This window comes from Amborella trichopoda, chromosome 10, assembly GCF_054954075.1.
Source record: "Amborella trichopoda isolate Santa Cruz 75 chromosome 10, AtrichopodaSantaCruz75HAP2 v2.0, whole genome shotgun sequence".
Lineage (NCBI taxonomy): Eukaryota > Viridiplantae > Streptophyta > Magnoliopsida > Amborellales > Amborellaceae > Amborella > Amborella trichopoda.
In genome coordinates, this window is record NC_142345.1 from 32282807 (window position 1) to 32341387 (window position 58581).

Sequence of the window (58581 nt, forward strand, 5' to 3'; positions counted from 1 at the left end):
AGAAACTAACTTTCTCTTTAACTAAAAAAGGAAACCACCAAAAATATCTATGGGAACCCGCTTTTCTACAAGAAACAGGCATTTCAATATTTGGGAGTTTAAAACAAGCACCATCACAATGTTTCTATTCATATGAAGTTCTCATCTCTAGGAGAAAACCTTGCCTCTTATGCACAGGAGGCTCTACCCCTTTTCTCTCTAGAAAAAATTACGATTCCCATGTGGAGACCTAAAAAAAGGCACCCAAATTCTTTGTACTTTCATATATATATATATATATATATATATATATATATATATATATATATATATATATATATATATATATATATATATATATATATATATATAAGATTAGGGGTCTATATTAAATATGAAACTTCTTATATATCAAGAACCAAAATATATATCCATCTAAAAGTCATAATCTTTGTAGATTTCTATTTCTTTTAGTAAACTTATTAAATATCAATATCAATCTCACTTAATAAAAAAATATCTCAATCCCACATAATATAAGAGTATCCTTATGTAGGTGATTTTGGATAGTACCAAATCCAACATAATCTTCTATAAGATGAAACTGTTTTTTATGGAAGGCAATGAAAGCCGTTGAGACAACAAATGTTTCACAGATTCCGAACTCACCTAGTTCTATCGTGCAATGTTTCGAAAAAGGTCAAATAACAATATAGAAAACTACAATTAATAAAGCGGTGATCATTAGTCTCAACATCCTGCCTACACAAAATCGCATCCGTACATAATGGTCATATCCTTCATCCTTAATCGTTCAATGCACAAGGGCTATCCTTTACCACGAGCCACAAAAAGGCCTTAACCTTATGTGGGACTTTAAATGACAAAACTCATGGTACATGTGCTACTGCTTGGTCATGTCTATCTTTACTTTTAACATCATAAAGGGATTTTGCTATAGTGAACCCCTCTTTTGTGAGCTCCCAAACGAGTGCGACCAGTTTGTTAGGATAATAGAAGCAATAATAAAATAATTTTAATTGTTCCAGATAAGTCGATCTTAATTAATTGAAAAAAAAAAAGCTACGATAATGATGATGATAGTTCCAGATACTGTTGCTCCACTTTAACATTCATAATTTTGTGCTACAATTTTATATCACAAACCACACACCAAGTGTCCCCTAAGACAACGTCCTTAACTAGACTTCCTTTTTGTTATGATATTTAATATAGTTCAGCGAGTTTAATCTTGAGGGCGCATTGGGCTATCCATTTACAAGATCAAAATTTAGTTTATCTTCCCATCTCCTCTAAAGATTATACTACAGAACTAAAATAGAGGCCTCACAACTGTTTTTATCTCTCCAAAGAGTCGAAATAAAGGATCTACTCCCAATTCTCCTTGTGAGGATATCATTTTCATCTTTCCACACTTGTTTAAACTTAAAATCTTCCATACTTGACTTATTTCCAAACACGACCACCATTTAGTCAATAAGGTTTCATTCACTAATTTTAATATTCTCAATCCCATTCATTCCTTCTTAGCCAAAATAACAATTGAAATAAAGAAATACCTACCAACCCGGGTTGCTTGGGCCGGGACACCCGAACCCGAAGTTGTTGCCTTTATCAAGACTGCGGGTTATTTATGCCTTTTGTCTTCTTTTCTTCTCTTTGAATTTGATTGAATTTTAATTTTGAAATTGACTAGAAATTAACTATGAAGATTGAAAGAGATTAAGATTTTGCTAGGGTTTTATAGTCTACATCTAAGATTAGGGCTTCTAAGATCTAGAGTTTTGGAGGCTAAAGACTTCTTACGGCTAGGGTTGCGATGGCCAAAGCTAGGGTTCTTTTTGGAATTAGAGTTTAGGAAGCTAGGCTTTAAGTTTCAAGAAGACTAAGTTTCTAAAATTTTTAAGGTTTTCTCTAAACCTTATTGTTGATATGAATGACATGAATTAGACCCTTATATAGGCTTTAAAAGTCGGTTTCCACGCATTTGTGAAGTTTATCCATTGTATTTATCTCAACATTGCGGTCAAATTATGTTAGAGTTGGTGCATGACACACATCACATAATTTGGGCGGTTTTTGGGTCCCGACGCAACACCTCGGGGAGTTTAGGGGTTTTGACATAAACGACCACACTCCCTGGCATGTGGAGCTGAATAGAATTTCTGCCAAACTAACTTGCCCTGACTATATCTTTCAAATCATAAATCAATTTAAAGCGATTATTGAACAGTTGGAAAGCTCTTGACCTCCTCTATAATTTATAATCAAAATTGACTCAATTTAAATGATTTTTGAGGGGTCTAAGGGGCTAAAAATTTTGGGTTTTGGTTCTAAGTTCTAAGTTGTCGAATTGGTGTTCGGGTTGGTTTTCTATGTTTATAAATAAGACTTAGGTCTATCTTGGATGACTAATTTAGGGCTTGGATAAAACTACAAGTTTGGATTTTAAGTCTGAAAAATTGATTAAGGTCTACTAGGTTATTGTGATCCCTGTTGTTAAAGAACTTCAGCAAATTCACCAATTTCAAAATGGGTATCTACACTCTTGTTCAATACCTTGTATGGGAAACTTGGTGTCAGAAATTTATCAAACTTGGGAACCTAAAAGGTTGGGACATTGATTTTAATCATTCACTGTTTGACACAATGAGAGAAGTAACCTTTAAGGGATATAGAAAAGCATGCTACAATGGAGGAGATGAATAGGCTTTGCGGTAGTGTGTGTGCGGGAGGGGGAGGGGGAGGGGGAGAGAGAGAGAAAGCAAGGTTCTAGGATGAAGGGAAGGCGGGATCGGTTCGAGTTATTTATTTTTTTATTTTTTATTTTTTAAAAAGAGGCTTTGGGGCAAAGAGAGAGGTTTTAGGATGGAGAGAGGGATGGGTTCTAAAGGAGACTATAGAAAAGAGAGATACATGAGAGAGAGAGAGGTAGGCTCATGGAGAATGAGGCTACATGGGAGAGGGAGATGGAGAGGGAGACTATACGACAGAGAGATAGGAGAGAGAGAGAGAGTATTGGCTCAAAGTAGGTCTACCCAAGAGGCTCTAATAAAGAAAACAGAGGCTCATACTGAGTAATATATAGAATTCAAATTATTACAACTTACTTTTTCATGGGGGAAGGAGCTTACTAATTAACATGTCAGGAAAGGTGCTTGTGAGCCTTACCTCCGATTTCATAGAAATAGCAGCCAAGCCTTTCGGCTTTGGAGCCGATTTCCACAAAATATACAGACCGGGGAAAAGTGGACCCTGGTTTTTCGACGTCTTTCTGTAGATCTATTCGATCCTCAATATTTTGAAGCTTTAAATTTCATAATTAAAGCTAAAAATATATTTTCATAACAAAATTCTTTTAGCGTAGTTTTGAATTGTGCTTTACTTCGATTATTTGATTACACATGCCTCATCTACTACTTGCGTGTAACCATTAGCCAAAGTCCGATGCTATGAATGCTCAATGGTGCATCTATTACGTAGTAAGCAACAAATGGAATGTAAAAATTGGAGGATATCATGACACACGTTTATGCATACCCTGAAATGCATCAAACTTTATTTGGGTACCTAGAAATATATTGTCTGGAAAATATATTACTAACATAATATTTTACTAATATAATATATTACCTACAAATAGATTATTATTGTTTAGATAATATCATCTCGACATCAAGACGCATGGACTTGAGAAAAAATGGATTTCAAGTTTTGGAAATTGTCCATCTTGTAACACATTCTACACTATTTTTGAATATTTAAATTTTATAATTAAAGATGAAAATATATTTTAAGGCTAGTCAAAGACTTTAACTATTGAAACCACATTTCTCGATACTATTTGAAAGTGGGCTTTAATTTGATTGTTTAGAGCCTCGGCTCTATACAAACCATACCCTTTTATTTAAAGTAATGCAATTTTTGTAAATATTTTTCTAAGATAAAATATCAATTAAAACTACTATGTTTTCCAATATGTGAAGGGCAAAAACAGGAATAATCAGCCAATAAAAACCCTAATCCCAACCTAACTCAACAAACATCATACCAAAGTAGATGGTTATAGCGATGAGAAGAAAAGAGCCCACTAGCGTGGGCTTGTAACTCAAGCTTAGTTATACCAATGTTGTCTTATTCGCTTTGGAATATTTTTTGGTTTCGTGAGAAAGATCAAGCAACTCGGTACTTTGGCCGATTCGAGAGAAAACTTTGGATTTTTTTTAAAAAATTAATATAAAAAATTATATATTTATATATAAAATATATAAAAATTTAAAAATATAAAAAAATAAAAAAATTTAGATCGGTATTTCTTTTTTTAATAAAGCAGCCCAAAGCTTCGGCCGAAACGGCCCGAAATGGCAGCCCATGCTCTTCTTCACTTCAGTTTATACTTAAAATCCAAAGCGAACCGAATTTGATATCACCGAGTTATACCATCTCAATGTAGCACATACGGGAGCTTCTTATGTGTGTTGGCTGTCATGGCTTTCAATTATAAAATTCAAAAAAAAATCTGTGCATTCCTGTAACCATTTCTGAGAGAGGGTTTAGGAAGACAGAAAATAAAAAGAAAAAATCGGTCACCAAAAGTACCGCGGCCATAGAATTTACAACCCCCACGGGAGCTGGCAATGGCCATTATCCACTTTTAAAGCCCCAAATTCATCACATGAAAACCAGTAAAAAGAGGAACCTACTTTTCCTAAACTGGTACCCAAATGGGTGCTTTTAAAGCCCCAAATTCATCACATGAAGAACCAGTAAAAAGAAGAACCCCTTTTATTGAACTCGTACCCAAATGGGTTAGAGAGAGAATAATTGGACAATGTAGAGAGAGGAAGAAATGCTGATTGCTTTTGAAAGTTGGGAGGGTCTGGAACGTCTAGAGGAAGAGACTCTTTTGGCGAGAGGGAGGTGAAAGATGGCCATGAATGACCTGGACATCAAACTTATATGTTCGGACTTTATAATTTTTTGCGGGGACGTTGGATTGATATTACCTGTTTTTTTTTTTTTGTAATACATTTTTTAGCCATTAAGGTGCAATAGATTTTATGATTTTAAAGAAAATTTTAGGTAAAATGTTGAAAAAATTATGTACGGCAATGTTGGTTAATTATAAAACAAAATAGGAACATTGCGTTCTGAAATTACTGGAGGCAACCCCTGGTTTTTTTTTTTTTTTCTTAATTACTTGTTATCTGGTAAAACGAACACTGGACATAGGTTTATATCTTTGAAAGTAAAAAAATAACGGCAGACGTTCGAATCACAGGACAGCTTCTCATCTTCTTAGTTTTTCATAGAGTTAGTGAGAAAAAGAAGCATTACTCTATGAAAAAACTAAGAAGTTTAAAATCTTTTAAACTTCTTAGTTTTTTCATAGAGTTAGAGAGAAAAAGAACAATACTACTCTATTTGTATCTTTCAAAGAAAGAAATGATGTCTGATTTATTCGAATCAGACGACAACTTCTCACTTTCTTAGTTTTTAAAAGAGTTAGAGAGAAAAATAACCATTACTCTATTTGTATCTTTCAAAGTAAAAAAAAAAGATGTCTGATGTTCTTAGTTTTTTTATAGAGTTAGAGAAAAAAAAGAGCCATTACTCTATTTGTGATAAGAGTTAGAGAGAGGCACTACCAGTTGCGTTTCCCGTATCTCTCTTTATCTAATGCATCGCCTCATTCCCTATTCTTCTCTCTCCAGGAGTCCATAAAAGAACCAAACCAAATGCATCTTTCTCGAATGCAGAGACCAGCAAATGACCAGACCAGAATGTATCCTCCATCTCTCTCTCAAGATAATCAAACTAAGTAAAATTCTTCGCCGCCCAAGAACACCCTTCACTACTCAAACGAACAAAACCCATTGGGATTGATGTAAAGAAGGATCACCCCAAGCACAGCACAAAAACCCCCACTAAAATGCATCGCATCTCCCCCTCCCCCTCCCCTTCTCTCTAAAACAAAACCCAAAAGAAAGATAAAAGAGGAGGAAGCTTTATAAGCATGAACTTTAAAGCAACAATCCATAGAGAGAGAGAGAGTGGATCTCACAGCTTAAGGACGAGATCGAGGAACTGATCGTTCCTTAGGGGTTCCAGAAGAGAACGGAGGTCCTCATTCTTTTCCTCCCCGTACGCTTTCTGGGCCCCTCTTCCATTGACCCCCCGCCATCTCTGTCTCTGTCGGTCTAAAATCAAAGCGATCCTTTTTTTTTTTTCTCTCTCCGCTTCCTCTCTCTAAAATCAAAAGGCACAACTGGCCGATCTCTCCGCTTTCTTTCTCTAAAATCAAAAGGCACAACTGGCCGATCTAACCACTAACCGTATAGTTAGATAAGAACCAGTCAATGGCCGATTTCGATTTTGAGCAGTTTTGATTATCAACTGGTACCTTAAACGTTAAGTAAAATATTACTTTAAACTTATATTAATTGTTTTAGAATGGATTATTGGTTAGCCTTGTTCAAAAAAATTTACCTCCTCCATTTCAAAGGTTCAAAAAATTTACCTGCTCAATAGAATAGAATTAGAAAACTTCAAAGTACTTTATTTATTTCCAAGGTTCAAAAAATTTATCTGCCCAATAGAATTGAACTAGAAAACTTATAGTAAGAAAGTCTTTTATTATTAGACCTACTAACCAATACACTATTTACTATTTTGTTGATAAAAAGAAGGGCTTATATTTTATATAACTTAATTTTTTTTTATTTTCTTTTAAAAAAAAAGTGTGTCAAGTCGATTTTTTAACACTATGTTAATATTCATTACATTATGGTAAAATTTTTTAAAAATAGTCATTGATAATCACTTTTATATTTTCTCATTTTTTTTTGGAAAATTTAAAAAATACCCCTAGGCAAAAATCGATTTATGAAAATCTATTTTTTCATTAATTTTCAACTTCATTTGAGTGTGTTTTGTTTTAATCACATTCTTATATGTTTTTCATAGTTTAGTAGATTTTTTTTGTATCTTTTTTATTTTTTTTCAACAATATCTTATCGTTCAGGACTTGTCTGGTTAGAGCGGTTGAATCGGTTGGTTTACCAGTTAGGCCAGTTAAATCACTTCCAGGCCCATATCTGGTTAACCGTTCCTGTTCGATTTTACGAACACTGGGCCAGACAGTTTTGATATTGGGCTATATACACTCTTACTGCAAAAATTGATAAAATTTTGACCAAAAAAGGGAAGATTTGGATTTGGTTTGGTTCGATTTGCTTAAGAGAGAGAGGGGGATTTTTGAGGAGGTGCCATGGACGAGCTTGCTACATTCGTAAAGGATTTGCAAGTTTTGGAGATAGCAAATAGCTATTCGGTATTTGATCTACCGAATACAAGATAAATCGGAAAGAAAACCGCCAAAAATTGCGCATTTATATATGAAAAATGGTTTGATAGGGCATATGTTTATGCATGCCCATTTGATGCATGAAAATCTTATAAAGTATGCCCGTTGGGGTACGGGAAATTGCTCATTTATATTGGGAGAACGGTTTGATAGGGTTGCATGCATATGTTTATACATGCCCTTTGATGCATGAAGATCATACTATGTATGCCCCTTAGTGTACGGGAAATTGCTCATTTATATATGGAAAATGGTTTGCTAGGCTGCAACTCTTATCAAAATATGTAATGCCTCATAACCTATTGAAAGTTGTAATTCAAGCATCAGTAAACTTTTACCATAGATCATCTTGGCATGACCATTATGGTTGTGAAAAGATAGGATTTTATGCTCTACAACAGGGTATATTGTAACAAATTATTTAGGCCATCCACTTTGCCCTAAAAGTAAGTGTTCATAGATCTACAAGATTTGTATCATTTTTTGAGTTTTAAATTTTAATGTTGGGTTTGAAAATAGATTTTAGAGCCATCATAAATTTTTTTGTAGTTGATAATGCTTTTCAGATGAAGATATGAGGAGATGCTTTATTTTTGTCTTCATAAAGCCTTGGCCTTATAAAAACCTCATCTTTTATATATTTATAAATATTTTTGAATATGTTGTCGATTAATTATTAAGTGTATATCTTTATAAATATAACCTAGTCATGTTTATTTGGGCTTAAAAAAAAAAAGAAGCGTCTTCTCTATTAAATTGCTTTACCTTATTAATCTAAGATGTGGTTTATAATCTAAAATGTATATGATTCTATATGGGATTTGAATTTGCAAGCTTCTAATTCGAAACTAATTACTTTAAATATCATTTTAAAATATAAAACTAAATATAAATAAAATTTATTTTTTATTAGATATATATTAATTAAGTAAAGGTGTGGTTTATATAAGATCGCAGCTTTAAATAATCCAATTAAAGCACACCTCCAAATTTTATCACAACATGTAATTTTGGTGAAAAAATTCTCAAGATTATCTCAAAATCTATTTTCATATCTAATTATATAATTTTAAACTCCAAAAATGATTAAAATCAAATACATCTATAAACACATCTATAAACACATGAAAATGTTGAAAATAGACAGTCTAGATAATGTATTGCAAGATGCACTATTTTTAAGACTCAAAATCTTTTTTATTTTCCTATGATTCCAAGATGATCAATTAGAGGTTTTTTCAACATTAAAACAACCTAAACAACCTTTTCAGATGGATTTTTGAGGTGCATTTGTAATTCTACATTTTAAGGTTGTAACTTTAAATAAACTTTATAATTAATTAAGTAATCGTATATACAGTCAAGGCTGTGTACCGGCTTTTTGAGCCGACGTACTAGACAATTGACAATACGTACTTGATACAACACCAATGTCAATATCCATGTAATATTGACTATATTCCAAAGAGGAAACAGTTGGAATAACACCAATGTCAACATCTCTGTAATATTGACTACATCCCAAAGAGGAAACAGTTTGAATAACATGGAAGGTGAAGAGGCCCATCTTCCACCACAAATGGCTGCCTGAAAGGATTCAACTGAATCTGTAATCCACCAAAACAAGAAGAGATCAACAGCGTACTCTGGTTAGAACGAACGTCATATTGCAAGTAGCATATAAAACAGAAATAAGCAACTGATAACCATACTGGTAAAGAGAGAGGAGCAATCGTACAGGTAAAGAGAGAGGAGCATCAAAAATGCTTGTTATGCAGGAAGCTGCGAGATTTGCAGCTTCTTCGCAGTAATCCGAGAATATTGCTGGCACTTTTATTTCCTTTATTAGTTCCTGGAAACAGCATACAAGAAAAAGGAGGACATAATAGGGGCTTAAACGTAAGCCAACAAGACAATAAGTCCAGACTACAGGAAAGAAAAATGTTTGGAATTATTGTAGCAGTTTCTTTACTAATGGTTTCAGTTACATAACAAAAAGGTTAATCAAAGACGCATTGTTTGTCAGAATATGCAATGAACAAATAACCGATGATTCACACAGCGACTGCATCTGTTTGAGTGATCAACCATGCTACAAGTAGGTGAATAGTAAAGGAGAATGCTACTATAAAAGATTGGGTACTACGAGAATAAATTTTCCATTTTTCAGCAAATGGGGTGGTTGGAAAGTCAGTGAAAACGCTACACGTAAGCAAATCAGTCAACCACATGTTTACTCAAGTTAACTGAGATTCCCAATCACCTTGTATTATGAATGACATTGAATGTTTCAAACTTTTTCTGAATAGATCTTTGTAAACAACAGTGCACTTCTTTACATAACCAATAGAAATATGTCTGAATTGCATTTATGGCGTGTCATGTGTTGCACTATGTTCGACCACTCAGTCTGCAACAGTGATTCAAAACTTGGACGAAGGTCCCGACTCACCAAGGTCATGAGCCGGAGTCAGCAGTCCCACTGGCCCAACTCTCCATGAATATCACGCAGAAAGGCTTCTAACCATTTTAAGACTCAGATGAGTCGCAGGGTTTTGGACCTGGACTTGGTACCCTGCCATGTCTGACTAGCCCCAGTCAGACTTTTAATACACAGATCTGAAAAACTGTTGGCAAGCCTGCCTCTAGCCAATGGTAGCCAGGCAGACTGAAGAGAGAGAGAGAGAGAGAGAGAGAGTATAGGCATTTAAAGCAAAATTAAGGTAGGAGCCAGAAAACATACAATGGTTGGCACCCAACTTGGATAAGCAGCAACACCAGAGAGAGAGAGAGAGAGAGAGAGAGAGAGAGAGAGAGAGAGAGAGAGAGAGAGAGAGAGAGAGAGAGAGAGAGAGAGTATAGGCATTTACAGCAAAATTAAGGTAGGAGCCAGAAAACATACAATGGTTGGCACCCAACCTGGATACGCAGCAACACCAGCATTTGGAGCAGTAATATAATTAGGGAATGACTCCTGCAAAATAGAAGACACCATGAATACCTTTATTTGGGAACTTAAAAGTGAATAGCAGTACATTAGTTATAAACTCATTCAGCATCTGTTGTTTTTTTTGCATAAATAAGCTCACTAAGCATGTTACAGCTTGTAATCTAAAATTATGCATTAACATTACAATGGGTAAATACTCTAATAAGGAAAATCATATTTTAAATGAAATAATACCATTAGAAATTCATTTTCCATTTCAGTACAGCTGTGCGATAATAATTCTGTGGAGTAATGGGATAGTTCAAACCTGTTTCCAAGAACACACCACATTCATGCCATTGACAGTGATGAAAAGCGATTAAAAAATACGAGTTTGAGTAATTGAAAGCAGTACGTAAGAATTGACATTTGGAAACTCAACTCGTCACATCGGTGAATTGTAGTTCAAATATACAATGCTAGCTAGAACAAAGGAAACTGAGCACTTTTCTCAGTTGCCTAGACAGCAGAGTGAAGCAAATTCAAATAACAGAAAAAAAAAAGAAAAGAAAGAAAAAAGACAATGTATTGATTGAAAAATAATGGATGCTAACAAGCCTAGCCTCAACAGCAATGCAAATTCAATAAGACTCTCAAGAACAATGTTATGAAAATCAATAATCAATTCAGAAAGAAAAATCCTAATATGAAGCTTATTTATAGTAAAATACCTTACTTATAATCCAAGAAATTCAACGTCTGCTTGAAATAGAAGTCTTAATTGAAACATAATTCCTAATAATGCTTTTACCCTTGATGAAATAGACAATTCCGTAAGAAATTTAATAACTTTTCCAAACAGTCCCTAAAATCTTAAAAAGGAAAAAAACTAAAAAAGACAATATGATCACTAAACAACTTCAAAAATACATCTCTAAACCCCAAGAATAAGCCCTAAAAGTCCCAAAATACATCTCTAAAATTTAATACATGAAATTGAAAAATAGAGGGCATTTTACCCTGCATCACAAAGATAACCAAAGAGAACATACAGATTATTCATATCCTGCAATATGAGTTTTCTTCAGCAGAGCGCACACGTTATAAATGACTACATGAATTGCTGATGCAGTCGGAGGCACATCGAAATGAAATATAATCAACTTAGATACATATATACAATTGACCTGATCAATGAAATGGTATGGCTTAGAACTTTTTGAAAGAAGTGGCTATGTGGAATTCAATGGTGTAAAATAAAAAAGAAATCTCTTTTTTTTTATTAATGAATCTGAATTCCAGTTACAAGTGCCACAAAACACTACTGTCAATAAGAAATAAAATCTTAAATACAACTTAGGATATTTCTTTTTACTGCCATATAGAATAAACAGAGTATAGGATCGAGAAACCAACTTTGACTTTAAATTTCAGTACAAACAATGTTCCGGAAACTTCAAATAAACAAGGAAATAATGACTAAAAAATAAAACCAAATAGCCGGGAACAATTACTTGAATATGCCTAGGGTCACCCCTTTAGGACTTAGTACACCTACACCCAATCTCCTAACCGATGAACGCATTCTGTTCCTATTGACGTTGCTGAATTTTCTCAGTTGGGAAGCTTCCTTAAGGCAATACCTCACAATTAGGGTTATGAGAGCATGAGACAATTAGGGTTTCAAGATCCTTTTTAATCATTTGGGGCATGCCACTGCGTGGCACCTCCGCTAATCCTAAACTAGGGCTGGGTGCACCTCCTTCTATGAGCCCTAGGTGGTGCGCACCACCCCCTTAAGGTTTCTAGGGTGGTGCATGCTACCCCCTCTAGAGAGAGACAAGACAGAGGAGAGAAAGCGAGAGTGGGGTGTGGAGGAGAGAGAAGGAAGAGACAGCGAGGCAAGGAAATGTGCGTAGAGAATGAGGGAGGTTCTCTCCTTATATAGGCCTCAAGGGCCCTAGGTATGCCTATCCAACATTGTGATGACTCATTATGACCAATAGGAGTTTAGTTAATCTGAGAGGTAAGAGGTCATTAAATCTGAGCCATCCACCCCATGAATCAACAATCATGATTTAGGGAAGAATCTAGAAATCTTATCCCCTAAATTTTGACCCATATCCAATTCTAGTCAAACTATGATAAGACCAATAAAAAAAATCTTCTACAACTTCTTTTATCTTTCATAAAATTGTAGGAAGTCAAAAATAAAAGATTTGGTAAAAGATATAAACAATATTTTCAAATAACCAACTCCCACAAAAAAATGACACAGTATCCTTTTCAAAAGATTTTCTTACTAACCAAAATACTTTTCAAAATAAACTAAGCAAAGAAGAAAAGGAGGGGGGCATGCTACCTCATGTGGGAGGTGTGGGCCCCAAGGGCTCCACGCTCCACCCATGAGTACGTGGTGCACAGGTATGGCTGGATCCAAGGGTCCCACGTGTGTTTCACTTCACCCCTCCATAGTTCCAAAATATTTGACATGCCCCTCTTAAGGGTTTTTATTACTAAAATTAATTTCAAAAATTCTGAAAGATTTTAAAATTAAAAAAATACATTTCTTACAACAACAAAGTATCCAGAAGTGGACTGATACCAAATGGGTCAAGATACGTTACTGTCAGAGCACTCCACTTGACTCAATAACCATGATTCTCGATTATCTTCTCAAAGCGACCCATTAAGACCCATGACCCACTATCTCATACAGGGGCTTATGAATAGCTCATCAAAGCTGGCTAATAAATAGTGGAACCACGGTCTTAAAATGTAGATTATAGGTCCTCCCCCCCTTTAACAGCAAGTCACCCACATATATTATTATGCTGAATGGGGGACTCTCTCTGTGCACGTGTACACATATCCCTTTTCAGGCTTGTATCCTGGCAATGCGGCCGTCATATGTACATGCCATGTAGCAGTTTGTTCAGGATTTAGCCCTCGCTCTTACGGGCCCACATCCTTAGACAGGAGACCACAAAGCTCTCCTGGCCTAGGCATCTGTCTGACCCCAACAAGGGATGACCCTCTAAAAAAATGCCTCTTTGGTAGTGCCATACGCCCAAGTCTACAGGTTTTAGACATGACTAGGGCCATAGACTACCTAACCCTATTTCAATCAACTAACACACACACTCCCACTGAAGTGTATAATACACTATAATTCCTTTTTTCTTTTTCTACATGCTCTAATGGCCTTTAAAGGCCACAACCCTCAATACTTTTAAGGATCTGGGGTGCATATTGCACTTGATATTACTTCTGAAATTATATTTAAATAAATAAATATGAGGGGTATGATACCCCACGAGAATCAAATCAGTTTTTCCATTTAATAGTTTACTATAAGATTTTACACATTCAAAAGATCCAATTTAAGCCAATTATATCAACAGATCAAGTATTTCCATGAGTGAAGGTTGAAGACAGGTCTATTTCTTAAGGGTACCCGCCGCAAATTTTATTTTGTCTCGAGATTAAATCTGTTAGGTTAGAAAAGTCCAGAGATTTGTTATTCTTAAACAGAATTTTCCTTAAATTCTAGGCTGGATACCAAGATGATTTTGAAAGAAATCCTGCTGGGGTGTATGCCATACCTTTAAGGTACAGTTTTCTATATGTCATGCAAGTGGCAGACCTAAATCTATACACTTGAAGGGTCCTCCCGACTATTATCTCTGAAGGTTCTCGCATCTTTTATCTCTATGTCAAGTTGGTATAATTTAGTAGGGCTGAGTTCTGGACCACCAATTCTTTTCAACAATACAAGGCTGCCTTTTAATTTTTCCGTCTAAAGTGACCTTGGTGGCAAAAGGGATTCTAGCACTCTGTTGTATTGAATGCTTTTATCTATCTGTCAAGTTGGTATAATTTGGAAGGGCTGAATTCCAGACCACCATTTTTTTCAACAATAGAAGGCTACCTTCTAAGTTTTTTGGCTAAAGTGACCATGGTGCCAAAAGGGATTCAATCACACTGTTGTATCGAATGTAAGAATTCAATCCATCCGGCTTGTTATAGTCAAATCTTTCAGATGTGAAGGGACTCAGGAGCATGGCAAATCCCATCCAACAAGGTAGCCCATCATTCCCTTGGAGGTGAGTCTTCCATATTGCCCATTGTCAGAATTGCCAGACAAAGGTCGATCTCAACCATCCGCATCTCTGCCCCTAAAGCTCAAGAGGTCGCAGCCCAACATATCCACAACAATGCGGACACCAAAGAGGCTATGTAGCATTCTCTGGGTGTAAATTCAAAACATTTCTCTTTTTCTTTTATTCACAACAGGGTAATTCTACTTACAATGCCAAAATTACACAACAGAAAATGGGGGAAAAAAAAAGAAGCTAAATACAACCTATGAATCTCAGCTCCTACTGCTGCCTTAAAAGAAATTAAACTTTATTGATAAACAAAATTGAACCACAATTCTACATCAAATAGGAATCCTATTTCAACTAGGAATCCTAATACATGAAAGATGTGGCCATGTAGAATTCAAGACTATAAAATAAATTTCTTTTTTTTTGTTCTTTATTAATGAATCTGAATTCCACTTACAAGTGCCACAATGCACTGTCGTAAACAAAAATTAAAACCCTAAATACAACCTAGGACCTTTCCTTTTACTGCCAAAATAAATGAAGGAATAAAAACCAATCTTTCCACTAACAATTTAGTCCTGAAAAATCACAGCGAATATGGAAACCTAGAAAACACCTATGGAACATGATAACAAAAAATTTCTGTAGAAGGTTGGCAAACAGGAAAGGGACGTTTCTCTCATTGGGAGGTAGGGCAACCTTGATCACAGCAACCTTGGCTAATGTACCCATTTAACTCATGTCCATGTCCCAGATCCCAGCCAGCATTGCTTCAAAGTTAGAGTCCCTAATGCACAATTTTCTGTGGAATGGTAGCAGTGAGGCCCATAGATTTCATTTAATAACCCAGGATAAGGTATGCCAAACAAAATTAGCGAGCGGCCAACCTTGCATTCTTGGGAAAATGGTGGTGGAAATACAGCTTGAATGCAGCCCAATTATGGAAGGAGGTTTATTCACGGTAGGTAAAGATGCGAGCAGCGTAGTTGGCTTCCCAAATATGCAAAACACCGAGCATCTGGGGCTTGGACCAGTTTAACAAAAAGTAGAACCCTTTTCATTTCCAAACCAGGCTCAAAGCAGAAAGGGTAAGATTTTGGACAGATCTGTAGAAGAGAACCCAAACCATAGCAAATTGATGGCCTCATCTCTCCGCTTTAGCCTTGGATAAACTTGCAACAGTAAGGGATTATGCTGACCACAGTGGGGGACGCTTAGTGTCGACTCCACACTTTACGAGGCCTCAGTCAGAACCAGAAACCAGCCAAATCACAGCCCTTCTAGACTCACTGAATTCCTTCTCCGTTGCCCTTGAGGGGGAGGATTGGCTTCTTTGCGTTCCTAGGACTAGGGGCCTCTTGATAGGCTCGTTTTGCTCATCCTGCTGCCTACTCAGATCTCCAAACCCATTTCAGTAAAATTTGGTCCGCCCTGTTCCACTAAAGGTTCAAGATCTTGCTTGGATCTTAGCGCATGGAAAAATTATGACCATTGACCAACTTTGAAGAAGGGGTCCACAACTGCCTAATTGATACATAATGTGCAAGCGGGATGGAGAGAATGCAAGCCACCTTCTCCTCCATTGTCCAATTATTTCTTCTCTATCGGGCCATATTCCAGACCTTTTTCGATTGGCCTTGGGCCTACCCACAAGATGTGGAGCAACTTTTTGAGGCCTACTTAGCGCCTCCTCTCTCAAAAACATGTCGTAATATATGGAAAATCACAACTCTAGCCTGTCTTTGGATTATCTGGAATGAAACAAAAGCATGAATCTTCCGAGGACCAAAACCAACTGCTGCTCCCTCTTCTTGACTGTACAATATTCTCGTCTGAGAGACTACCTCTCTTTGGCAATCGAGGTTCATCCATCTTTCTTTCAAATTGGAAAAGCGTTCTGTGCCTCGTATCAAGGTCATCTTACCCATGGGAGAGACGGAATAGGAATGGTGAGAAATATAATGGGGCATGTAAACCTCTCCCTAAAGCTTTGGGGCGAAGTAGTATTGGCGGCAGGATATATTCTCAATAGCACACCCACTAAGGCTACTCCTCTTACTCATGAAATATTTATTGGTCGTGCTTCGTCCCTTGAGAATCAACAAGTGTAGGGTTGCTCTGCCCATGTCCTTATCTCATACCAAAATAGTACCAAACTTGATCCCAAGATCGTTAAGCGCATCTTCATCGGCTACCCGTTTTGTTCAGGTGTATAAGGCATGGTGTATTAGTTTATAAATGCCCTTTTCTCCACATCCCCCAAATGGAATAATTGGGTAGTTCATGTGGCAGTGTCAACACTTTCCTATGTATTATACTATGTACTATATACTTTTCTGTCTCGATACATTTTCTTGTAGTTTCTTTACATGTGTTGTGCATGATTGCCTTAAAAAAAAAGTCAATATTTCTACCCTGAGCCTTACAAACACTAGAATTGCTAAATTTTATTTCTTTAAGCTTTGGACATCCAATTTCCAAACATGTCTTTCACAAAGTATGAGCCTTCATATGCCAAACAATTTAAGTGGGAGAGAAAGGCTAAAGAGGGATGCTTTATAAAGGAATTCAGGTTTGTTACACCTTGTACAGTGCATCAAATACACACTGAAAGATGACTCAAGAAAGGCCGTGTACCTTTGTTATGTCTTTGAAACGGTCATGATAAAGACCCTTCCAGAGCTGTAAACTCACTATTGAATAATTGGTGTTGCATGCATTTTCAGCAGTAGACATTGATAACTTACACGAGCAATCCATATCCGAACACCTGATATAATTGTCAAGTACAAGCTGCTCACCATCCCTATCGATCAAAAACATGAAAAAAATAGAAACTATGTTAACAAATGGGAATCGGAGGAACACATGCGACAAAACACACAACAAAATCTGAGCAGCATAATGTACCAATCTTATGTATACAATCAGAAATCACTTGCTGTGTATTTTTAACAAAATCTATTTTATGATAAACACCAATATGAACTCAGTATGATGATACATTTGGCAAGATTTTAACTTTTACAAGAAGAATCTAGAAGCAGGATTGCTAATCCCAAATAGTTGGGATAAGACTCAAATGATGATGATATGAAGCATCTGCAAGCATTTGAAGACCAACGCCATGTGAGACAAAGCATTTATTAAATCAAATCAACATGATGGGGCATGATAGACGACTAAGCATTTGCAATTTACTTTTTCTTTTGAATAAACGTCCAGTTATTTTTTATCACAAAATTGTTTTGGAAATCCAATTATAACAGCCCTTGCATATTAAGATCTGGTAGAGAAAAGGGTTAAAATGAGGTTTCTGAGATTTATAGGGTTTAGAGGCTATCTAGTGTATCTCCCTGGAAACTAAGGGGTTGAGTGGACTAGGATATAGGCTAAGGAAATTCACGCTCCTATGTCACTTTGAGTTTTAAAACCCTTTTTCAAGCCTCTGGGAACCCTCATTTAAAGTAAAACTCTAGGATTCAAGGGGAGGCAGTCCCACCATCTCAGATTGGAGTCCTGGGACTTCTAAAAGACAGTGTATGCAATTTAAAACCTCAAGATGCTTCTAGTAGGAGGGCGAGCAACTAATTTGGTGATTGAGAGCCGCAACAATGAAGCTAAAAGAGCTCCAAGTTTGGGCTCTAGAGCCATACACTATGACTCTAGTAGGATCATTCTGGGATTTCAAGGTTTATCCACTAAAATGGCCATTTCTCCGCAACCATAGGTTGGAATATTGGGTTGCGGTAATTCCAAAAATTGAAAATGTGATGCAAATCAGGAGATGGATAATTCGAATTATTTATTTTTGGCTTTACTTGTTATTTATTATTAGGGTTATGTTTTTTGGTGAATGAAAAAAAAAAAAAAAAAAGGTTCTGGCATAGAATGTATAGAGAGAGAGAGAGAGAGAGAGAGAGAGAGAGAGAGAGATTTCTCTTGATTTTCTCTTTTGGATGATTTTCTCTGCATCAAATTGGTATCAGAGCATAGTTCAAAGACGGCTGGAGATTGCGATGACAGATCGTGGAGGTCTTAGTTGTAGGGATGCCGATCTGATCCGATTGCTCAAGGAAATCAATAAATTTACGAAGACGGTTATACAAATGTTAAGCAAGCAAGGCTGGTAACAGCCTGTCCTAAACAAAGAGGAACCCATAGGGATAAATCTGAATCGTGAGGGTTTTTATGGAGAATGGCATGACCCACTGTCCGACTCATAGTGGGAGCATAATGATGATGTGTCAAGTTTCCATAGATGAGTTCGATGCGCAAAGGCATCGACATGACCATTACTATGAGGGAGAATAAGTACGTTTGGATCTTACATTGGAATTACTCCTTGATGCTACAAGTGACCCCATCTTTGATGAACGTCCCATTTTTGATGAAGAACAAGATGAAAGGAAAGAAGTTGGCCTTGAGGCAGCAAGGATCCAATTTCCTCATGAATAGAGAGATGGAGAAGCAAAAATCGACTTGAACCCAGAGGCGCTTGGGCCTAAGGATATTTTAGAGGAAGAATGAAAGAAGTTGAGGAAGGAGGCAATAGGGGGCAGAAACCCTAAAGAACTATTTTCTTCCAACAATGGTGGGGCTTACATTTCTTGTTTTCAATTAGAGGATTCTATCTCACAGTGCCAGGCAACAAAATATGGGTGCACCAAAATTCTCAGCAATTTGTTTGAGGATATTATTGAGGATTTTTTGATCAAGCCTAGAACCCATGGGGTCCCAGGAACAAGCCCTAATCTCAATGCACAATATTCGGGTTTAGTTTGAGAAAGACCATGTGTTTAAAGGAGGACTCATACGAACTCATTTCAAAATTCGAGGGCAACTTTTCTCCAACCAGGGTAGAATGATGTAGATTAGGAGATGGATTATTCAAATTATTTATTTTTATTTTCATTTTTGGGTTTACTTGTTATTTATTATTAGGGTTATGTTTTTTGGTGAATGAAAACAAAAAAGGTTCTTGCATACAACATAGAGAGAGAGAGAGAGACAAAGAGAGAGAGAGAGAGAGAGAGAGACAAAGAGAGAGAGAGAGTATTTTCTCTTGATTTTTCCCTTTTTGGGTGATTTTCATTGCATCAAAAAGCTAAGAAGAATTTGTAAAAGATAGGCTAGTTTTGACTGCAATTTTATACTTTTGAGGACTAAGGATTTTGGGACGTAGCATGGGCGTGTTGGGTTTTCACTAGCTTAAAGGTCTTTGAGGAATTTCCTTTCATTCATCCAGATTTAGGGTGTCAAAAATTTAGATCAATAATGCTATTATACAGTGTTAAAGTCCATGTAAAATGGGTAACAAGACGTATATATATCCCTTGATTGCAAGAACCATAATGAGTGCAAGTATTAGATTAGACTAATAAAGTCAAATGATGCAAAGAATGCAAAGGTGCTAGAATTACTAAGGAGGGACATAGCCCAAGGTCATATACATCCGATGCATTTGACTATCAGGTAAGAATTCCCTGAATTCGTAAAATCAATGGATGAAGCAGGTAACACATGCAGAATCACGAGAAAGAATTCCTTAAACCATTGGATCGAAATCCATTTCAGGAAACATAGTGTGAAAGAAGAAAAATACAACAGGGTTCGATGAACACATCTCCTGCATTGTCCTTGGTCAGTAAAGGTAAGTTATTGGGGATGACTTGGAACAAGTAGGGGATGCTAAATTCGATTGATGTCCAATGACTTTGTTTGGGGGTGTTTTGCAACATAACAAATTACAGAATGGCATCAAGATTAAGGATTTTGTCAGGTTCACCGCGGAGCTATAGTACCATGAATAGTGCTCTTACAATGAACTTGACAAATTGGGCCAAACGGCGTCCAAATGATCCAAAATTTTGTGGAGAAATCTTGGATGATATTTTGAGATGATTCCCAAAACCTCATGGAATTTGGGTGATCCCACATGGGTGTTGCCAAGTTTACCGTGAGGATACAATACAATTGAGCTGCCTTGCTGCCGTGAGGAATTCCTTCAAATCAAAATCTGAAATTTTTAGGGATGATAGGAAATCGTTTGAAGAGCATGAGGATGAATTGTTCAATTTGGAGGTCAACAAGGAAGTTAAAAAAATAGAAAAATACAGTAGTAGACATGTGTTGTGGTTAGCAGCAGACTACTGAAATGGAGTTACCGTGGTTTCGATTAGGTTACCTTAGTGACCTCCAATCAAAGACAAATTGTTTAAGTGAAAAGAGGAATGTCTTGGCAAAACACACCAAAAAACAATTCGTAACAAAGGGTTTAATAGATCCAGAACCAAAAGGTGTCCATTTGATGTAGTTTCCAGCAAAGATGTAAGTTTGCCATGAGCATAAATGGGTCAAGTAAATGACATCCAATCAAGAAAGAATTTTTTATTTAGGTAGAGGCGTCTCCCAGGGACCTAATTTTAAATTTTGGACATGTATAGGGTGTCCAAAACTCCCAATAAATCAAAATAAAAAGGTGGACTGATAATCCAATAAAGAAAGAACTTGTTATTTAGGTAGAGAAGTCCCTGAGGGACCTTCAAATTTCATAAATTTTAGACATGTACAGGGTGTCCAAATAAATCGAAATAAAAAAGTAGACTATCAGTTTGTAGAGTGCAGTCTGTGAAGAACAACTTGTTTTCATTTTACCATGATTGTGATCCCAATCATACTGAAATTTTCTGCGAAGGTTCTGAAATGTCTTGGAAGATCGCCATAAAATTTTAATGAATTTTGGAGATGCTTAGAGGGTCCAAATAAATCATGTTCGTAGTACTCACTGCTGTTTGTACAAACTTTGTTTACGCAGGCTCGTGGTCAACTTGACTTTGCTATGCTACAAGCCACCAACGAGGATAAAACTTTGTGAGTGTATGGATTAAGGTATTAGAAGATTACAGTAAAAATTTCATGAATTTTGGATAACTATAGAGGGGTCAATCGAAACAATCTTTCTTCTTAGCCAGTTTATGCAACAATATGCTGTGTGCTAAATGGGCTCTAGTACTATCAATTAATGGGGGTTCAACGATTTTATTTTGAACTAAAATTTGGTGGAGTACTATGAGATTATGTTGGGAATCATCATCATTAGAGCCTTTTCCCAACAATTTGGGTCGGCGGGTCGGCTACACTAATCCTGATCCGCCGTTTTGCTCTATTAAAGGCCATAAGTCCCCATATCTTTTCTCACTACTACCAACCATGTCCTTGCCCTTTTTGAACTTGAACTAACTCAAACCTCCTAGCAGGTGCTGTACGAGATCTGCATTGCACATGGCCAGCCTACCAAAGTCTACTTTCTCTCATCTTATTGCCTATTAGAGCTACAACTAAGTTCTCTCGAATGTATTTATTTCAAAATCTATTTGTTCTTGTCTTGCCACTCCTCATCCCAGCTACACTCATCCTATGTGTATGTCGTTTCTTGACCACCCGACATTCTACCCCATAAAGAAATCTGATCTTCCAACTGCCCTATAGAACTTGCCCTTCAGCTTTATTGGTATGTAGTGATCACATAAAAATTCGATTGCAGATCTCCACTTCACCCACTCAGCTCTAATTCTATGTGCGACATCTTCCTCAATCTCTCCATTTTCCTAGATTATCAACCCAAGATATTGAAAGTGTGCTTTTTTTGGTATTTCTTAGCCGTTAATCTTAACTACTTCCTCGTCTCTACTCCAATTATTACCACTATTGCAAACTGTATTTCGTCCAACTAATTTTAAAACTTTAGATCCTAAAGCATCCCTCCAAAGTTCCAATTTTGTGTAGACACCACTTCGGGTCTCATCAATTAAAACTATGTCATCCGCGAATAATATGCACCATGGTACCTCATCTTGTGGGTGCCTAATTAAGTGGTCCATAACTAAGACAAAGAGGTAGGAGCTCAACGCTAACTCCTGCTGTAGACCTATTGTCATTGAAAACTCACTCGTCTCTCCACTAGTGCGCATACTAGTTAGCGCTCCCTCGTACATATCGCTCACCAAGTCGATGTATTTGGAGAGTCATTTCTTTTCCAACACCTTCCAAATTAAGTCTCGGGATAATCTATCATAAGCTTTCTCTAAATCAATAAAGACCATGTGAAGGTCTTTTCCTTTCGCCCTAGACTTCTCAATTAGTTGCCTAAGTAGGAAAATAAACTCAATTGTAGACCTGCCTAGCATAAAACCAAATTGGTTTTCTTATGCACTCGTTTCAGCCTTAGTCATTGTTCAATCACTCTCTCCTATAGCTTCATAGTGTGGCTTATAAACTTGATCCTTGGATAGTTCGCACAATTCTGTATGTCTCCTTTGTTTATGTAAATATGTACCACAATACTTTTCCTCCATTCATCTGGTATTTTCTTTGTTATCAACACCTTGTTAAACAACTTGGTCAGCCAATCAATGCCGATCTCCCCCATGCACTTCCAAACCTCTATCGAGATACTATTTCGTCCTAAAGCCTTTCATATCTTCATCTTCTTCAAAGCTTCTTTCACTTCCAATATCATAATCCTACAGATGTATTTATGACCTCAGCCCTCATTTATGCCAACAATTCTTTCTACCACTGTGTTCCCATTGTGTTTGTCATTTAATAATTTTTGAAAATAAACTCTCCACCTTTCGTTATCCTCTTTATCCTTCACCAAGACCCTTTTATCCTCACTTGCATTTAATATGGTCTAGATCCTTACACTTTTTCTCTCTCATTTTTGCTAATTTGAAGATATCTTTTTCACCTTTTCTTATTCCCAATTTACTATATAGATTATCATATGCCTTAAGTTTAGCCTTACTATTTTTTTAGCATTTTTCTTAGAATTTTTATATTCTTATAAGTTTCGATCATTTCGATTGCATTGCTAAGTATTATAACATTGATTGTTTTTCGCTAATGGCTTGTCGAACCTCGTCACTCAACCACCAAGTTTCCTTATCGGAATTTCTTATCTGGTTTCTCCTGAAACTACTTTTGTCTTCAATTAAAATTAAACATTTTTTGACACTTATAAGGAGGCCATTTTGGATCAAACTTCATCTGCTGCCAGATTGCATAGTGTTCTGCGGTGAACCTTACAAAACATGGGTGGATTATTAGAAACCTGCTGGCAGCGAACTTACCTCTCGTGGTGAAGTTGCACTTTTGATGATTTCAGCTTTAATTACAGTTCGCTCTATAATGATCTTGGGACCCTAGAGAATGTTTCCAAGGCCTTCTTTGATCAAATTTTCACAAGCATAAGCCCTAAATAGATGCAAGGCCCAATATAAGGAAATTTGCCTCTTTGAACTCCAAATCAGATCTCTCCAAAACATAGAACGATTCTAGAAATCACAGTAATGATATTAGCAATTGTTTTCTTGATAGAAATTTGCAATATAGGCAAGAAAATCAAAGACTGGATAAAAAATTGACAATTTCCTAAAGTTCAAATACCTTTTGGGAAGTAACTTGATTTGAGGATATCTTAAGATTTATGGCATGTTTTTGGGTGCAACCAATGCCACTTAGATCAATCTTTTGATGGGTAATCAAGTTGGGTCCATGATAGAGGCTCTAAACTTGCCAAGGGGTCATATTTGTCACACATAATATGGGTCATGGATGTCGATTCATGCATGCGTCCCCAAAATCATCTCCTGGCAAGGGATTTAATTTTTCCTGTAATGCAAGCTTTACTTGGATACTCTAATGCTGACTGGCAAACTACAGACTATTGCACATTGTTGGAAGAAATTTGGTGACATGGAAGAGTAAAAAACAATATGTTGTTGCTGGATCCAGTGAAGAAGCTGAGTATCATGCCATGGCTTCTGCAACATGTGAGCTTATCTAGTTAAGAGCACTTCTCTCTGATATGAGAATTTATCTTGTCTCACCAATTCTGCTTTATTGTGATAAGCAGGCAGCAGTACAAATTGCGTAGGACCAATTCTTCATGAGCGCACCAAACATACTGAGGTCAATTGTCACTTTGTTTGTCAAAAGCTTCGCCGATAAGCTCATATTTACTCCATATATAAAGACACAAGATCAGCTAGCTGATATCTTTACCAAAGAGATACGCATTCCACGTTGGGCACGCATGACATCCATGCATCAACTCGACGGGAAGTGTACAAGGTACTGTTGTACATAGTTGGTGGGGTGTACTCTGTATTGTAGCGCTGAGAATGTCACGGTAGTCCTAGGATACATGTAATTAGGTAAATGGACAGAGGGCAAACATGCAATCATATCTCATATATATTCTAATGAAGCCCAATTAGACTGTGACTTGGTCTGTTTTTCATTTTTGACAGTCTTACTTTTCTCCGGACGGTAAAATCCTAGAGTGTCAAATCTGCCAAGGTTTTACAGGAATACTTGATGATCTGATCTCCAAAACATAGATGAAACCTCAGAGAGAACGAAGCCACCGCCTTAGCCACCTAGCTCTTTTGTTTTTAGCCAGTTTACAAGATAAACCAAGGGGCAGCCTCTATCATAAGGATACAAAACAGTAACGACACTGACTCAATTAAATCCTCAAACAGAATGCTCACCACTCCTCCAGAACTGAGCTCGATCATCAAAGTGTGGGGCTCTCTAAGCTCTGACATAGGGCCCAACTTCCTTCAATCATTTGGTTTCTGTCAGGAATGTATGGCGTCAGTAGAGGACATGCATAATCAATGGCTCCTTCCCCCAACCAGCCCACCTCACCACCCCTGGCACCCCCAAAAACAAAATTAACAAAATAAAGAAAGTGTGAACCAGATGCATTGGAAATATATGAGATTTAAGATCATCCGTCTCAGTAGTCTCCACTATATGTCGATCTTCCTCTGAATCAACACACATTTTATAATTTGGAAAATATCATTAAAAGGTTTAAATTATCTTACAAAAATATCAAAGGGCTCAAAAGATCCCATTTATTACTTCAGGGTTTACTTTTTAAGTTTCATTTCATAAAGATACCTCAAGAAATTTGCTAAAAAATCTCAAATTATTTATGTTCAGAGTTGAGAATCCTAAACAACATGGGGTATTTGGCAATTTGGACCACTAAAATGGCTCAAGCAAATTACAAAAAATACCCTCATTCAGGGTCAGGAAAATAGGACTGCCAAATGACCAAAATACCCTTGGTTTTTTAGGGTTAGCAAGACAATTAGTTTTTTCATCTTTTGAAAGTTCTACGTTCCTAACCCTATACAAGTAAGGGTATTTCAAACGCTCAAGCCACTTAAGTGTGCCAAATACCAAAATAACTCTGGTTGTTCAGGCTTCCTGAATAGGGGTAATTTGAGAATATTGAACACCTTTTTAAAAGAGGGAACTCTATGAAATGAAAGTTAAAAAGTAAGACCTATAGTAGTATATGTGATATTTTGAGGCCTTCATTGATTTTGTAAGATAATTTTGAGACCTTTAATGATATTTACCCTTTGCAATTTTGTAGGTAGTGGATGCAGATACAATTTGCAAATTACAACTCATATAAATCAATGAACTCAAGTTCAACCATCCAACTGATCATGAAAAGTTTTCCTTTAAGTGATGTAAAAAGCAGAACTAACTAGTCTAGAAACATTTGTCTAGGTATAGAAAAATTGCTATCTATATATGTTGTAAACACGTGTAAGAAGTATTGTAGAGACAAGCCCCAAGTCATATGCTATGATTTTCAAAGCAATCCTTAAAAGCAACATATGCTCACTTGCATTTATTCATCTAATTATCAAATAATAACCATAGAAAGTGACATAAACAGTGTAGGAAAACATGATATAAACAGCAACAAAAGACAGCAATTATACACATAATTTGGATTGTAACTTCATAACTACAAAACGTCCAAGCACAAAGTAAAGGTGGCTTACATTGCATATAATGAGGAACAAGGATACTCTAGATTTACACTAAAGCGAGGCACTCTACATTACCTACCTAGAGAGCGGAATCGAAGGCCCAATTAGATCTATGTGTATTTGGATATTAGGAAACAACGCTCGCAACTCCCCAAAGACAGAAATTTGGCTTAGCTCCTTCTCTGGACCTATATAATAGAGATACCCCATGAAACATCTGAGAAAAAATAAGGGAATAAAGGAAGACACAAATTCAAAGCAACCATTAGAACAGGCATCTAGCTTACCATAACTGCAACAATTGCTTTACCTGAAATTAAAAAATGGAAATCTAGTTCATACATTGCAAGGCCATACGGCACAAGTCAAAAATAATAACAGCATTGAAGACATCCATTAGAATGTGTACATTCTACAACAAATTTTGATAAGCAGGACATAGCTCAGAACTTGATAGTAGCAAAACCCAGTTGACTTGAATGACTCAATGACATGTCCATTTTATTCTTTTTTCTTGAAAGTCTACGAGATATAAAAAATAAATAGAAACATATAATAATATTATTCATACTATTTCATATAACATAGCATATACTTGTACATGTAAATAATTTTTTGCTACATCAGCGGAGGTTTAGGAGGGAACCCCACCTGCTGAATACATTTGCATGAAGATATACGATAACGGGGAATTAATCCATGTGTAACATCATATTTACAAAATGCCTCGTTACAAGCTCCCCTCTATCCCTCTATATAAATAGTGATCGCACTACATCCACTCTATCTCATCTAGACCGATGAGGGATTAATGTCCCCATCTTTCATATATGACTTTTCTCTTGCATTCTTTGAGGGTGTTGTCTTTTCTTCCTGGATGCCATTTTAAATTTCCATGTCATCTCCCTTTAAATCACTTGAACCATACATGATGGTCTTCCTTTGCCCACCAATTTCTGTCTTGCCAAATGACCCAAATTAGAGCGGGAGAGAGGCATTTCAAGCTTTTTCTTTTGGAATCAATCTCTTAGGAGGGTTTGGATCTTTAAGCTGACTAGGGCTCCGGTGTTGAATCTCCACATGATGACTTTCCCAATCTCACCGACAATGGAACAAGTAATGAAGGGTTGATCATGATCTTGAATCTCAGCTTTACATAGGAGGCATCTATTACAACCAAGGTAATCCCAGTTTTGCACTCTACAGGTAGTTGGTAGCCTCTCAATAAGTTACCGAAGTAAATCATGGGTGCATTGGTTTTTCCATATAGCTTCAAGTACTCTATCCTTATCACATGTTCTGTGGTAATTTCGTGGACACTTTTTGAGGTAGTTTCTGTTAGTTTATGGAACCCAGACGAAGGTATAAGGCTTAAAACTTTCTCACAAAATGGACTACACAACTTCAATGTACAATGCAATTACATGACATAAGGCAACTTTGCACTCAATTCCAGCCACTTAAAAATCAATTACAGCAACATTTATTACATCCACACACCCTTAAAACCAAGGATCACAACTCGATTAGGCCCCCTTTACAAAGTCCAACTAATCTATGCATAGAGATTGAGCATACACCCCTTAAAAACTAAGTGGTACAAAATCCTGTGTGGCAATGTAGGATTCCAGATGATAAATTCAAATTTCTTTCTTTTCTTTATTAATTGCTGGATACAAGGACCACAATACAATGCAGAAATAAACCTACTACAATCTAAGAATGGTGAGATTGGATCTCCTTGGCAGAGACTATGACTCACAAAGAAATGCCTGTTGGCAGGGCCATCAGTGAGAATAGAGAAAGAGGTAGAAGATACGCATGCAAACACCCATTTCTTTCATTTTGAGCTAAAACCTATTTTGAGGAGAATTTGGACTAAGATGGACCAATCAACATGGTCATAGTTTTCTCCTAAATCCAGCTGAAGGATCAGACCAGGGGTTGTGAGCAACTAGGCTCCCATCAAGGATTTGACAGCTGTGTACAAAACCATTCTGATTGGGGGAAATAACCTCACCCAGGCCCAACTTGAGTCTGGTAGCTAAGACCTTCGATAGGAATTTGTAAGAGGAATTAAGGAGACCGATAGGTCTGAAATCTTTGATGTCACTAGTAATATCATTGTGGCAATTATAGCAACAAAAGTGGCATTCATTTCCTTACAAACAATCCCATGTGATAGAATTCAATTAAAGAAGGCTAGGATATCATGAGATAGGGTGTCTCAAAATCTAAAAGCGATAAACACAGGGAAACCGTCTGGACCCGAGACTTTGTCTTTACCAAGGTCAGAAATGGCTTGGGAGATTCAATCCAGTTCAAAGGCATATTTGAGTCTACAGGCCGTACCTTGGGCAATAGACAAAAATATAAAGTAGACATAAATGGTCTAGGGTAAATGAGCCAAGTAAAGGTTCTAGAAAAAGGAGACAGTGGCCTTACCAATAACAGGGGGATCCTCGAAGGAAATAGTTCCCACAAGAATGTGGGTGATGGCATTTGCCCCGCACCTTGCACCAGCAATCTTATCGAAGAAGCGTGTTCCTGTCACCCAAGGCAAGTTATTTAATCCTAGATCTTTAGAACTAGAAGAGTTCATCTTTCTTGAGGTATTCCAAATAGTTGGCCATGGTTTCGAACCTTCTAGAGGATTCAGAGGGAGTATAGTTTCCCAGATTCTTCGAGGGTTTCAAGGTCTTTCAATTTTGTTAGCAACACATTCTTGATAATAGAGAAGTTACTAGGAATCAGTGTTTTAAAACACGGATCAGCTAGGCGAACTGGTCAATCTAGGAAACCCTTCTAGATCAGTTTTTTTTGTGTGAGAATCAGTATATAAAATAATAAAAATAGTTGACAAATAAAAAGAAAGAAAAAATAATAAAAAATGCAATATGTGGGAATTAGGCAGTCCAGACAGGCTGGATCGTCCAGTTTCCTAAGGAACCAGCGATCCCCGCCAAGTCAGAACACTTCGCGATACTTATCAGGAACCAGTTCGTCCTGGAACGAATCCCAATATGTTTCGGTGGGTTTTGAATCACTGCCAGTAATATTCCGAGCCCACTACTTAATAATGCCCTTGAGGAGACGCAATTTCTTTTGGATCCTGAAATTGGTCCACCCTTAAATGAAAAAGGTGGCCCACCAGGACCTGAAAAGGTTGTTTCAATTTGGCTCTTTGAATCTCGAAAGTTTGAAATGGAAGGGTTTGTGTAAACAAAGTTGCTAGGGTGTCCAAAAGAATAGGTTCATGGTCTGCAGTGGGTTTAGGGAGAGTAGAGGAGTGAGAGTCAGGGAACTACGCTTCCCACTCTGAACATAGTAGAAACCAATCTAGCTTGGTCGTGTTAGGGTCTAAGAAATGACCAGTCCAAGTATAGGATGAACCCTTGAGTGGGAATTTTATGAGGTTATGGCCCTAAATGAAGTTGGCGAAAAGTTAACCATTCCTCAAAAAAAAATAAAAAAATGTTGTTGGAGAAGCCTGTCATGCTAGCATTCATTCTAGTTGAGCGATTGGTGTCGTCAGTCCATCTGATGGTTCTAAAGTGACCACCGATATCCCATGGGATGGGGGCAAGGGAGGCAATAGAATTGTGTTCAGACCAGAGAACTTCTCTTAAGACTGGATCTGTTAGGGTCATACAGAGCGGTGAATTCCGTCAAAGGCCATCAGAAGTCTTGGATAGGAAGAGATGGAAACCGAGTAGGTTCCTGCCTAGTTAAGCAAAAGAGTGGAGAGTAAGATCTCATAACACTCAAATACCACCTGAAGCTCCTAAAGCATCCAACACATTTTCGAACAAAAATATTGTCCATAACAAAACTTAGTATTTTAATAGAAAAACTTCCAAGTACTCATATAGTATAAATATGATAGAAGATGAGCATTAAAAACTGCAGTATAGAAGTAACACAAATGCATACCTAAGTAGTGAATACGCAACTTGTCATCCATTCGAGAAACTGCTCTTCCCATGCCAAGAAGTTGAATTCCATAGAACATGCTAAGGGGCTGCAACATGGAATTGTCAAGAATGTGTCACAATTATACACCAACAAAAGGAAATACACAGAGACCGGCCATCATCAACATCATCGCCATCATCATAATAAAGGTGATAACAACAACAACAATGATGATGATGATGCTAATAATATAACTGGATAATGCTCGACCACAAGTATTAGATAAAGATCAGCCAGCGCAGTTCACCATGCCCCTGCCAAACTTCGAATTCTCCATACTTCGAATTCTCCATACTTGTCAACTTGATAACATGCTCATTTTCCTAAATGTGGGAGAACCCAGAACGAAACCAAGGTGGATATGTTCATGCAATAGATTTCTAAAAGTTATTTTATATTCATTGGTAACATAACATTTATTAGTTATAATAAGAATACAAACAGGAAGTGCCTATACGACATCAGTAGTGGGTGCTATTTAAATCATGTATTTGTTGTTCTAAATAATGAACAAGCAATTGAGCATCAAACATCTGGTTCATGGACTAATAAGCTTATATAAATCATCAGAAAAGGAATTACATGTATGTAGACATGATATGCATATGGAACAACTTAATCAATCACAGGCTACTATAAGTAAATATACATTCCATCCACTCGTCTAGTTGGAGTGAACATCCACCATATCTTGTGGGATTATTCTTTGCAAATAATAAAAAATTAGATGTATGAGAGCCACTTGAGATAAGTAGGATGAGGCCTCATGAATAAAATAAACAAGTATTAAATCAAGGGCAAATTTCAAAAAACCCCCAAAAGGAGACTTTCCAGACAACCTTCCCCCAACCAAAGTTTTTTAGCAACTTTTACTGCAAATTGAACGCTTCTAGCAAAAACACCCCAAGTCAAAAAGTTATATGTTTTTGACGAAAATAGCCATAGTGCAAGACCGCCCCCATTTTGTGCCAGACTGCATGCCTAAAGTGCTAGACCGCCCCTAATTTGTGTCGGACCACATGCTTTCCAAAAGCCCAAAGTGCCGGACCACCCCCATTTTGTGCCGAATCGCATGCTCGAAGTGCCGGACCACCCCTATTTTGTGTTGGACCGCATGCTCTCCAGAAGCCAAAGTGCGGGACCGCCCCCATTTTGTGCTAGTCCGCATGCTTTCTAGATTGTATTTTGGTTTTCTATTTACCTTTTTTATGACTTGGGGAGTATTTGCTAGGAAAGTTAAATTTGGGGTAAAAATTGCTAAAAAAAACTTGGTCAGGGGGAAGTTGTCAAGAAAGTATGATTTTGGGGGGTTTTGTAATTTTTACTTAAATCAATCATAGTTAAGGGGAACCGTGTGAGCAGGGTGATGATCCCACCTTGGAACCTCGATCCCACAGTTCATGTAAGGGATCTTGTAGGGATTGTGATTATTCGATTTTGGGACCTCACTCACAAAAAAAAGGGGACCGCGTTCAATCCAATAGTGGAATCCAGTTCCATTTTAAAATAGATCCACGCTCCCATCAGCCATGGTCTAAGGTTTTGGTACATTAAAATCTTGGGTTTCATGTTTGTGGAAACCACTCTCATTAAAATCTTGGATTTCATGTTTGTGGGAAATACTTTTTTTACACGAATGATACCAGGCCGGTGATTGCCATTGTCCCAAGTTCCCATTATTTAGGAATCATAAGTTCCATGATGGTAGAATCCGGACCCTTGTTTCGCATGGCACGAAGTTCCATAATTTTAGATTCTTAGTTTGAACTTTGGAGGAATAGTCTACACCCATTGTTTTATGAAGTCCTATTGTTTAGATTCTTAAATTTCCGTAGGATCCATAGAGATTCATTGATGATTTCTTCTATTTCACAAAAGTAAGTCATCCCTATTAGTTGTGACAATACATATTTTATTTAAAATCTTATATTTATGATGTTCTATTGTTTTAGATTCTTCAATCATAAATATCCTATTGTTTTAGATTCTTAAATCACAATGATGAATCCATTCTTTGATGTTTTCTTCTATTTCGAGTAAGCCATCCCTCTTAGTTGTGAGAATATGTACTTTATCTTTAGTAGCTTTCATTTCAAGCTATATATTTACAAGAAGCTTGGGGACTCCAAAGCCACGCTATGCGCGAGCTCAAAAGCCCTCATAATCATGAGAATATATATTTCATCTTCTCTCTCTCTCTTTATGAGACCCATAAACCCCTCCTAGGCACGGTTTCCCTCTAAAAAATATGAACAAAAAAAAACACATTCTTAACACATAACAAAGCCAACAAGTTCATACAGACATACTGATTTTCACATCACCCTGAAAAATATTCAAGGTGTAGCACAAAACAATATACATTTATTGAGAGAGGGAGAGATTTAGAGAGAGGAGATAGGGATAGATAAGAGAGATTGTAAGTATCTAAGAGAAAGAGAGAGAGAGAGTCCCTGTCCACACAAGCCACAAAAACGATGCAGCAGACCATTACCCACAAGAGTTGGAGGTCTTTGCTTCGATTAGACAGATTCTCCAATCCGATCCACCGATCCAACCCGGGTATGGGTGAGATTGATTCGGGTCACAAATCTGTTTTTATAAACATTGGCTCTCACCAAGAAGAGGAAGAGGCAGTTAGGTCATATGGAAGGCAAAGAAGCAAAAAACTTTGTTACCACCGGATACCTCATTATTCCTCATGAAACCCCAGTCCACGGAAAAGGGAAGAATTTCTCATATGTTTGGTGCTCAAGCGAGGTAAGAAGTTGATGCTGCAGTAGCACGCTTCTTCTATGCGCACAACATCCCATTCAATGCCGCCAATGGCCATAGATTCCATGAAATGGTATATGCTATTAATTATGGGCCAAATGGGTACGTGCCTCCTAAATATGATAAGATTAGGACATCTTTGTTGGATAAGGAGAGAAGCAGAATCGAGAGGGCACTATCTCCCCTACGGACTTATGGAGTTTCAATTGTATCAGATGGATGGAACAATGTAAAAAATGAGTCTTTGATCAATGTTTTAACAGTTTCGAGGGGAGCGCAATGGACATGATTGCTCTTCCATCAAGAAGGCTAGTCAAAACATCGCGCGATAGACTCCATTGGACGCGACAATGTAGAATAATGCTGCAAATTGTAAGGGTGCAAGGACAATAGTCCAATGCCGCCACCCCACATTTTTTGGTCAAGATGCTTAGCACACACTCTGAGCCTCCTCATGAAAGACATTGTTGATAAAGATAAGAAGAACCCAGCTTTTAGTTTTGTGTGGAGTCCCTACCATGATGCCAAGAAAGTGGTAAAATACATTCGAAATCACACCAAGCGTCTCTATATATTTAGGACTTTTTCAAATCTTGCAATCCTCAAGGTTAAGAAGACAAGATTTGGGTTTCATTATGTAATGTTAAGGCGTCTCATGGAAGTGAGGGATCCTTTGACATCCTTGGTTTTAAGCAAAGAGTGGGAGGGTCTTAGATAGGCTGTAGGAGATACAGACCGAGGTATGCATTATAGGATGATAATTTTTCATCAACAAACAAAAGAATATTGCAATTTACTAGGCCAATATGGAAGAAGAAGGAAGTTTGCTGACACTGACAGTGTTGTGATAGGAGATGCATAGGAGCACATGGAAACAATGCTAAGCGAAATTGCAGTGGCCATCTATTGTGATCTTGTTTTGTACCAAGAAGTGCATAAGCTAGTTGTTGATTGATGCCATTGCATTGTTTGGCACATGTTTCAAGTCCTAAGTATCACTCTTGAAAATAGTTAACTATGCCAACTCCTAGTGGGAAGAAGAGGCTAAAGTCACACCACGATAAAGAAGAATCAACGTCTTATCTTGCTGCGCTTGAAAGGTTGTACTCAGGTGAGAATGAGAGGGGCATAATACGACAACAGATCAATGATTTTGTAAGTAGTAAAGGAGTTTTCTCACAACTAGCATCCATTTTTTACAGCGTAACAATGTAAGTTGTTTCGTGGTGGGATCTATATGGTGGTGGGTTCCTGAATTATATTCACTAGCTGTTAAGGTGTTGTCTCAGAGTGTCAACTCGTCATGTCCTGAGGGTGTTGTGCTGGAGTACGTATAGTTAAATGCTAAACGCTCCAAGTCATTGGTTTATGTACACTACAATGACAGGTTGTTAAGTAGATTGCAATCAAACTATGGAGCGAAGTATAAAGAATGGGATTTTCATCTTGATGATGACCGTCTCGAGGATGATGTTGGGGCACTAGAAGAATTAGGCAACCACCTTGATGTTGATGGTGAGGCCCGTCAGAAGGCTCCATTACCAAGGCATATCCCTCCCACTAACAATTCAAGCCATGACACAAGTTTGGCATGCATCATTCCCTCTTAGTCCCAAACAACCTAGAATTCTACCACTCAAGGGTAATCTATTTCGAATGTAGGCTCCTCCTTCAATTGTTACTCAAAGGCAGATTCTTCGAAGGGGCAAGAGGACAAGATAAACTAATCTCTCTCTCTCTCTCTCTCTCTCTCTCTCTCTCTCTCTCTCTTTGGTGTAAATCAAGAAGCTTCTTGTAAATTTATAATTTGATACGGAAGCTACTTAAAATGAAATATATATTCTCACAACTAAGAGGGATGGCTTACTCGAAATATAAGAAAACATCAAAGAATCACTATGGACTAATCATTGTTTTTTGAAATGTCTCTATGGACTCATCATTGTGCTTTAAGAATATAAAACAATAGGACATTTATGATTTGACAATTTAAAACAATAGGTTATCATAAATATACAAATTTAAAAATCTATGAAAATTTAAGAATCTAAAACAATAGGATTTCATAAAACATTGGGTCTAGACTATGCCTTCAAAGTTCAAACTAAGAATCTCAAATAACGGAACTTCGTTTTATGCAAAACAAGGGCCTAGATTCTACCATCATGGAACTTATGATTCCTAAATAATGGGAACTTGGTTGGGACAATGGCAATCACTAACCTGGTATCATTCGTTAATGAAAGTAGTTCCCACAAACATCGAACACAGGATTTTAATGTACCAAAACCTTAGACCATGGCTGATGGGAGTGTGGATCTACTTTGACATGGAACTGGATTCCACTGTAGGATGGAATGCGGTCCCATTTTTTTGGAAGCGAGGTCCCAAAATCGAAAAACCGCATCCCTACAAGATCCCCTACAAGAACCATGGGATCGAGGGTCCAAGGGGGCTGATCACCCTACCCACACGGTTCCCTTAACTATGATCTGACCAACCAACCAACCAAGCATTTGTCAATGTTCACAACCCTAGAACATTTTGTACATGGTTTACAACAAACACTACCTTGAGAGATATGATGCAAGGATACTTGTATATAGCCAACAAGGCAATGTCATAACATGTCCAACTCCCATATTGATTGGGTACTGCTGGATACTTGTCACTATTACATGGAATTAATGTACAAAATGTAAGATGAATAAAATACTATGTTATGTATTATCATATGGTATGTATGTCTCAATGTACGTATATTTCTATACTCAAAAGATTATATGCTTTAGATGGTATATGCTCCCTCATGTAAAAACCCTATCTAAAAATATATCTTGTTACTTCCAAATTTTGGGGATGTAACCTCCTCAACCTAGGGACCAACCTCAAACAAATAAATATATAATCATATACGTTCTATATTTATCTGAAGAAAGTAACATCCTAAGATTGAACGGAGGCTGCCCGATACTTGGAAGGTCCACTCTTAAGTGTTTAGAAACTCAAAATCCTATTCGTTTTTTATACTCACCCAATGATTCTAAAGTGGATCCCAAACTTTTAGATCGAGAAATATTCATATGTAGGTCTTGCACCCGAGCGAGTAAGTGAACAGTGTGCTCCCATGGAAGCCCAGTATACAAGATCGTTTCCATATCATACAATTTATGCTATTTATGGGTGTCCTAGGTAGGATGCTCACAAATGTATCTGTGGTATCCAAGATTTTAAGAAATGTTGAGTCATATCCCCATTCTTTGTATTTGTATCTGCATTAGCAGGAAAGGTAAACATAAAAAGGGACATGCACTTACCATCCACATGTATATGTACAACCAAAGTTCTTGATACAAAATGGTGAAATAAAAAAAACCACCATCCATAAATAAAGCATAAAATATCTACGGATGTAGCAATCTAGACGAAAAATAAGCATCCATTTGTAGTAATTAGTAATACTTCCATAGATCTAAACAAAATAATGCCTTCAAGCATCACAAAAACCTGCCAACTCTTCCATCATTATATTCCATTTCAACATTGTGGCTCAGTCTCCAAATAGCCTTATTACATTTCAGCATTGCGGCTCAGACTCCAAATAGCCTTACTCGCTCACCTAGACACTCCCATCCTTTAAGAAATACTTCCTTCCAAGTTACAAAACCAATTGAACTTCCAGAATCCAAACCTCCTAGCATCTTGGATAGACAAACAAATTTTTTATGCACTACCTGCCAAGACATAATTCAATAGCCTTACTCCAAATAGCCTAATTACATTTCAGCATTGCAGCTCAGACTCCAAATAGTCTTACACACTCATCTAGACACTCCCATCCTTAAGAAATACTTCCTTCCAAGTTACAAAACAAGTGGAACTTCCAGAATCCAAACCTCCTAGCATCTTGGATTGACAATCAAATTTTTTATGCACTACCTGCCAGGACCTAATTCAATACTACTTACTACCATACTTAATGGAAATGTTATGGCAATAATTAAGATACCCTTTGATCCTAGTGCGAAAGGTTACAGCTGCATTTTTCAAGGCTATGGATTAAAAACAAATGTATCTAAGAACTCTTTATCATTTTCTGGTTTTGCAAAGGAATCAAATCTGGAAAGAGAAGATAGTACTACAGGTGTTCAAGTAAAGTCCATAAGAGACGATTAATAACTAACAACTATGCTCACTCTCTTTCAATATGCTCACTCCTTTCCTTTTCACTCTCATAGGTGAACTCTTCTCCCGAACCTTATCTAGGCTGTATGAAAAGGGTCTTCGGGTTTTCGATCCACCCGAGCTGGTCCTGTGATTAATCACCTCCTTTATGCAGATGATACACTCATCTTTTGTGATGCAAACCCCGAACAACTAAATTGCCTTTGGAGATACCTTAGAACCTTTGAGCTCGTCACTGGGACGAAAGTCAACCTATCCAAAACTAAAATGATTGGGATCCTGGTAGATAACCCAGAACTACAACATCTTGCACTTCGCCTAGGTTGTTCCACTGAAACCCTGCTTTCTTCCTATCTAGGTCCTCCCCTTTGCATAGGTAAACCCAGGAAACACTTATGGGACAACCTCATTGAAAAATTTAAATGGAAATTTGCCTCTTGGAAGAGCCGCTTCCTTTCTTTTGGGGGTAGAAATACCTTAATCCGAGCTACCCTAGCCAGCATCCCCATTTACTCCATGTTCCTCCTTCAGATCCCAATCTCTGTCCTAAAGCAGCTGGAAAAACTGATGAGAGACTTCTTATGGGCTGGGGCTGAGGGGTCCCATAAATACCACATAGTTGCATAGGATAAGGTCTGTGTTCCAAAAACATTTGGTGGCCTGGGTATCAAGAACCTTAGGACAATGAATCTGGCTCTACTTGGGAAATGGTGGTGGAGATACCCCTCACCTCACCCTCTAATTTGGAATGAAATTGTCAACAGCAAATATGGGCTGGGTACATATGCCTGGTTGCCTATATCCCCTCCTCATAGATACTCGAGAGCCTGGAAAAGTATATCCTCCACTAGATCTGCCTTCCTTAGCCAATCTAGCTTCGCATTAAATTCTGGACTATGGTTTGGGCATTCCCCTACTAGGATAACCTTCCCTTCTCTCTTCTCTCTAGCCACGAATCAAGAGGCCCTAGTGGCAGACTGCATCCAATTTAATGGCACTGACCTAGTTTGAACCCCTACTTTTAGAAGAAATCTCTCGGATCAGGAGATTACCTCCCTCACTTCGCAACTCCTTGATCTCTCATTCATATTCTCCTCTCTCCAGAGTCAAGATTCCATCATTTGGTCTCCTAGCCCCTCGGGAACCTTCACAGTCTCTTCCTTTTATAGCTCTCTACTTCATCACCTGAACCCACTCCCCTCCTCAAAAAACTTGGTCCCTACCTATTCCTCTCAAAGTTCAAGGTTTCAGTTGGATTCTACTTCAGGGAAAAACACTCACCTTGGATCAACTTCAACATAGAGGGGTCTCTCTCCCCAATAGATGTACCGTGCTTTCAGGAAAAGGAAAATATCCCTCACCTATTCATACACTGTGAGGTTTCCCTAGCCTTATGGTCCTCACTCCTAAAGCTTTGTGGCCTCCAATGGGTTATCCCCCCAACCCTCTCCAATCTCTTTCAATCTTTCCTTTCCCCCCCTTTCACCAAAACTGGGAAAAAACTTTAGCATTTGTCAGTAGCAGCCCTACTGCGGAGTGTGTGGTTAGAAAGAAACTCAAGAATCTTTAGAGGTACCCAGAGGACTCGACAAGCTATCTTCAAAAACATTTCAATCCTCATCTTCCTTTGGGCCAAAACCCTACCTATTCTGGCAAACATTCCTATCTCACACTTCTTGTCAAATTGAGAATGTATTCTCAATGTGACCCCTCCACCACCTAGCAAGTTTAAACTCTAATATAGATGGATCCTCTCTTGGAAACCGTGGCCCTTCAGGCATTGGAGGTCAGCTTGTTGACTCCAATGACATGCTCTGGACTTCTCATCTTATATTGGAATTCAAGATTCCACCTACGCTGAGGCCATGGCCCTTTTGGAAGGTCTCAAGTACATTGTTTCTCTGGACAGAGTAGAGTCAGATTCCAAGAACACCATCTTCTGGGCGACTCAACAGCAGCCCCCCCCTGGAAGATTACAATTCATTTTCGACCACATCTTTTTTCTCTGTAGCTCCTTGCCAGCACTCACCTTCAATTTGGTTTTTCGTGAGGCCAATACTTCAGCAGATAGACTTGCAAAAGAAGGCGCTCTCCAAGGCCCAGGTACTCAGTCAGACCCCGGACTTATCTCTCCTTTTCTCCCTTCTCTTTGACCTCTGCCTCTATCTCTCTCTTCTTCTCTCCCCCCCAACCCCTCCAAAAAACAAAGGGAAAAGGAAACGGAAAAGGGGAAAAGAAAAAAAAAAAGGGCAGGGGGGGGAAGGAAAAAAAAGAAGAAAAAAAGAAACAATAGGAAGCATACAGGTGTTTCGATTTTTTGGGAGGCTTAGTAAGCGGCTTCTCCAACCCTTCTATCCTCGAACCTCTCCTCTAATTCACCTCCCTCACTTCTTCTTCTTCATACATTCTGGCGTTTTTACTCTTTGCTTCTCCTCTCTCTCCATTCTGCTCTATCCACTGTGCTCTCATCTACCTACAGCACTCTGCCCTCTTCTCCCCTTGCTTTGTTTTTCTATCTCTTTACTTCGCCCCTCTCATTCATCTCTCTTCCTCTTATCTTTATTTCTCTTCTTCCTCTCCTACTCTCTCCACCTTCCTCCTCTTTCTTCTCTTCAGTTAGCTACAAAAACAAATTCCTTTGTTTCTCATTGTCTCTCCATCTCTCCCTTTGCCTCTGGCCTCAGCCCCTCTCATCTGCTTGGATAAAGCTTGCTAGCAACTCAGTCTGAAGACATATGACACAACATCACAAGCCTTTCAGGCTACAGCCACCACGCTACAGCAGCCTACTCCACTAGCACCTTGTCCATCTTAGAAGGTGCCCAGCCAGCCCCGACACCTGAGTTCATCAGCTCATCTTGAAGACCCCTCTACTGACTTTTATGTCTTTCTTTCTCTCGTTCTGTCTATTTTTTCCACAACAATTGTGGTCCCTCCTCTTTTGGACTTACTCTTTCTGCCCCGCAGCCTCTATGCTTTCTTTGGTCATCTGCTATATTAGCTCTCTCTCCCCCAGTACTTCTGCTCTTTTCTTGCTCTCTACAACTGTATTTCGAGCACCCGTTAGGAGGGTTGCCACATTCTAATTCTACAGGACCTTCGGCCAGCCTCACCATCGTCCACAGCAGACAGCAGGCGAGCAAGGACTTCAAAAGTATAGTCTCCCATGCATTGTTTGTTCTCTCCTTATGCTTCTTGCCCACCGTAGCTGCTGCCGAGACACTAAAAAGGTGGTCCGAACAGCTTACTCCACCAGAGTATTTGGAGAACTTCATCAGCAGCAGTATCTTTTAGCAATCTGCTTCACTACTCTACTCTTTTTTGGTTGTACTCTCTCCCCCTGAGCATCTTTGCTCTTTCTCTCCTTTTTTTACTGTATACTGACCACCCGATATGTGGGATGCCATAGGTAGTTTATTCATCATGTAAATCTGTTTTATTAATACAAGTTAACACTCTCAAAAAAACACTAGCTGTTAGTAGAAAAAATTAGAAATGAATAATTTTTCATTAAGTACATGGAAATGGGTAACATTTAAAAAATTTATTTGGTTTGGTTTTTGGTAGCTCCACTAGAGCAAATATAGAATCAGCATCTTACCAGATGGAGGAGGAAGGAAACCGGTGAATGAAGAGGGAGACACCTCCACTTATAGTAACTCTCCCAACTGCTCAAAATGCTTGATAAGTTATGTTGTGGTTCTGCATTGGAATGCTTGACATTAAAAAAAAATGGCATTATTTTTATCATTCAACACTGTGATGATTGAGACCGTACCAGTACATGGGCACATGGCACTTGGTAAATCCCAATTATCCATTCTCCTGCCAATGATCATGCATTTAGGACATGTAAGTAGTGCAGTGACTTAGTATACCCAATTTGAACAGCATCATGCCAAAGACACGATTGAATAAAATTAACATATACACGTACGTCCTATTCAAAAACATATTCATGTACACTCTTTTGAGGAATCATTGCATATAACAAAAAATGACAACACAGAATCTGAGATTTGGTGTGAAGAGCTCAGTAAATCTGAACCCAAAAAAGATCAAATGAAAATATTATTGCAGAGATCTGTGTGAAAAGAACAAAGTGCCCAAATAATCATCAGCATTTCATAACTGTAAGATAGCAAAATGATGGACCAATTCTTTATCTCCCAATACCCTCAATTTACTAATAAATGAGAAACACTGAGGCCCTGTTTGGGTCCTTGGAAATTAATTTCCAGGATATTCTTCCATGGAAATGAGGCATCTTTAATGATTGATGCCTAAATTGGGGGAAAAATCTTCCTGGCTCCCAATTTTTACCTCATTTTTGGGGAAAAGATCACCCTACTAAGTAGGTGTAAAATTTATTATATCATCTGGAAATGAATTGTGTTCCACCGAAATCATTTCTCTCTCCTACAAACTCCATGCCCGGCTCTCCCACGAATCCTCAATCATCTCTCTCCTTGGAATTCTCAATAAATTTTTTTCGAAGGAGCCAAATGGACCCTGAAGCCACGTTCTGCACCATCCAAACCTCCTACTTCCAAGGGTACAAGAAAAACTTTTAAGTTTCCAATTTTTCTGTCCAAAGTGGTTTCTTACCTTTATTTCTCTCATCTACTCCTCCAAAGTTCATCAGCCATTGCCCAAAATTTTCTTCCCATTCCAGCTATTTGAGCCTCAAGAAACCCAAATAAAACTGATGTTCTGACAAATTGCAATCATCGAGGACCATACAAACAAGGCATAAAATAGCAATTGGACAGAACATCTTGATAAGTGTTACCAGTGATGAAGAGAAGCTCAAGAACCATCATTGACTTCTATATTATGATTGAGTGGGCACAGGGGTTGAGGAATGTTGTTCCATAAAGATGCTAGAGAAAAGCCCAAATATGCACAGGTCAATACATTTGACAAAGACCATGCTTTTGCTGTACCAAATGATAAAACAATTATAATGGGACATAAATGGCATTCGAGCATCAAGAAATACATGAATAATAGAAGAAAACATGCAGAATAAAAAAAATCATGTTGCTCGTGCGTGTGCATGTGTTTGAAAAGGGAGAAGATTCTAGAGGCCAATGGGGCTTATATCCATCGTATAAGCCGAGAGCCAAAACACATAGCTAGGGGGATCTGTTTGACCAAAACATCCTTAGATCATCGCTCTATCGGTACAATCTAGAAATGAAAAAAAATGACTTGGAGCTCAAAAAATGCTCCATTCTCTCTGTTTAGCAGACAACTGGATACAGTGTTTTTTACCTCAAAATTATCTTATTCTTAAAATCCTTCACCATGTGAAATAACAATGATTTGAAATAATTTCAGGTCAAACAAATACATGGGTGAGGATTTTTGGCCCATTGGCCTGACCCTGTTTTTGCCCGTCCTCACACTTGAGTGCCACGAACTCCTTACCACATCCTCCAAAGCTGGCCTTAATATTAGGTACATTATGGGGATCTAGTCGCATTTTTTTGCAAAATCATTCTCAAATTAAGCCCAAACCCTAATACCAATAATAAGTGTTGCTGTGATGCATTAGGACTATGCATGATTAAGTTGATGCTTTCCAATCTACAAATACAAAATTGAGCATAAACCGAATGGTAGCATCCAGTTACACAAGGGACAGCTGATTGCGAAAGGCTGTAATTAGCACTGTGACATGCATTTCGTTAGACTTTACGCCATGTACTAACAATGAATCTTCATTGCTACTACTAAGTTAAACTTTTCAAGGGGAGAGGATCATACATAGCTCAAAGTTTCTTCGCAGCTTGAAGAATGTTGTCGTGTTCTCTATTCTTTCTCTGTTATTGCAAGATTAAGTGTATAGTTTAGGGAGAAAGCCAATAGCATAAGAGTATAGTTGATGGAAACGTCTATGATTCCAAATCGTTTCTGGAATCGGAATCACAAAATCACGTGTATCAGAAGTTTCGGAATCTAAGAATCGTTTTCCGTACAATTCGGATATGAAAAAAATGATTCTCACTATTTTGGAATCGCGATTCAAAAAATTAGGAATCGTGTTTCCTATTTCCAAGAATCGATATCCCTTCATGTTGGAATCGCGTTTCATACCTATATGGAATCACACCTAACCCCACTTGTTTCGATGGTTGCTGAAATCGTGATTCCTAAAAATATGGAACGTGATTCCTAAAAATAAGGAATTGTGGTTCCTAAAATTCTATAATCGTTGTCCCCATCAACTTGGAATCAACATTCTCACCATTCCGGAATCGTGATTCTCCCCATATTGGAATCGAGATTCTCCCATTACTAGAATTGCGAACCAATTCCCTCCGGTATATGAGAGAAGTATTCAAAAAATATATAAATTTACCCATTACTACAAGATTGAATTTTGGTCTGCATATACTCAGTCCAAGACTCCAAGTACTAATGTCAACCTTTATGTTTGTGGACAATCCTATACAATGGACTCGGTATACCCATAACCCTATTATGCCTACAAGGTCTAGAGCTAGTCAACGGCATACAAGAAGTGAGAACAAGGGCAAGCTCCCTTTATCTCCTTTCCTTGAATTATAAAATAAAGACATGACATAGTAATTCTTCTTTGTTAAATGTAGTTTTGAGTCTTTTGACTTTTGAAAATTGAGGTATTCAATTTTTAGTCAATTTCTCTGATATTTAATGATTAATTTAACCTAAAACACCACACAGGGCACTTCGCTTATATCCTTATTATCTTCTTATTTTACTTAAAGAAAAGCATTTTTATCCTCTTATTCAACTTGAAGAAATGACGGTGCCGATCATATATTAAACATTATTACATTGGTAGTTTCGTACCCACACCATTTACCAAACATTATTAAATTTGAAGTAAAATATTTTTTTAGTATTATTTATTCTTGGTAAGAGTTCTTAAAAAGTAACATGGAATGAAGGATGGAAATTAGTAAATAAGAAAATAAAAAATTTAACATATTATTTATATTTTAAATTTTGATTTTATTGCTGTGTGCAACAACAAATTCTCTGACGCTCTCATACATGTCGCGCTCATTCATTATTGAGCACACATCGAAGGGTTTATGCTCTCCCTATGCTCACATATTACTCATATTTGAAATTTTGATTTTATTGCCGTATGCAACAACTTCAAATTCTCTCACACTCTCATACATGTCGCGTTTACTCATGATTGAGCACACATCGAAGGGTTTCTGCTCTCCCCATGATCACATTGCTTCCTGACAATATGGATTCGCAATTCCTTAATACTTTGAATCAACATTTAGCATAAGTAGAATCGCATTGTTGTGTAACAAGGACTCACGATGTCTGCGATATAGAAACTTGATTCTCAACAACATGGATTCGCAATTCCAAAAACTTTGGAATCAACGTCTCTGACAAGCAGAATCACATTCTTGTGTAGCTAAGAATCACATAGTCCTCGATATGGAATCTTGATTTCTGCAATCTAAGAATCGAGGTTCCTAAACTCAGTGGAATCGCGTTCCGCAAAAAATGGAAACGTGATTCCTTTCTTTTCGAATTGACTTTCACCTGAAGAAACGCCGAATCGAGATTCCAAAACGGAATCGCTACCCTCATAGGAGATTCAAGTAACTATACATAAGAGTCATGCACCAGAAGAAACGAGCAGAGAACAAATGTATCGCAAGAGAAGAATCAAGTGTCCCACTAGGCATGTGACTTCCCAGAAAAGGGCAAAATCACAAGTAAAGAAAACCAAATAAAAAATACGTATAAAAAAAAGAAGTCAAAGTATCACTATTAGGAAAAAAATTGACGCATGATGAATGCTTCCCAAGATTGCCCCACATACATGCATGTCCCTTCCTTTATAAATCAAAATCATCTTTCTTGTTTGAAGTTCAAAGCAAATAGGAAGGTAAAAAACTCATATTTCATTCCAGACTCTCTGGGCTCAGGTGTTACGTAGCAAATACAAAATACAGGACGAAACGTGGGTACCAGAGAGGATACAAAAACACAAGGCGTCAGGGGTGTGATTGTCTCTAGCCTCTTCACTGCCACATCTCCTCTGTGCAAGGCTTTCCCAACCCTCTTCTCACTCACCTCTAACATTAACTCCATCGTCGCCAAGGAGATGCCTCTCTCCTGTGGACAGCGAATCTGGAGTCCCTCCTTTCGAAGAAACCTCTAGGATGACAAAAGTATTCTGTTCCAACAACTTTCGCATGCTCTTTCCTCTCATTTCCTCCCACCTTTTGAGAGAGATACTATTGTTAAGCCTACCCCCCTCAGGCCTCTTTACAATAGCTTCTTTCTACAAAAGTCTTACCGAAGACTTTCTCGGGTTTATCTAGGAATACCCTCCTTTCTCAATGGAATAATGTCCTCAACCACAGGCCTTCAAAACCCTTAAGAGCTAGCAATTGGCAACCACCACTAGAGGGCAGTATCAAGCTTAATTTTGATGGTTGCTCTCTCGGTAATCCCGGCCCTTCAGGCGTAGGGGGTGTTTTTAGAGATTGCCAGCGAAACATCCTTGTCACCTTCTCTGTGTACCTCGGGATCTATGATTCCCAATACGCAGAAGCTATGGCTCTACTTTTGGCCTTGAGAAACCTCAACCCATCCTGGGGCACAAATCTGATTGTGGAAGGAGACTCTCAGAACACCATCTCTTGGGCAAGAGGCTCGTCCTCTCCACCATGGCAACTGTCATCTATTTTTTATGAAATTACTCACATCTGCAAGGTACGAGCGTCTCATGGAAGCATACGTGGAGGATATCCAACAATCTTGCAGATCTATTGACGAAGGAGGGAGCTAGCTTCGAAATGGATAACCAGCTCTGTTTTTATTTTCTGTAAATCTAATTATATACCTTTGTTACTTGGGCGGAACTTATAAGCCTATCTGAACATGGACGACTAATTTATTTTTTACTGAATGACAGTGAGGGTGCTTTCAGTCCTACACATTTTGTATACTTCTACAGTCTTAGTAATACAATGTTAACAGTTCTAAAAAAAAACCCATATTTCATTCTTCAGAGCTATAAGTTTGAGGAGAGAGATACCAAAATCTATTAGAGTTTACCAACAAATGCATGCACATCTTCAGGAATCAAATCGTGCAAAAAGGCACATGAATGTATATATTCTTAAGGGCAGAAGGCCTAGGTCCAACTCAGCACAAGTATAGAAAGATAGAAAAAAAACCATGAATAATCAAGAGAAGCTAGTGAAGTTGCACAACTGCATTCTGATTTCCATAGACCAGTTTGATGAAGGCCTCTCTTCTTTAGGAATGAGCAACGTGTCAACTCCTTCGCAAAAACCTATAAGAAATACGAAAATAATGAATGAATTCCCACCACATTTAAATCCATGCATATTGAGTGTGTTTGCAAGTGTGTCCGTGTTTGCACACTTTGATGCATGTCATGCATGCACACGCACGTGTACGTGTTTCAAACATGTCTAGGATCAAAGAATAGACGCATAAAAGGGTGTTCAAGAAAATATAAGTAAAAACATTAACAACTACCTAGAAGGTAATTGGGGGAATCGTATCCCTTCCATTTCAAACGACAGATTGCTGTCTTCTTAAAGACAATCTGGTCATGGACTTTCATGGAAAACGTATTGGCACATGAGTGGCCCATTTTTCGGGGCTCATATTTTTTTTATTTGTGGAAAACTGTCTTCCTATAATCTGATTAAGAAAAAGATATGGCAGAGAAGGTAAGAAAATAAAGACATAACTTATGTGGTTGCAAAGAGCAATCCTAAAAAAGCCAGTACTGGAAAACCGGTCATCACCAAGTCATGCCTTTGAAATGAAATAAACTTATCACATCAAACATATGACTTAGTAGAAGACCCACAGCTTGTGCTACGATCTGCAATAATAAGTAATTATAAAGTTTTTAATTACTCGGCTTGGGCTCAGGAATCTGGCCCTGCCCGAGCCAAGAAACTCAGGCGAGTCCAAGTGGACTCGTCCAAGTAGTGTACCTATGCAAAAAAGGGCTAGAAATTACGTAATTGCAAAAAATTTAATGAAAAAGTAAAAAGCAAACGAAACTATAAAGAGCATTAAAAGTCCAAAAGAGATGGAGACAATATATAGAAGATGGAATTTGGAAAAACTTGATTTACAGATGGAATTAGGAAAATATAGCATAGAATAAGAAAAATGAAAGATGTGGCCATGTGGAACTCAAGTTAATAAATTCAAAACTTTTCTTTTTTCTTTTATTAATATAGCTGAATCTATTTACATGAGCCACAATATAGTGCTATAAACCAAAAAATAAAACTCTAAATACAACCTATGACCTTTCTTTTTACTGCCAAAGCAAATAAACATAACCCAAAATAATGTCCAGCCTTCCACTATGAATTTAAGCACAATATATGTTCCTGGAAAATAACAGAAACTACGCAAATATGACTGAAAAATAATTAAATAAATAAAACTGCTGGGAAGATTTACTTGATCATGCCTAGGGTTACCCCCATAGGACTTGATACACCCACACACGATTTCCTAACTGATGATGCATTTTTGTTTTTTTTTTATCTTGCTGGACAGAGATGGGAAGCTTTCATAGGTAATACCTCTAGTTCTAGTGTTTTAGAGAGCATAGAAACCTATCTAGAGTTTGTAGGAACCCTTTAGGATGAAGTTAGGGCTAGGCTTGAATACTTTATTTCTCTAGACTGGGTGTACCTCTCTTTTTCCTCAAAATACATCAAAAACCCTCACTAAAGTTCCAACGTGCCACCCCCTTTTCTAATTTTTTCTTCTTCTTTTTTGGTGACATCACAGCAAGGAAAAAAGGAGAGAGGGTCGTGATCAAAATAAGAGAGAATAATTTCTGGGGCTTGGAGAGCGATATATGTGTAGAGAGAGAGCGGTTCAATTGTGTTTAAATAGACATAATTTCTTCTCCTATTTGGACTTAGAATTCCTTCTCCACCAATAACACAGCTTGACAATAGGAACTTAGGAAATTTGTGGGTGTGAGAGACTAAATTTGATTCATCCATCTCACAAATTAGTCATCACGATTCATGGCGGAAAATTAAGAACTCTATCCCCTTATCATTTGACCCAACTCCAATTTCTAATAGAAATATAGCCACTTTAGTATCACTTAGATCTTCCTAATATTTTCATCTAAAATTGTAGCAAGTCAAAGATAACTTTTATTTGGTCAAAACAAAACTCCCACAAAACTAGAACGTAATCTTTTCTTTTAAAAGATTATTCGACTTATAACTAACTTTAATTAAAAACTACCACTTAAAAAAAAAAGTGTGGCGTGCCACCCCTATGGTCCATAAGTGGACCACATAAGGTCCACATGTCCTACCCATAGGCAGTGTGGCAGCATGTGGGGGCTGGATCCAAGGCCCCCACATGTGGCCTTCCTTATTTACTTAATTACAAAAATACTCTAATTAAAGATTTTACATCAGAAATAAATTTTAAATATCCTAAAGAAAAATGTAAAATTAACAGAAACATTTTTAATACCAAAAATAGAATATCTAGAAGTGGACTGGTACCAATGGGCTAAAATAAGTGACTATAAAGGCACTCCACTAGATCCAATAAACACGATCTACAACTGTCTTCTGAAACCAACCCAACAAAGACCCATGACCCACATTCATATGTAAGGACTCATAATTGGCTTGTTAAAGTTGGCCAATACAAACAATAGTACCATGATCCCAGAATGTGGATTTCAATCTCCCCCGCCCCCCCTCCTCCCCATGAGCAAGTCTAGCACATATCACTACAACACAAAGGGGGGTTGTCTCTACGCACATGTACACGTGTCCCTCTATAAAGATACTACCTTGTACTGTGGATATCATATATACATGTTGTGCGAAAGTTTGTTGAGGCTTTGACCCTCGCTCTCACAGGCATACAACCGCACACACGGGACCACATAGCTCTCTTGGCCTACAAACATCATCATTGGGCATCTCTTCGACCTCCAAAATGGATGACCAATAATAAACCCCTCTTGGTAGTACCACATGCCTAGGGGTAAGGGTTTTAAGACATAATAAGGGCCATAAACCGCCACCTTGGTTAGTCAACACATACACACTCCTACTGAAGTGCCTAATCTACTATAAATATCATTTCACATGCTCTAATAGCCTTTAAAACCTACAAAACCCCAACAAAAAAACTCACAAATCATCATAAAAAACATCAAGATTATATAACATTTTTATACATGGATTTAGTAAATGTATATTTTATGGCATTATCGAGTTTGTCCCAAAGAATTCGGCTCTACAAGGTGCCGAATCTAAGTAACTCGGGGAAGTCTAAGTCGACTAGACCGAATTTTAAAACCTTCTAATTATACCAGTTTGCATGAAAGTCAATCTTAAATTAGGAATACAAAGACAAAAATACCGCCATATTTGAAGGTATCCAATCAGCTTCGTAAACTATTTAGTGGATTGAGTTGCATTTAAACTTGAAATTAGTACATTGTTTATTATTGGAGCAATGCATATTTAAATTAGAAACCGATTCAATGTGTAGGTTTGAGAAACGTCAGTATCTAATGATCTTTATGGCAAGCCAGATGTCATATACTAAGCAAAGGACATGAAGTGACCACCTTATTAATGTTAAGATACCTACAATGGAACACTATAGGAGGCCTAATTGTTGTAAATTTATAAAATTTTCTCCAATGTTTTAATCCAAATAACCATGTTAGAGATTAGTTCTTTTGATTATGTGTCTTGCTTGTGGGTCAATAGGGCATTTTGTCCTTTTTACATACTCGAGGACATTAGTGTAATACTTAAGGGTATTGGTGGCATTTGTACTTAAGTTATCATCATCAATAAAGACAGAGAGGGGCGTGAAGGCTAAGAAACCCTAACGTGACTGCTTCCAGCCGCCTCTCTTCATCTTCTCACCTTCTCTAATTGATGCGTAAAAAATCGAAGGAAACAATAAAATCAACAAGGAACAAGCTAAACACTAGCAGAAGTCGAAGAAACCGTAGGTTTCTTCTTCTCCATACCCCAAGCTAGATTCCAAAAGCCTAAGCCTTTCTCTCATTCAATTTCTAAAAATCACGTGGAATGACCCCCTCAAGGCCCTATTACCCCTATGAACAATAACTTGTGATCAGTACCCATGAAATAGTACCTATGAACAATACCCTTAAATATCACTCGTAAATAGTATTCATGAAGTAAATAAGAACTATAAAAAAAATCCTAGAATTCCTAAAAAACTTAAAAACCATAGAATACCTGAAACTAAAATTAAAATATAAATATTTTGAAATTGAACAAAAAAATAGAAAGAAGTATAATTTTCCCTTCACCATTCTCCCCTAGTTAGAGAAAACTCGTCCTTGAGAAAGTGTGCTAAAATAATTTAGCATCAAAACCACATTCTTCAACCTTCGTTTTCTTTGTTGGCTCAAATATTATTCATGGTAAAAAAAAATTCCTCAAGAAACGAATCCTTATATGCATATTGAAGAATTAATCCAAATTTATCCAATTAGGTTATTCTTGAACTCCTATTGAAAATCGTGGAGGAAACTTCAATCTTAATTTTATAGCCTTTAGAGGCTTTCTCGACATCTATTTCATTACACTCTGAAACCAAGGCCACAATTTGCGGTTTATGAGTGAACTACGCTTCCTCTACACTACTCTGATTCCAATGCCCTCTCTTCGATATCTTTGAGATCTCCATCTTTTTCGTCGTCAAAAATCGGTATTTAGCCACAAAATCTTGATCATCATCGTAGACTAGATCTGCTACAAGATCCTATTCTTTTTCTATGTTTGTATTGAAAATTAGAGGCAAATCTCAATCTACAACCCACTGATTTTTGGTACAAACTGCATCAAAATCAACAATATCCCTTAAATCGAAAATCCTAGAGTGATATTCCCCATGTCTAGGTCTTCTATCACTCTGCTCTTCATTCAACTCTTCACACGGAGTACAGAGGTTAAAAAGGTGGTACTCGACATCATTGGCGAAAAGATCATAGTCTTGACTATGAATGATGCTCGCTAATTATTGCACCAGTTGCTAAACTTGCTTTTTAATTTCGTCAATTTCTTCACCTCTGGGATCACGAACTGGATTTGTGCAACCACCCCTTCTACAGCCCCTTCTCACTTCCATAGATTAGCCACCACAAACTCTAATTAAAGAATCAACAAAACCTCGCTGAAATCAACAAGTTCTAGGCTGATTTTGGCTAAACATGGCCCAAAATCAACAAACCCTAAACTTGTCTGTAATTTCCTGGCTTTGTTGTTGAAGGAACCCTGAGCTATGCCACATGATGCAAGAAAAATTGAAGGAAACAGGAAAATCAGTAAGGAATAAGCCAAACACAAGCACAAGCCAAAGACCCTTGTGGTTTCTTCTCCATACCCAAGCTAAGGTTCCAAAAGCCTAAGCGTTTCTCTCTTTCAAGTTCTGATAATCACATGGAATAACCCCCTTAAGGGCCTACCACCTCTTACATATTAGTTATTACAATTTAATATTCCAAGACATTAAATATCCATACAATAATTAAAATGGGCCATAACTTAAACACAAACTTTGCAATGACAATTTTACCCTTGTGAACAGTAATCCATGAATAATACCTATGAACAGTACTCATGAGCAATACTCATGAAGTAAAAAAAAAAAAACCCTAGAATCCCCAAAACAGTTACTAAAGCTAAAATTTAAATATATACATCTTTTGAAATTGAAAAAAACTAAAAATAAGTAATTTTTCCCTATTCATAGAAAAAATAAAAAGAACATTACATGGACAAAGTGAAAACAATGTTGTAACCAATGAAAAGTTAATGATAATCACAAAAGCCAACCCTAGCACTAACATTCTTAAACATTAAATGGACAAAGTGAAACAATGCTGTAACCAATGAAACATTAATGATTATCACAAGAGCCAACCCTAGAACTAACATTCTTAAATAGTACAACCAAAACAGAGTGTTAGTGATGGCTGCCAGCCAGTCATAAATGATCATCCCGAAACATAACCAGAAATTCAATTACCTGGAATGTAGCTTCAGTAGAGAATGTAAATGGAAAATCATTCAAAGTATCCATGTCTCTCATTTGTTGTTCTAGTCTACCGCATTCTTCTTTATGATGACCCCAGTGGGCAATCTGCATATCGTAATTCAAGATTACATAGACATTTCTTTGCACAAAACCACACTCATGACTTTCAGTATATTTGTAGCAACAATAATTACCAAAGACAGAAGAAAGTAGTACGGATTTTAATCATGGGATTGTATACAATGAGACCATTTACCTTTTATACAAGATGGTCACAATTCCTTACAACCATTTGATGTGAAATTTGATAGCTTGGATGCGTCACAAAGTTCAAGAAAATTTTTTTTGAAGTTTGAGCTTGGTCAATGGAATAATTGCAGCCACCCAACTTTACATCCAAAGGTCAAGATTAGTGTGACCACCTTGTATAAAAGGTAAATGGTCTCAATTTTTATACTTTCCCTTTAATCATTTATATAGCTCATATACATATATTGTTGCAGTATTTCAGCCAGCGGACTCCATGTTAACATCTCAAGATCATATAACACATGCAGTGGTAGAAATATAACCCACTCATTAGCTTTTCTCGCACAGATCACAAACTTAATGAATCTGAATGCTCAATTCTATTTTGCTTCAGACATTTAGTTTAAAGATTATTAATTCACTAACAGACGACACTGTGCAATATGTAGATTTTATGTGCCTCGGCCAATCATATAAGAATCCATTTGCTCTGAAAGAGCCAATCATGAAAATATAAGTTTGTCGTCAGCGATGTGTTCACATACATTTCTGAGTAAATTGCTAACTGTTCTACTTGAAAAGCAGATGAGACCTTATGTGAGCATTTTCATAGGAAGATATAAATACACAACTAAACCAAGCTACCTTTTTCTTAAGAGTTTCAATAGCAATATCCAGATTGATTTGTGATTCTTGACTAAGTAAATGCCAAAACTACAATCACATGATAACTTTATCACTTTGGAAAGAATTATTCTAATGATTCATCATTCGAGAAAAATAAAAAAACAGAATTGTTGTATGTATCCAATTAAGTCCCAGCTTCTTATCAAGGCATATACACACACACATCGAGAAAGTATATGATGGAACTGGTAACATACTGTTCAATTTGCTACAGGAATCATGAGCAGTCTCCAACAGTGGACAGTAGAAGTCAAATGCTCATCCATTCAAACAACCATAACAGACTTAAGCAGAAGAACAGTTCACATCAGCCTTCTGCTGCTAACGTCACACAGTGGATGGCACTGGCAGCAAACTGAATAGTGTACTACTTGTATGATAGTATACAAAACAATAGGTCTAATTATGTGTGCATAAGACACCGTCTGGGCTATTAATGGGCTTGCGTCGGCCCGCTGGCCTTCAAGCCAGGCCCAGTTTCGGGCCGTCTGATAGGCCTGCCGGCCAGGCTTGGTAGGCCAGAAATATTTTCAGATAGGGCCAAGCCAAGCACTCTCCTGGCCCAGGCCAGAATTCCATTTTTTATAAAGCACATATTACATACATTTGTTTATGTTTTTCACACTTACAAAGGGCCTCGCCTACCTGGCCCAGGCTGGGCTTGGGCATCAATATCATGTATTTTGGGTTGGGCCTGGGCCTACCTGCACTGTTTCAGGCCGGGCTTGACCTAGCCTGCCCGAACCTTTAACAGCCTACCCACATGAAACATATAAAGTATGTACAGACAAGCATTTAAACACACTTATACTCATGCAAACATTTAATGAGTGTTATAGGATACAAGAAAGTATACCATACAATAATGGGGCATGGTACATTTTATATCATGGGAACATCCACCATCCATTCCCTTGGATGGTTGAGATTAACCATACCCACACAAATGTCCATCATTATACATTTTGTGAAATTCATCTCAAGCAGTGTTTAAAAAACCGGATTGGGTGAGGTGACCGGACCAAACCAGTCACACACAACTTCCCAATCCACCCGATGAACTGGCCAACTCAGATTGGTTCAACCTGTTCAGCCACCTGGAGCTGGCAAAAAAAATTGAAAAAGTATCTTAAAAATTTACAAATCAAAATGAGTTGATTTGTGAAAATTTGACAAATAGGTTTACATATTTTGATTTGTGTCAATGGATTAGTTCAATCCAACGCTTAAGATAAAGGGCGTAGACTGAAGAATGATGTACAAGTGGTTGTTAATGGAGTTGAAGTTACCAAAGACATGTTAAAATTGGGAGTCTAGTTCCCGTTTGAGTGTCACACAGTCATTTCACATTTTAAAATGCATTGATCTCAATGTGACATTCATAGGATCAATTAATATCAATATTTTATTCAAATGAGTTAAAACATACAATCTAGAACCAAACATAATGATGTGGTGGCTCATCGGAATCTTGTTACCCCGAACATCATGTTATTGGTTGAAGAAGAAGTTTGGGGATTTGGGGACTTGAGAATCAAGCTAACTATACCCGGCCACAATATCCACTCCAGGTTTGGGGGTTCGAGGACTTGAGAATCAAGCTAACTATACCCAGCCACAATATCCCTTCCTCCTAAGCCGAAGTCCCCAGGCTGGTCCACTCCTCTAACACTATATGTTCAATCTAAAAATCTGATACGTTTAATCTAAAAACCTAATACATCAAATAATTACATAATATTGAAAATTTTAAACAGATATTTAGAATTTTAGACACCTGATTAAATACATAGTAATATAAAAATATGGGTGCAGATTCTATAGAGCCTAGGCTCTAAACAATCAAATTAGAGCCTACCTTCAAATAGTGTCAAGAAATGTGGTTTCAATATTGGAAATCTTTGTGATAGCCTTAAAATATATTTTCATCTTTATTTATAAAGTTTAAAGCTTCAAAAATAGTGTCGATCAATAGATCTATGAAAACTTAAAAATCTTGAAAATTGTCGGTCAAAAAATGCATTACAAAATGCAGTATTTCCAAAAATTGAAATCCATTTTTTTCTCATGTCCATGTATCTTGATGTCGAGATGATCAGTTTGAAAATATTTGGGCATCAAAACAACCTCTTCTAGTGAAATTTTTGAGGTAGGCTCAAATTTTGATTGTTTAGAGCCTCGGCTCAATATAAACTTTTCCCTAAAAATATATATCAGATAATTAGAGAATATATGTTTAGAGTTAAAACTTTAACTAGATATATTAAACATTATATCTAATTAAACACAAATATTTGTCAATTATCTAATATATGTTTAGACTTTTACAAGTATAATAGATAATTGGATAATATTTAAACTAGATATCTAATTATCTAATGAGACACTAATATATGCATAACATCTCTAGTTTTTTTTAAAAAAATATCATCATCATCGTCATCGTAGTTTTTTCCCAATTAATTGGGGTAAGCAACACAAATCCTGATTTGCCATTCTGCTCTATTAAGGGACATACTCTCAGTGAGACCATAAGTCCCCATATCCTTTCAGACTACTTCCAACCACAACCTTTTGGGCCTACCCCTTGCCCTTTTTGAGCCTTCTACTTGAACTAACTCGCACCTCCTAATAAGTGTTGCATTGAGTCTACACCACACATAGACATGGTCAACCCACGTAAGTCTACTCTCTCTCATCTTATTACATATTGGTGCCGCACCTAAATTTTTTCAAATGGATTCATTTCGAATTTTATCTCTTCTCGTCTTGCCACTAATCCATCTCAACATCCTTATCTCTGATACACTCATTCTATGGGTATATTATCTTTTGTTCGCTCAACATTCTACCCGATAAAGCAAAGCTGGTCTTACAGCTGTCCTATAGAACTTTAAACAAAAAATTATGCAAAATATAAATGTTACAAATATTAAATCATCTAAAAAAATTGAATTGAAATTAGATTATCTGATGGAAATCGATGTTTGAATGTTACGTTAGATAACCCCTTTCTAACACAAACTACAACAAGGAAAACAAAAAAAATTGACATGATACATACAAGACATTCGGAGTTTCTTAATTTTCTTAGAGAAAATCCTAAACTGGGTAAAAAAGTTCAAATAAATATCAAATAGTATAAGAAAAAATTGGATACTTGGTTTAGTTCATCCCTTTCGAATTGAAATCCCCAAAGAATTTCTTGTTCTAAGACTATACATACTCTTTAAAGTAAGGATCTCTTTATTTTTAGCCAGCAAACAATGACCTAGTAGGGCCGTAAAGGCCAAGCAAGTGCCTACTATGCTTGTGGCATTTACAAGCTTAGATCTGTAAAGCCCCCCAAGGTTTAGGGCCTTTACAAACCTATTAGGTCCGTAAAGGTCTTAAAGGTTGTAAAGGCCCTAAGCAAGCACTTACGTCCAAAAAGGTCTTTGTGGACGTAATATAAAAAAAAAGAAATTATGGAGCTTGAAGTTAAAACCTTTACGGAGGTCTAGGTCCGTAAAGCCTTTTCGGACCTATCAAGTCTGTGAAGGGCATTTTGGGGATCAAGAAAAATAGGTAAGGGAATTAATTTAAATAAAAAAAGTTGAGTTCTCAAATTTTGAACATTTAAGGATATCATCAATAATTTTCTTAAAAGAAAATTATTTATTTCCCCCAATGAGGTAAATTCAACCTCAAATTTTTATCTCGATTTATAATTTAGAAAAAAAAAAATAAATGAAAGAAGGGCGAGCTACCATGAGAACTGTGCACTTCCCATTCTTTGAGAAGCTTGCACTTCTATGGGGGGTCCAAGTGCGCAATTCTCATGCTTGTGCAGTTTCCAGAACTACAACAACTTGGAAGTTTCTAGCACCGAGCCTTCCAGTTAGCAAACGTGCCCTCAAAAACAGGATAAGCAAACTTTCATGGGGTTGGAAGCTGTAGGTCCTCAGTTTTTGAAAACCCAAAACAACTTGTAAACAAACACAGAAGTGCTACAGGAAACTGGAACTTCAGATTCTATATCAAAACTTCTCGTGATTAAGCATCTTTATAACTCTTATTCTTATGTATTTGCTGTGCAACTCTTCTTCCTGATAAAAAATAATCATCTCATTAAACAAATAAGCACCACCAACAAATTAAAAGATATAGCATCAGTTATGTGTGCTCCAGGAACACAATGTCTGCAACTTTTGAGACTCAAACAATGACAGCTACGCATCTCTTATCTTCCATTTACAATTTCCAAGTGTCTTCTATCCCATTTCTGTTATGTAATCTGAACTTTCTTATGGTCATTGACACCCAACGAGGCTAGCCTATGTAGTCATGTTTTTAAGCTGGTCTAAGAAACACAAAATCGATTACTGCTCCTTAATCTAATGAATAAAAAAAATCAAGTGACATTGCACATTTAAATGTTTTTTGACAAGAAACTAGAAATTGGAGCAAAAAAACTTTCAAGTGACATTGAACATTTAAAAACTCTTTAACAGGAAACTAGGAATTTAGGAAGAGAAAGGAGGAGGAAAAAGCTTTAAGAGAGAGAAAGAGGGGGGAGGACCTGGTGAGAGGGGGAGCAGTAGGAGACAGCTCCACAGAGGCCACAGCGCCTTGTTGCAGGCCCTACGCATGGCGTTCCCGTGCCCCGCGCTGCACACTCCACCATGGCTGCTTCCTTCCACGCCCTAAAACTCCCTCTTTAGAAAACCCTCTCTCTCTCTCTATCTCTCTCTCTAGAAAGCTCTCTCTCCCAAGCAATACGGACCGGCTGGAACTCGCACCAGCATGCGACGCCTACAAATTGAAGCTCCATCACAGGAAAAGGAACATTTTTTGTGCACCCGCGGTATCAAAGTGGTCCCTTCCTCGGCAAACCATTACCGACATTGTTTATTGGATGAAGTTCCTATTAGGCCTAGGCCTCACCGAAACAAAACAAAGCACATTGGCAACACAATCTCCATCATAATGATCATAGCCTCTTTTCAATTGATTAGTATCAGCTGCATGAATATTAGTTCGTCATTTGTTCTATTAAAGGCCATACATTCCGTATATTTAGGACACTTTCCAACCGGTCTTTTTAGATCCACTCATTGTCCTTTTCAATCTCATCCCTTGAACTAAGTTGTATTTATGCTTTGGTATCTTTTTCGGTTTGATAAGAAAAATGGAGCAATTTCGGTCATTCGGTTGACCAAACTCGAAGCAAACCCAAAGGCGTTTGAATTTGATCGAAGCAGCCTGAAGCGGTTTGAATCTGACCGAAGCGGTAGCACCACATTGCTTCTCTTCGGTTTATGCCTAAAATCCGAAGGCTTCGGC

The 58581-nt window shown here is 37.5% G+C and overlaps 1 protein-coding gene across 25 annotated transcripts; it reads right to left on the reverse strand.

Annotated features, from left to right (window-relative positions):
- Positions 1-8669: 8669 nt before the first annotated feature.
- LOC18446735 (zinc ion binding protein) lies at positions 8670-58363 on the reverse strand. 25 transcript variants are annotated; one of them, XR_016041982.1, is made up of 14 exons: positions 57818-58363; positions 52312-52425; positions 46425-46543; positions 40991-41037; positions 40814-40914; positions 30211-30298; positions 28723-28824; positions 26565-26587; positions 26357-26465; positions 17045-17213; positions 10286-10340; positions 9630-9950; positions 9105-9218; positions 8670-8973 (listed from the first exon to the last, which is right to left on the reverse strand). XR_016041982.1 is itself a non-coding variant. In XM_020675052.2 (12 exons), exons 1-11 carry the CDS (start codon positions 57920-57922, stop codon positions 9124-9126), a joined length of 1104 nt encoding a protein of 367 aa, XP_020530711.1. In that variant the 5' UTR covers positions 57923-58363; the 3' UTR covers positions 8670-8973; positions 9105-9123. The 25 variants fall into 25 exon arrangements, 6 of the variants coding, with proteins under 6 accessions (XP_020530711.1, XP_020530710.1, XP_088704884.1 ...); XR_016041979.1 differs by lacking the exon at positions 9630-9950 and adding an exon at positions 24967-25053 and having other exon boundaries at positions 10269-10340; XR_016041980.1 differs by lacking the exon at positions 9630-9950 and adding an exon at positions 24967-25131 and having other exon boundaries at positions 10269-10340.
- Between the last annotated feature and the right edge of the window lie 218 nt (positions 58364-58581).

What these genes read in the sequence shown, in the direction of transcription:
- LOC18446735 (XM_020675051.2), bottom strand. Translation starts at nt 57,922, where the DNA reads ATGGTGGAGTGTGCAGCGCGGGGCACGGGAACGCCATGCGTAGGGCCT. An exon ending in CTACTGAAGCTACATTCCAG is followed by an intron (nt 46,544 to 52,311) that starts GTAATTGAATTT and finishes TATTTCTTATAG; the next exon opens with GTTTTTGCGAAGGAGTTGAC. An exon ending in GTTTCAAAGACATAACAAAG is followed by an intron (nt 10,341 to 17,044) that starts GTACACGGCCTT and finishes TCTATTTTGCAG; the next exon opens with GAGTCATTCCCTAATTATAT.